The 70,571-nt window shown below is 38.1% G+C and overlaps 1 protein-coding gene and 1 pseudogene across 1 annotated transcript; both read right to left on the minus strand.

The window, feature by feature from the left end:
- Positions 1–3,621: 3,621 nt before the first annotated feature.
- MTPAP (mitochondrial poly(A) polymerase) lies at positions 3,622–51,728 on the minus strand. The gene is made up of 9 exons (XM_004455817.4): positions 51,521–51,728; positions 38,520–38,692; positions 37,749–37,982; positions 36,417–36,641; positions 20,421–20,632; positions 18,427–18,653; positions 9,300–9,392; positions 9,146–9,219; positions 3,622–6,031 (listed from the first exon to the last, which is right to left on the minus strand). The coding sequence occupies exons 1-9, from the start codon at positions 51,675–51,677 to the stop codon at positions 5,669–5,671; spliced, it is 1,758 nt and encodes a 585-aa protein (XP_004455874.2). The 5' UTR covers positions 51,678–51,728; the 3' UTR covers positions 3,622–5,668.
- Positions 51,729–59,460: 7,732 nt separating this feature from the next.
- LOC101425482 (SERPINE1 mRNA-binding protein 1-like) lies at positions 59,461–60,372 on the minus strand (annotated as a pseudogene).
- Between the last annotated feature and the right edge of the window lie 10,199 nt (positions 60,373–70,571).

Here is a 70,571-nt window from a genome sequence, read left to right on the forward strand (position 1 = left end):
ATTTACAGTGTCTGGTATAGAGCAAGCCTTGGGTAAATGTTTAATGGAGGAATGACTCTCCATTACACCAGTTATTTTGGGATTGTCATTATTAGAGAACTTTGAAAGCTTCAAGAAGCCAGTGGAGTTTATAAACAGAATTAATGTCTTTAGGAACATGCTGTACTATTAACAGAAAAATGCTATACTATTTATCAATCATAATTCTTTAATCAGTATTTTCTATATATATCTACAACCAAATGTTTACTAATATTTAGAATGACCTCAAATCTCTGTAAAATTCCAAGATATTTTAAACCACGAGCAAACAAAAAGATATAGTTTAAAGTTGATATACCAGAAAGCATACTTGACTGAATCCCAGTCCTTTGAAAATGGATGGTTTACAATGGAGACAGAAGAGAGAAAAAAACCAAGCTAGAAAACTGGATAATAGATGATTACATCAAGTTAGGAAAGAGGTTATAAGGATCTGAAACTAAGCTAATGACAACAGAAATAGAAAAAAATTAATGAAAAGAAAAAAAAAAACAACTAAAATAATCCAAGTTTAAGCTATGTGGCAGAGAATAACCACACTAACAACAGAAACAGGCAAACTATGGAGTTTTCAAAAGGAAGAAAGAAAACAATCAATTTAACACAGGTTGAACTGAAGGTAAAGAGTGGAAATTAAAACACAAAGTCCTGTGCACAAAGAAGACGAGTCCTGAGTCCTAGCAGGTGAGACTGAGATAATGATTTGGCAGTCATCTGCCCAGAGATAACAACAAGACCCCAGAAATCAATGTTACCTGAAAAATGTGTTTATTTGAACCTGTCTTACTTCTTAACAAGCAGATAACTGAAGTGTTACTCTTCCCCGTTATTCTAAGTATAGTTTCTCCTTTAAAAACAAAAACAGATTAAATATAAAAATATGCAAAAGGTGGCATCATTTTCTTTTCTAAAAAAATCAAATAACTATTTAAAGCTGAAGAACACTACTTAATATTAATATCTGAACTTTATAACCAGTAATCAAGTTAGGAAATCCCAAAGACATTTAATGCAGGTTCAGTTAGAGAATCCAGAGAAAGCAAGTTAACATACATAGATCATGAACAAAGAGCCCGTCTATATCACCAAGCCTAACTGCTAAGGAAGGAAAGCAATAAGGAGGAGCTTGTGCTAGTTTTATATTGATATGCACATTTAGAGAGTAACAATACACATTTTAGATGGAGTCACGAAAAATAAATCTGGCTTTGAGTTTCAAATCACCTTGCAAGACGTTCGGCCAGCTTCATAATCCACCTTTTGCTTCACCATCAATTTTTAAGACAATGTAGAATTAGATTGAACAAGTTAAAATGCTATTTCACTCTACTTACCAAGCCCATGTGCAAATATAATTAGGAAAAGGTTAATCTGTATTAGTCAGCCAAAGGGGTGCTGATGCAAAGTATCAGTAACTTTATAATAGGAAAAGCTTCATTCTACCTAACAACTTAAGCTTGTTAAAATATTTGAGTGACACAGAATATAATGTACTTAATTTATAATTTTTCATTAATTCGCTCCATTTGAGAGTATCCATAATAGTACGGTTTTTAAAGCAGTTTTACTGAGATATATTCACATACCATACAACCTATCCAAAGTATAGTCAATTGCTTTCAGTATAGTCGCAATGCTGTGCATTCATTATCACAAAGAATTTTATAACAATTTCATTACTCCAAAAAGAAAAACTCCACCCTTTAACATTCACCTCTCAATCCCTCTACCCTTCTGTAGCATGTTTTCAATGTGCCAGATTTTAAAATAAACCCAGACAAAAAATAATCTACAATATTTTTCATTTAGATTTGGCCAAATTAGGTATTTTACTAGACTATATATTCATCATAGTGTTAATAATATTTACAACTTTATGCTATTATCTTTCCAATACTGTCTTTAAAATGTCTCCGCGCTAAATTCTAAAAGCTCAGACGTTTGCTGCGAAAACAATGCTTACATGTATCCATATGAGAGTAGACAGAAAAAGTGAATACCTTAAATCTAGCTTTGACTCCATTGAATATTTAACTGTGGGTGAAAAATTGCATGTGTGCGTGCACACATATATAACATAAACATGAGGAATCACATTTAAAATATGAAGCATATTTCCTACTAGTTTGATGGGATTTTATATATCCTGTATCATAGATATTACAGATTAAAGATTCCATCCAAATAGACATTTTCTGGGAGTTGCTCCATGGGAATTCCAGAGGAAAGTTGTAATGTTTATATTCTTTGGAATCTGTTATCTTCAAGTAATTGAACTCAGCATGGAAACCAAAATAAGCTTTTCAAGCATTTAAAATTATTTCCAACATCATCTCAAAGCAAAAAGTGATTTTTAGTCATGTTTTAATCCTTTCCAAGTATATACTGTAAAAAAAAGTCCTCATTAATAAAATCTCACATAAAATAATATACAAGTCATGACCTGATATTTCCTGTTCATAGCTTTAAATTACCTAAACTTTCCTTCCTTATTAAATGTTAAGAAGGAAGACTCTTCTGAGGTATGTAAGAATCAGCTTCCAGACCTTTGTGGAAATTTTACAGTGGGAACCTATGGTAGTGAAACATGCTTAAAAAGCAGAGATCTAAATTAATGTGGTATTACCAGTTTAATCCTCTAAAAACATGGCTTTAACTTTGATGGTTTCCTTGCACAAAATCCTTCAATGGTTTATCACTGAAAATATATTCAGCTTCCTTGGTTTCTCATAGCCAGGTCTTCACAATCTTGCTCTAACTTGACTCTTTCTCACCAGTCTGGACTTCCAATGTCCAAACATGATTGCCTCTTTCCTGACTCCTATGAAAGCTGTTCCCTTTTCCCTTCAAGACACACCGTACCCTATTTAACGAAGCCTTTTCTGATCATTCCAACCAGAAATGGTTTCTTCCTTATATAGTATTTTGCATGTCCCACTCCTACACTGTTTTTACTGAAGGGACTGAACCCAGATGTGATGACAGCTACTCACCAATTTGATGCCAAACTGTGGAAAGCAGACATTTTTATTTGGACAAGCTAGGGCTTCTTGGATGGTCCTTCTGCTGTCTCTGCTGCAGATGTTCACTGTGTTTGCTTAAATGATAGATGTAAATGTAGCTCTGCTCTACTCTGGCACCATCAGGCCATAAGGAGTTGAATAGGAGTGGACTCCTAAGGCCAAGGAATTTCTAGGCCAAAAGTCTTTGAACAATGTAATTCTGTCTCACCTGACTTTAGCTCTAGAACAAAAGGAATGAAAGCAAGAAGTAAATGAGAACAGGAAGAAAGTCCCACTTCAAGTGTCCTAATTTTCTCTTCTCCTTTCTGATCATTGAAGGTTTGTGAAGAAGAGCAAACATTCTTTTCCTGGAACGTCTCTGGCCAAAGCTATCACTTCCTAAAGATAGGTAATAATACCAGGAATTGTACTAGCGGGCTATAAAACTTGGAATGATAGACACCTGAAATCAGTCTGACACAGGTATTTTCATATCAAAATTACTTTCACAAACTGAATAAAAATCAGTGTAGGTGAAAGCAATAGAATGAAAGTCCAATAATATCTGGAAAAGGGAAACACCAAAAAAATTTTTTTTATTGTTGCAATTTACCAAGAAATGACAATAACAAATAATTGCTGATAACTCCTATAATGTAATAAAATTTGCATGTAAGAAATTTGGGAGTTGATACACCGAACTTAAGAAAAAACATTACATTCACAGTCTATAGTCATCTAACTAGAACTTAAACTGCACATTAAAAAATAAGATCATTGTATGTTAAAATTCATGACGATTAAATCTCCACATTCTGAAAAGTAAGACCTACAAAGTCAAAGTTGTCCTACAAATTACAAGAAAAGAAAATGCTAACACATACACAACTTTATGTGCTGAAATGACCCATTTGGACTTAACACCATGTAATAAAGAAAAATGTCCAAATATCTGTCAACAGGAAAAAAAAGAACATTTCATTTAGCAAACATTCAATAGTTATGCTTTTTAAAACCCCATTTTAATCCTTAATACAGATAGCTAGACCCACAGAATAACCTAATTAAATTTTAAAAATACAAATGGCTTTGAATTTAAGACACTGCCTGTATAAAAGAACATGGATATCTGTTTATTGTTTTCAGATGTGAAATCAACTATTGCAGTTAAGTGGCACAAAACTGACTTTGTTCCATACTAGTTTTATTAGTGAATCTCTCAAAATACCCCAAACAGAGAGCCCATTTTAGTTTCTGACCTAAAATTTGGATGGGAGACTTAAAACCAGTACAAATTCTAAATCTGAATTTTGAGTAGAACAATAATCACAGAAAACACTGGAAAGCCATAATTATAGAGATGTGTCATTATATGTACATTCTGATTTGCTAAGCTGCTCAAAGCAGATACCATAAAATGAGTTGGCTATTCTCAACGGGAACTTATTAGCTTTCAAGCTTACAGTTCTGAGACCCTAAAAATGTCCAAATCAAGGCATCATCAAGACTATACCTTCTTCCTGAAGACCAGCTGCCAGCTATCCTGGGCTCCGAGGATTAAGAGGCACTCTGAAAGAGGTGGGTCACATCTTAAGATCCTACTCATCAAAAGATCCAATTTACAATGGGTTGACACCCATGGGAATAGATTAAGTACATACTTTTCTGGGGTACATACAGCTTCAAACCATTACAAGATGCCAGGTGCTTTCCTGCCTGCACCACGCACAGTCTGCACCAGTGTGGGGAAGAAGGCACTGTTATCATCCCTACTCTACAAACGAAACCAATGGGGCCCAAGACAACTAACTTGCTAGAGTCCATTGGGCTCAAGTCTGTGTTTCCAAACACCATGCTATATTGCTTTCTTAAACACAGAGTTGTCCCACAGGGAATGTTCTGGAAATTATTTCAATACTTAACTCTTTTCTCTGAGGAGAAGGGAATTTCAATTGAAAAGTCAAGGGAATATAAGGAATATTACATTTTAGTAGAAATGGTGCTTTACTTTTAAAAACAAAGTAGCTAGAAAATATTTGAAAATATAAGGTATCAATATTTTTGTCCATTAGGCTTAGAATATCTAGAATGCAGTAACCAAAGTGCCCACATTCAAACCCTTTAAAAATATAAACATCTATGGAAACTAGTACCAATATGTTCTAATGTGTAAGTAACAGTAACTCGCTTGAAGAATAAGCACAAGATTACATATGAAAGAGTACTGCAAAATTTTGAGGTTTTATTATATATCCATTGTTCACATATGTACAAAACGAGAAGTCTTTTTAATGTGGAAATCAACAAAAATAGTTAGGATCTAAAATGGACTCTTACCACTCACTTTGAATAGTTTATTTAATTAAATTACAGTCCCATCCCATTTCACCCCTTTCTTGCTGAAGTTTTAATTAAGCACCTGACTTGGGCATCTGATTGATTGCTGACTTGGAAAGGAAAGCGACTCTGAACTTCAAACCAATGAAGTAGGCCAATGTGCAGATCCTGAAACGTGACATTAGATGAAAGTTTTGGATCTGTGAAAAGTGTCACACCAGTTCTTGCAGGTCGTCTGAAGACCCCTTTAAATGATAAAACCCATCCTTCAAGCAAAAGAGCAGCCATTAGGCCTTAGTACTAATTTTTTTCCCCTCATTGGGGTCTGTGGAATTTTCTGTATTGTTAGTTCTCACGGCTTCCAACAAGTTTTTAATTCTCTCACTTACAAGTCTTTTCCTTTTCTTCTGGGCAAGAGCCTTAGTCTTTGCTATAGGTGGTAGGAGAAGGGCGGCCAGGCCCCAGGGCTGATTACTTGATGGTGAAGGACGATCTTTGCCTTCCTGTTGCAAAATCCAAGCACTTTCTCTGGTCAGTTCAACAAATTTTTGCAGCTGGCTTTGATTTACATTTTTGCTGATGTTGAGAGAAGTTTCAAAAGGATTCTGAATGTGTAGAGGAGAAGATTCGGGTTTGTTTTGTTCCCTTCCCTACAGATTATTACAAAGAAGAATAAATATATAAACAGATGAACAGCTTAAATGTAAGAACAGTTTGGTTAATTTAACAAAAGACCAAAATCATGTAAAATGCCAGCATTAACTTTACATGGTAAACAATTTCTTTCCTAAGGGCACTGGGCATGTATGCATGCATACACGTGTGTGTACACTTACAAGTGATTTTTCCTTACACTGTAGTTTTTATGTGTATTCTCTGAAGAAAAATAAATTAGGCTTATGAACTATGGATGATGATATCACCACTCAGAGGAAAAGTGTCTGGACTAAGTCTACCAATAGAAGTATTTTAAAATACCATAACACTTTTTATTTAATGGGACAGTGCTGGAGAGGAACAAAAATGTAAACAAAGAATGGCAAAAAATAAGATGAAGATACATTTATTTTTTATATTTGTTAAAAACATATCTATTACCTAAAAGTCACTGGGACTAGAAGCACACAAAATTAGAATACTTAAACTAAATATAGAGAATAATGTCTCCCAAGTATGAAATGAGAAAGAGAAGACACAAAAGCTTATTCATTAAACATTTTTTAAAAATAAAAATTTTCTACTACATTCCTAAATATTCAACAATAAGGCTTGGCCAACTAAATCAATACCCTCATAGATGGTGATGAAAGCACAACATTGTGATTGTACTAAAAGACATTGATTATATACTTTGGCTAGATCATATGGTATTTGCATATATTTCAATGAAACTATTGAATAAAAAAATAATTGGGCAAGAAGAGTCAGAAGTAGGAGCTATGTACAGCAGGGGAAACACAGGGAGATTGAGAGGTGAATTTTCTTGTTTACTTTTTTGTCTTTTATTTTTATTGAAATAATGAAAATGCTGTAATAATTATTGAAGTGATGAATGAACAACTATGTGATTATACCAAATACCCACAGATTGTACATTATGGATGAACTGTATGCTTTATTAATATGTACCAATAAAATTGATTTTTTAAAAATCCTCATATAAATAAAAAAAACTGAAGCTATACATCATATTGTGGTGGCTTAGAGTTTTATACCTCAGAAAAACATGTTCTTAATCATAATCCACTCCTGTGGGTGTGAACCTGTTGTAAATAGGACCTTTGATGAGCTTACTTAGTTAAGGTGTGGCTCAAATGAATGGGGATGGGTATTAATCCTGTTAGTGGAGGAAGAGGAGGAGAGAGAAGCCATGGGAAGAGCAAGAAACCAGAAGTCATCAGAAACCAGAGGAGAAAGAGAGCACCGCCATGGGATGTGCATGGCCAAGGGGCAGAAAAGTTAAAGACCAAGATCACCAACAGCCAACCCCAGAATGCCAGTCTTTGAGGCGAAATCCTCATCTTGCTGTCACCTCCATTTTGGACTTCACCTAGCCTCAAAACTGAGCCAGTAAATTCCCATTGTTTAAGTCAACCCACTGGGTGGTATTTGTTATAGCAGCTGGGAAAACAAAAACATTATGAACAGCAGTCATCCATCAGCTTGCATAATCCTTTCCTCTTTCAAATGATATTACAAATATTACTTAAATATTATAAATCCATGGTCAAGATTCTCCAGTGTAAGCAGCACCTGCATATTCTCTAATTTCTCTCCTGGTACCACCAATCTGTCCTCTCTGACCCTAGGGGTAAAAGCACAAAAAAGATAAAGGATTGTGTATGTCTGATGACCATTTCTTCTAGACTGTATTCCAGAGACTTCTGTGTCCCTCCTCTCATTTTTTTTCTTTTCTTTTTTTTTTAAACTAAGTATCCATAAGCTGAATGAGGATTAGAGAAGAATGAACACAGTGAACAGGACAAGAAAATATCTAAGGATACATTTTATGAAGCCAATCTGGTGAGCTTTGTAACCATGCGTGGCAATTTGATATTATTTATGAACTCAAAAAGAAATATAAACTATACATGGAAACTAGTCTGTTCCTCTGGGTGTGATACCCTTTGATTGTATTAGACTCAGCTAAAATGACTGATTATTATGTTGAGGGCTTTGATTCAACCATGTCACTAGGGCATGCAGGGTTAAGTTGCCGCCCCCTTAGTGGGCTATATAAATGGACAGTAAAGAACATGGAAGCAGATAAGAAAAGAGACAGCTCCACAGACATGAAGAGGTCCCGGGAAGAGAAATGAGCCATTCGCCTGAGAGTTTACAGCTGACCTTGTGAAAGAACAGAGCAGCTGAGTCTGGAAAGAAACAAGTCCTGGGAAGACAGACAAGCCATAAGCCAGCCTGTAGCTAAAATCAGAAGATGCTGGACCCACGGAGCCTTAAAAGGGAAGAAGGTTGAACCCTCACAGACGTCACCCACCATCTGGCTTAAACATGTGGCAACAGACTCTGGGTGAGGAAGTACCTCTTAGGGTATCTTGAGTTGGACTCTTTAGGTCCTTCTAACTGTATTCTTTCACCCCAAATAAACACCCTTTATAAAAGCCAACAGACATCTGGTATCTCACTTCAGCACCCCTTTGGCTGACTAATAAACTGTATCACCGAATGCTACACAAAAGAGACCCAAAGTGCCACCACAGTGTCCCCAACTCATGCAAAATGGCCTATGGTTCTGATTATTCATTTTTAGAAAAAATTTTTATCATCCCAGCTACTCAGATGAACCAAAATCACAAATTCACTCCCTTGAAATAAAGCTATTCCTAATGGCGCCTCATGAGGGAATCGTTAAACTCTATCTTTGAAACCCTGAATCCAATTTCTTATATCGGAACACAATTCCAGTTTAAGAACAACTGAATACAAAACGTTTTCCAGAAAACTTTGGAGAAATAGTTCACATTCACAATAACACATGGTGTTAGCAACAAGGGAAAACCTAAGTACCATAGCAGAGCAAAAAGGGCAAGTGACCTAACGTTGGAAGACCTGGCTGTTGTATCCAAGTAATTAGAGGACTGATCTTAGCATAGTCAGACAGGTCTGATAGTTATCATTTTCCTTACTAGTATCCACTACTGTAGCATTTAAATGAAGTAATATTTGTGTTTGGAAAATTAAACTGTCAGTACAATAGAAAATGAGGTACCTAATAACCAAATATTAAAAAGGGAATTGTTTACCTGTCGAATATTTATGGAATTTTTCTCATAGGCAAAATTTCCAAAATACTCAAAAAATTCCTTCAGTAGTAATTCTGCAAGAAAACAAAACAAGGAAAATAAGAGGAAATTCTATTTCAATCCAAAAAAGGGAAAAGAAAAAGAAAACACTTACCTAGTGTTTCTGTGTTTCCCGAAGGTTTAATTCTATTCAAGTCACTAATAAATGTACAGTTGTGGCCTTCAATTATACATTTATCTTCTGTATCTTAAACACATAAATAAAAAATATTTCACATTATATTTTAAAGAAATTTCCTCCTTCAGAAAAGGAAATCTATGACTTAAATCAAAGTTTTAGATTAACGGGTTCTATTATTTGTCAGTGTTCTATATATTTTCAGTTAAGAGGAGTTAAAAATCTTATATACAAAGACCTGAGGCTAGTTACAATATAGTGAAATCCATATTACATTTACTTTAGCAGATCAGGATCACTGTCTTATCAACAACCCAATGATTCCTCATACATCTTTAATCAGTTTCCTAATTATAAATGAAAAAGAAGGCAGATCCCATCTTTCACCACCTTGAATCAATCATATTTTAGATCTCCATTTCCACTCTTACCATTTCTTTATGCATTTATTCAACCATTCACCCACAACGCAAACTGAATGCCCTAAGAGTTTTTTTTAAAACTTCAGGTAACTTCTAAAATGCAGTATTCTACACTCCAGAATGACTGGAATTCAGGACAATGAATTTAACAGCACACTGGATGCAGGAACTCACCTTTTCTAAGAGTATATTTTTAGAAGCAATCATTTTCCTAATTATTGATGACTATATATAGTCACCTTGACATTCCTCACCCATTCTAATCTACCCACCATTTAATATGTAGGCAAACTCCCACACCTATTTCAAAAATCGACTCGACAGCCACTTCCTACCTGAAAACATTTATTTTTTTTTATTTTTTCTTTTCCCTTTCCCCCATCCCAGTTGTCTGTTCTCTATTTATTCGCTGTGTGTTCTTCTGTGCCTGCTTGTATTCTTGTCAGTGGCACTGGGAATCTGTGTCTCTTTTCATCACGTCATCTTGCAGCGTCAGCTCTCCGTGTGTGCGGCGCCACTCCTGGGCGGGCTGCACTTTTTTCGCGCGGGGCAGCTCTCCTTACGGGGCACACTCCTTGCGCATGAGGTTCCCCTACACAGGGGACACCCACCCCTATGTGGCACAGCACTCCTTGCGCGCATCAGCACTGCGCGTGGGCCAGCTCCACACAAGTCAGGAGGCCCTGGGTTTGAACGATGGACCTCCCATGTGGTAGGGGGACGCTCTATCAGTTGAGCCAAATCCTCTTCCCCTGAAAACATTTCATAACTCCAAGCTGTGCTCCTGTCTTTAGCTCCCTCCTCTACCACTCACTCCATGTATTCTGATTATACACATGCTGTCCACTCCCTGTCCCAGTCTGGTACTCCAAGGCCCACTGTCCTAACATTACTGCTAGCTCATAACAATAGTTCACAGCAGTTCACAGTAAAAAATCTAAATGACTGATGGTATTTGATTTTGAATGCCTCTATCAGAGAGAAATTTTTAAAGCAAGGTTCCCTCAAACTTTTTTGTTGTTCTTGTTATTTTTCATTAAGACCTGAGTTATCGACATAAATCTTTCAAAAATTATTCTAGATTCTAACATGTTAATTTTAATAGCCAATTTTATATATGCTCTACTATACAACGTATAGTATACTGAAGGACTTATATACAGTTAGACTTAATCCTACTGCTATGGGAACTGGGCATGTGTTTTACTATTTTAATGATTAACAGTTTATATTTTTTTGTGGCATAGTGCCAGTCACACATACAGATGCCCTCTTAGTTATGTCTTTTATATCTAGAACTGTACAATGGTATAAAACTGGGACTATCTCTATAAGTGTTGCTTTTTTTAACTTGAAGAAGAATAATTATCCCCTAATTTAAGATGGGGCCAACTTTGTTTTTTCAAAAACCCCTAAGGCGTTCAAAGAGCTCGGTTGTCAAGTCTTTCACCTCCTTTTTGCTCTTTCATTTTTCTACTATAACTACCCCAGACAACATTTACACAGTCCAGCACAACAGCCACGAGCCACATGTAGCTATATGAAAATTACAGTTACATATTTACTGAATTTGGTTTCCTTTACGAAGCTTCAGATCTGTGTGAATTGGTACAGCAATTACTACTTTTCTGCATAATACACATGACAAATAACATTCATTGAACAACTTATTCACAGAAATGCAAACAGCAAGCAAGCACCTTACCACCTTTATTAACTCATAATAGAAACTTAATGACAATTTCAGATTGTGTCACCACGCAGACAGATAAACTCTGTTGCACTTTTTAGGGAACTAATGTGCTTCAAATATTCATAATTTGTCACAGAGATCACTACTGGCAACAGCTAGTATTGACGGACCACTGGGGGCTGCAGTAGAGATAATATACGCTGTCTAATTAATTAGGCTAATCTTTCTGGTCAAAACACCAGAAATCAACACTGTGCCAGCCAGGGTGTAATTTTAATAAGTACCATAAAGTCAATAGGGACATGAATAATGAGCATAACAGCATGAGCTGAGTTCATAAGAAAATAATTTTTTTTCTTTTTAAAAAATCCTTTACGTATCCTAATTTTATAAGAGTTTACTGGAATTAAACTGGGTCAGCTGAAAAGTATATAATAAGTATATACAGCTTCTATTATCACAACCAACAGATCCAAACTTCCTAACATGCCATGAGTTAGTAGTATTTAAATGAGAGAAGCCAGTAAGTAGTTTTGCCCTACTAATTCCTACAGGCTAATTAACTATTTAATATTGTGGGGTCAGATAAGGCTATGATGTTTAGGCAAATTGCATTTCTGCTTCCTTCGAATCCACCCAGCTTTGAGTGATTTCTGAAAATGAAAACCTTCAACAACTTCCTCTCAAGTACTAGGATATAATCATGAGAAGAGTCTACATGACTTCAACAGGGTTATACCAAGTGCTTCAAAGTGGCTTTTTTACCTTATAGCTCACCCAACTCCAGAGTGTTAACTCATACTTAGATACTATTCTTCAACACATGTACATCTGCAATACACTTTACTGATCAGTTACACTAACAGACAAGTAGTAGACCTACTACTACTACTACTACTACCTCCCACCACCATCAATAGGTTATAATAACACTTGTCTCTTTGAAAGGGGAGGCAGCCTGTATCCTAGTTGGAAGAATATGCTCCAGGGTAAAGATGGTGAATGAACACAAGCATCTACTTTCACTCCCTCCTAAAACACCACTGAAATGACAGCAAAATGACAAAACCTCAACACAGGGAGGACAGAAGAGACTGGAGCTACTTCTTTTTTCCTTAAGTTAAACAGATGGATGAGTGCAATGATTTAGGAGACCTGAAAACAGTGAACCCCAAGCCAGTAAAATAATAAGATCAATTCTTTTTAAAAAGCCAAGAAAAAAGCAGAGAGCCACTGAAGAACTCCCAAAGGCTCAGGACTGGAAGCACCAGTTATGACTGGAAGCTCGAGGGTTAAAGATACACTTAGGCTTGCTCCCCAGATCTCTTCTTCCCTGACAGGAAACACAAGGTTTATTCTTTGGAGAGGGTTGTAAAATAAAGGCCCTCTAGACTGGGAGATATAATATACAGCTGAGCCTGGAATGCTTGGACCACTTACTTTAAGTGAACAAAGGCATAGTTGAACGCCAATAGGCAGGCCTTTTCCTCCAGAAAAAGAGAATGAATGAGTCTTTTTAGGGAACCTGCATAGCCAAGAGGAATGGCCTAGAGATAGTGAAACCTACATTCCTCGAAAAAACAGCCCGGGCTAAATTATCCCACAATGAAGTTTAGTCAACAAGTCCCTCTCAAGGGCTGGAAGATGAAACTGAGACTATCTCCCCCAAAGAGGAACAAAATAGATAAGAAAATTGGATGACCAGTACAATGGTTCTGATATGTGCATAGCAGCAGCTCAGAGATTCAAATTAGCTTTTTAATTTCTAACTCAAACATGAACAGAAAATCAGAGATTATCAGACATCTGGTAATGTCTGATATATATAAAATGAAAAAACTAGAAGAAACAGAGCCCAGGCAAAGAAAACTTAAAAAAAATCCTTAAGAGATACAGGTAAGAGGACACAGCAGTCACAACATAATGGCAGAACACAAAAAAAAAGGAATATTTCAATAACAAAAAGAGCTTCCAGCAATTAAAAAACATGAAATGAGAAGTACAAAGGTTGGAAGATAAAACTGAGAAAATCCCCCCAAAAGATCAACAGGATAGATAAGAAAATTAGATGACCAATCCAAGGGTTCCATTCCAATATCTGAATTACAGCAGTTCTTGTATTAGGAAAGAAAACAAGGTAGTACATTAAAAATTTAAGGATAATTTCTTGTATCTGAAGGATACAAGTTTCCAGATAAACAGCAAAATGGATTAGGAAAACAAAGCACATCTTTATGGAATTTCAGAACACTTACAAAGGCTTCCATTCCAGAAGAAAATCGTTTCCAACCTAGAAGTATATGTCCTACCAAATTATTAAAAGTTTTAAAGAGACATTTTAAGACACACAAGTCTCAAAACTTTACCTTCTACTTCATTTTTCTTTTTTTTTTGGGCAAAAAGCTCTTGGAGGACATGTTCCACAAAAATGAGGGTACAAACCAAGAAAAAGGAAAACATATGATACAGGACATCCAACACAGGTCTAACTTGGAGGACCTTCAAAAATAATACCAAAATGACAATGAAAGTAGAGCCCAGGATGACAATTGTGCTACAGAGGGCAACCGGTCTAGATTAGAACACACTACAAGTCTCCAAGGATAGTGACGTTAAGGAGAACAGGTTGAACTGCTGGGAGTTGTTACTCAGTCTGGATGGTGGTTCCATGTGTGTGTTCAGTTTGTGATGCAAAAGAAAAATAAAATAAAAAAAAAAAAAATGAATATCACTTCTATGTGTATTACATTTCTGTTAAAAAAGAAATAGAAAGAAAAGCTCTGGAAAGTACATGGCTTTAAATCCTAGCTCTAGGCTCTTCTAATTATGTGGACTTGTAAAATGTAAACAACCTCTGAAAGACTCAGTTTCTTCACCTATAAAATGAAAACAGTAATACTACTATCTCTTAAGGTTTGCTGGGAGGACTGAATGAGATGATGCATATAAATTTCTTAGCCAAGTGATTGGTACAGAGTTAGCACTTAATAAACTGCTCCTGTAGTTCTTATTATTAACTCTTCACCTTCCTGATGTCACAGACTTCCACGAAAGAAGTCTAAGCCAATTTAGCGGGAAATATCAAGGGGGTCACACAGAGCTACAGATCAAAGGGAAGAAAGTAATAGCTCTCTTCTATGCTGAGGTCTTCGCATTTGTGTGTCAAAATGAAAGATGCAGCTTAAAGAATTCCATTTAATTAACCCTGAGTCCTGAGATGGTTTTGGTATTTCCCAGTTTAAAACTGTTTTTATTATTAGCCACATACTGTTTAATGTCAGTATTGGAGCAACGGGTAAAATCAGGAAATAAAAAAAGAGATTTTGAAAAACATGGATATGAGTAGGAAAAAATTACCTTGGTAAATTTTCCTTAAAATGATCTTCACCACATCCTTAATATACCTTCATCTAATTAAAATCTGTTTACAGCAAATTCAGGATATATCTGGAACTTCAAAGACCAAAGATAGGGGAGCAGGTATAGCTCAGTAGTTTAAGCACCTGCTTCCCATGTGCAAGGTCCCAGATTCAACCTCTGGTACCTCCTAAAAAATTTTTTCAAAAAAGATAAAAAAGTAGCACTAATTATATCAAATTTTGTTTTGCATTTATTGGCAATTCACACCTACAATGTGCTATGTGCTTGCAAAAACTAGCCTAACAAATGCTGCTATTATATTTGAAAACAGAAAATTTTAAAACAATCAAGGTAGGATTTTGAAGTGGAAAATTTTAAATTCTAAAACTAATTTTCCTGTTCTGATGCTAAAAGATGTGACTCAATTTAAATTTATTTTTAAAAGGTTGTGGGACAAAAACTAAAGATATTTTTAACTTCTCCACAAACCATATTATTTTTCTTGACTAGTGAAAATTAAAAAATAGGTACTCTACCATCTGTGGGATTATGACTGAATACCTCTAAGTCAGAATCCCGCCCTGGCAGAACGATATAGCAGCGCCACAGTGCCTCGGTTGGCCTCGGATGGCAGGTGCCCGGCCATCTCCATCGGTGGGCCTGTCGTGCGCACGCGCGTGCAACGCATTCCCGCCCCCCGTCGGTCGGGGTCTGGTGCGGAGTGCCCCTCCTCCCGGGAAACGGGGAGCGGCCGGAAATGGGGCCACCCCCTCGCCTGTCACGCACCGCATGTTCGTGGGGAACCTGGTGCTAAACCACTGCAGACGACCTGCTTCTGGGTCAGGGTTTCGTAGGTGGCAGAGCGGCTCCCTCGCTGCGATCTACTGAAAGTCAGCCCTCGACACAAAGGTTTGGGGAAAAAAAAAAAAAGATACTAGGAAGTAACTGAAGGATTTGAAGTGAGATGATGTAACCATCAAATACGAATTTTTGAAAATCACTCTGTTAAAGTGGATGGATGGATGGGAAGCAAACTGGGGGTAAGGAGAAAACAGTATAAACTTTCCCAGGCAGGACCTGGTAAGGCCTGACTCTGGCAGGGGTGGGCAGTACTTGTGAGATGGGAAGATGTCCAGAGTAGACTCCCCCTAACATACACTTGCCTCAGTTCTTCCTCCATTGAACAACTTTTCCTCTTTCTCAGCTTCTAAACTCTAACAGTTCCATGATGATTTCCCCACAAAGGTTCCCATGTTAGCAGTCTAAGTATCAGTGCACACAGCATAAGCTGTGTAGGAAGTGCTATTAACAGGCTGCTTATTGGTCAGGAACTACCCATATTTTCTCTTTATAGTATATCTTATCTCTCTACTATATCTTGAGGTACCTGAAATCATCAACCGTATCCCACTCAACATAACACCTAATGCATAGTCAATAAGCAAAAAATAAAATAAAATTACTGAATGAATCACACTAAGGGATGAAATGAGCACAGGCATGGATGCTGCCTTTTAAGTCAACCTGAAAAGTGAAATTTATATAACTAACCCATCCTTGAAAACTTCCTACTCTTACATTTCAGCTTTTTTCTTAAGGTCGATGTTAAGCTGTACCAACACTTACAGTGATGAGTTTCACAAATCTCTAAAACTCACTGCTAGCAAGTAATGCTTTAGTCTAAACTGAGTTTTTAAAGTACTAACTTCAACTAGAATTAGAAGATGTGTATATATACCAATTTAGTTCAATTCATATAAAGAAAATCTGTTATCATATAAATGTATGCTTTGGGGAGGGAGAACAAGGAAAAGGAGTTAAACGTTACGGTATCTACAAATAATCTAACAAATGAGACAATGTGCATAAATAAAGGTAGTACCATCTGAAATCAACTGCCATATTTCTTTAACTATTGTGGGACAAAGAAAGCATCTTGGAAGATTACAGGGAAAAAAAAGATTACAATAGAATCTCATTTTACACATCCAATATGTTCCAAGACCCTTCACATAAGTTGAAAATTGTGAATAGCGAAACGTATCATTTATTTTTTGTTTTGTTTTTTTAAAGATTTTTTTTTAACTCCCCTTCCACCCCCCCAAGGTGTCTGCTTCCTGTGTCCATTCGCTGTGTGTTCTTCTGTGACCACTTCTATCCTTATCAGCGGCACTGGGAATCTGTGTTTTCTTTTTGTTGTGTCATCTTGTTGTGTCAGCTCTCCATGTCTGCAGTGCTGTTCTTGGGCAGGCTGCACTTTCTTTCGCGCTGGGCGGCTCTCCTTACAGGGCGCACTCCTTGCACGTGGGACTCCCCTACACGGGGGACACCCCTGCATGGCATGGCACTCCTTGCACAGATCAGCACTGTGCATGGGCCAGCTCCACACGGGTCAAGGAAGCCTGGGGTTTGAACTGCAGACCTCCCATGTGGTAGGCAGATGCCCTATCCATTAGGCCAATTTCGCTTCCCGAAACCCATCATTTAATAAGTATTTCTTACATGAACATACCATATTTTTATAAATAAGGCAAATAAACACTCTAGTAACAATAAGTATACTAAATTAATCATAGAATTAATTTTTAGAAATTTTAATTCTATCTTGTTCTCCCTGCCTTCATTTTTTTTGAGTGCCAATCATATAAACCTGAATTTGTATGTGTAGAATTTGCATTAAATTAATTCCCACTATACTTCTAATTTGCATAATAAGGGAAGACACAGAATAGAGTATTAAGAGTACCGGCTGATATACTCAGAATAGAGTATTGGCTGTAATGTAGGAACACAGGAAGAGGAAGAGTGGAAGAGGCTGGACAATTGGATTGTGGCTAGATCAATGAAGCCCTTCAGCACCAAGCTAAGTAAAGCATTTGAGCTTTGCTCTATTGGGAATAAACACCCTTTAAAGATCATTCTAAATGGAGACGATTCAGAGCTACACTTTAAAGGAATTATCTGGAAGCAATATATAGAATGGGTAGATAAGAGTATACATACACTTTGAGCGTACCCCTTAATTATCTTCCTTTTGTAATTCAAAACTATAATATTTTAGTGTCTTCTCCAGCAGTCAACCAAAATTTCAATTTGTCTATAATCTAAATTAAATAGCATGCTAATTTAAAAATATTTCACCTAAGATTGCTTTTTCTAAGTAAAAAGAACAAATTTAGGATCTTTAAAACATCCTCAAACAGTTTTCAGCATCTCTAATATAATTTTAGAGATAGGTTCAGATTTAGAAAGTCATCTCTGAAACTGACCAACTAAAAGCTGTATCTGGGAAATTATTTTTCAAGGTCATTCAAGATTTGGTTACCTATGCAAGAGGTTCCAACAGTTTCATGATTGTTGTGAACAACCCTGCCAACTGACACGAGTAAGACCAAATTCTCAAACATTCTAAAGGTCCCGGTTTCACAAGTCATCTGCCCTCATGACTTCTGGTGGGCATTAGGGAAAAAAAAAAAAACCCCACACACAAATTTTAGATTCATAGGGCTATAAATACGGAGACAAAGTATACAACTAATAAACACATATGGCTTTGAAAACACATGGTAATTATATTCATTCAAAACATCAGAATTAGAAAATAGAAAAAAGATTGCTCTAGCCTTACCTGCTAAGGATTTTAGGTGATTAAGAGTGGGAAGAATTGGGGGTGATCTTCTCTGGAGAAAAAAGATGACCATCATGGTAAGGGAGAAATTTGTGATCCAAGTACCAGGAATACTACTCGTTAAGGAGTGTGCTCGAGCCCAGCATCGAATACCGAACACCAAGGCTCTTACTCGGGAGTCCAGGGTGCCATATATATAAAGGAGTTCAGAACTTTTCAAGGCAATCCTTTCAAAATAAAAAAAGAAGAAATAATTTTCAACCCCCCAAATTATGATCCAAGGGTAGAATAAAGCATTAACACAAAATGCCATGATCGATAATCAAAAGCATGTTTTTGCAATATAAAAATTTAACGTGAATGGCAAAACACCAAATCTATTCATTACCACTAAAACATTCTTTTAAATGTCAATAACTACAATATAATTCTAAACCCTAGAATTTTTAAGTCCAAGTTCCTGAACAAGATCTAAATAATAAGTAAACACTCCAATGAAGTCCTCTTTTATAATTATCAATAAAGATATAAAGGTAAATGTTTACCCCTCAGTCTTACACCTTTGCTATTTTCAGACAAATTAGCCTGAAAACAAAGGAAAACATTCTCTTCATTTTATTAAGAAAGACTGTCATAAAATTCCTGTAGTTCATAAAACAACCAAAATTACCTAAGCTTAATATTTAGAGTACTCAAAACCCATGAAGATAAAGTGTCTATTAAGAAATAAAACTTCAGAACCTATTTTCAGTGTGTCTTAATGTTACAATGCAAATTCAAAAAGTTATTCATTAGAAATATTTTAAAAACAAGTTCCAACTGATCAAAACATGCCTTGTAATTTCACAAAGAACAGACAGAGGGCACACAATCCTTTAAAAGAAGAAATTTCAAACATCAGGGCATTTACTTCCTGGCTTTAAAGAGAACAGGAGAAATGTTAAGTGAGAAATTCCATAACTATTTTAGATATGTAAATAAAGCTAAATTAAAATGAAAAATAAATGTCATATGTGCAAGAGATCTGATATTTTAAAAAGCATTATTACAAGGGTATTTAAAGCCTGAAAAAAAGTATGTTGGAAGTTTTTTAAAAGAAAGAAAATAATACTATTACAAAGATAAATCTCATTTTCTCCGATTTTACATAGTATAAACAAAATGTAGTAATGACAGAAAGGGTGGAATATATTTTTATATTAAAATTTGGTAAAAATCATGACTTTATGAGTTCCTAAAGAGAAATTCATAAGTACTTAAAGTTTGGCTTGTTATGAACACATGTGTAAGACAAAACCCCTAGATTGGCCTTTCTTAATCTACTTTTAGTTATTATTTATCTTATAGATAATATAGTAAATAGTAAAATCAAATACATGCAAAGAGAACAGTAAAGAGGTAAATACCTCAATTCAGAAGTTTTCCCTATGGAGAACCAAGGAAAAGTGATTCAGAAGGGGAAAGGATTTGTCATTCCTACTTATTTTTTTTAAGCAAACAGGTTGTTGCTAGGACAATAAAATTAAAATATGCTAAATAAAGACTATCCAGTCTTAAGCTGTTTAGACTACTTTTGACTAAGTAAAAAAGACACCCTTTATTTGGAACACAAAATTGACTGGACTTGGAGGCAATTCAGAAGTCAAATTCAGGTTGCTGATTTATTTTCTGTATATTCTTAGATACCATAAACAGGTATTTCCATTCTCTAAGTTATATTAGTAAGAACAATGAAATACATTTTTTTTCAGAATATGTGAGTTATTAGCTATGTTAACATTTTAACTCAATATCCTAACACTTTGTGTCATAGCAAAAAATCCAAAGATATAAGAATATAAGAGAAAGTATTTTCTATTTTTCAATCCAAGTGTTCAAATTTTTAAAACAATCAAGTCTGAAAGAGTCCAAAAATACTGCTTCTGCATGAGGAAAAAACCCTTTGCTAATATCTTATAATATTCACATTTAAGACAATAAACTTGAGAGCATACCTATTGTTAGTAGTTAAATCACACTGAAGCCCAGCAGCCTGGTGAGAGAACCTCACCAATGGGCATCGAGCATTTAAGATCTTCTGCAAGCCCACACAACCGGGGCCAAAGTGGTCGAGGCACTCTCCAATCACAGACAGGATCTTCTGAGTTGCAATTCTTTCGGAAGGAACATTTTTCACTTGAAATTCTGTCAGAAAATTTCCTGAGGTCTGAATAACAAAAATATTTGTAAAGGGGAGCTTTTTATAAAAAGGAATGTCTTAACTTTTTCTATAAAGATACTCTAAACAATTTCTAGGTGATAAAAAGGGCACAAAATAAAAACTCTTTATGCAAACAAAGTAGGCTTAACAGGTCTTCAGCTATACCTTTTGTTTCTCCAGAGTTTAAAGAACTAACTTGAAGAAAGTCATTGCATTTTTATAATTTATTTACTGTAGTATATTATATATCATAAAATACAGTATTTCGGACTTACTCTATATTCAGTGAGCATACATACATTTGCCCTTTCCTAATTAGTCATTTAATCTTAATATAGGGGAGCAGATATAGCTCAAATGGTTGAGTGCCTGCTTCCCATGTACAAGGTCCTGGGTTCAATCCCTGGAAACTTTTTTTTAAAAAATTAATGTAATAAGCTATAAATCCACATTAGTTAAAAAACAGGGTATCACAGGCACAAGAACTGCTTTAGCAGGTCAAAAGAAAACAGTATAAATATTCCTATATATAGGACTGGACTAGTTGATAAAATGAACTCAGAAAATTACTGAGCAAATATTTCTATTCAATGTGTTAAGTGTCCATTTAAAGCAAAATAAAATAAAATACCTCGATCCTTAGTTTAGCCCTAAAATTAAAGTTAATTCAATATGGATCAAAGACTTTAAAAAGTTTTATCAGAAAAGGACTAGAAAACACTGGATGAATGTTTTTATCATCTTAGAGTAATAAAGGATTCTCTGAGCATAATACAAAATTCCAGAAGACAGAAAATAATACGACTGCATAAAAATTAAAACCATACTGGGAAGCAGATGTGGCTCCAGTGATAAGGCCTCTGTCTACCACATGAGAGAACCCAGGTTTGATCTCTGGGGCCTCCTGGTGAAAAAGAATGAGAGAAAGCATGCCTGCACAGCGAGCCAAGTGCCCACATGGTGAGCTGAGTGCCTACATGAGTGCCCACGTGGTGCGCCAGTGCCGTGTGGTGAGCCAAGTGCCCACGCAAGGGCCCACACAAGTGCCCGCATGGTAAGCCAAGTGCCTGCGCGGTGAGCAGAGTACCCATGTTGAGTGCAGAGAGCCAGTGCCCACTCAAGTGAGTCACGCAGCAAGATGATGACACAACAAAAAAGAGACCAAGGGGAGAGTCAAGGTGAAGCACAGGAGAGACCAGGAACTGAGGTGACGCAATTGACAGGGAACGTCTCTCCACATCAGAAGCCCCCAGGATTGAATCCTGGTGAATCCTAGAGGAGAAAGACCAGAAGAAAAGACAAAAAGAAAAAGAGATACAGAAGATCACTCAGCAATGGACACAGACAGCAAAAACAGCAGGGCAAGGAAGAGGGAGGGGGAAAATAAAAAAAATTAAAACCATCTTAAGGCAAAATCTATACTCACAAAGAGACAAAACAAGACAATAATCCATATATATATGTCACACAAATGGCTAATTTCCCTAATGTGCAAGCGTTCTTACAAATGAATAGAGTAAGAAAATTTGCCCAATTTCTTAAATGGGCAAAAGAGCGTTGGATAAAAAATTTACAGAAAAAATAAAAATGGTTAAGAAACATAATAAAAGATGCTAATGATTTTTAGAAACTAAAGAAGTAAAAATTAAAGAAACAAAGACATTTTTCATTTATCAGACTGGCAAAAACCAGAAGACTGACAGCAGCATTGGTGGCTGTAGGAAAATGTACTATACTCTTGGTGGCAGTATAAACTGGCACTGTACATACTGTTTGGATACTATGTTGTATTTATTGAAACTTTGGATGTGTAGCTATTAAAACTCCAGGAAATGATTTCAAAGAAACTCTTGCATCCATGAGTCTATCCATAAAGCCATTTACTCACTTCAAGCATTGGTCATAAGGCAGACACCTTTCGGGAGATCTCCTTAAGCTCCTGAAAGGCTCCTCCTGAAAGGCTCGTTCCTACTGAAAGGATTAAGCCCCCAAGAGTCATGTTTCTACATGGAAACACCCTCTCCCCCTTATTCCCAGCACAGATCAGGCTAAGCACCTCAAGAACATATTACATATTTATCATAAGATCTCTCCTGGAAATTGGAACTGAGATTGAGAGACAACCAGTTAGTCTCTGCTTGTGGCTGGAATTATATACTCTGAAGCTTTGGAGAAGACATATTCTAGCCATAAGGATGAAAATGGACTGAAAATCAATGGGAGTGGAGGGGAGTGAGGAGGAGAGAATGAGATAATTGAAGCAGTTTGTGGAAAGATAACAGAAAGGACACTTCCTGGATTTCTGATATTGTTCAGGTCCTAGTTCTAGTTCTTTCCTAAGAGCCATTATGAAGTCTGTGATGGTTCTCATACTTTTTTTGCTTAAAGTAGTGTGGGTTGGTTTCTGTTATGCTGTATAAAGGTATATTAAGTAAGACAGTTGGCAACAAAGCAAACAAAGACACCACCCTGTCTAACAAAATAGGGGAAATATTCTGTAGCCATTGGAAAAGATGCAGTAGAGGGTGAACCGCAAAGACACTATTAACAGGGGAAAAAAGTCACATTATAATCTGTATAGAGTAAGGATCCTATTTTCCTTTTAAAGAAAAAAAAAAACCCACAAAGAAACATTTATATAAGCAAAGGGAAAAACCCAGAATAAAATACATTAAACTATTCACAGTTGGTATTTTGGGAGGAGGTGGACCATTAGAGATATTTATATTATACATTTTGTACCTATTTTGTACCTTTTAATAATCAGAAAACAGAATAGACAAATACAACCTGTATATAAATACAAACAATCCCACCCCACACATGAACATGTTATTTTCTCTATTGATTTCTATAATCTAGATAGATTCTATTTACTAGGGTACTTTTACATTAAAGGTAGTAAAACATGGATTCCCTTTTAAGAACATTAACATTTCAGAAGTCTGGCTAGTTCCTTTGTGAGAACACATTTTTTGTAACTTTCCTGTTTCTTTAGACCATTTTATTTTAAAATATAAACACCTAAAATTTATATGGGAAAGAGGAACCCAAGTAAGAGAACATGACAAAGAAAAAGCAAAGAAAGAGAAACATCCTCTGTGAAGATTAAGCAGGACCTGAAGAAAGATTTTGGATCAAATAATTTCAGGATGGCAAAAGGAAGTTAATTTAGAATTCTCTCAGACCAGATGGTGGAGAAGTAATGTCAGACTCAAGTTCAGAAGCCAATGAAGGGTTAGAAGCATCAAAGAAAGGAGATAATGTATTTTATTATTATTATTTAAATACTACAAATGAGGGAAGAATAAAATCATTTGGCTAACAGAAGTGAAATGACACCAGAAAAACAAAGATTTGAGCAATGGAATTCGAGCCAAGAAATTGGAGACATGTGAACTTTGAGCAGGACAGTAACCATCACTGAAGCTGTTCACCAAATTGTCCCCATCTGCCTTCCTGAGTTTGGGTAAGAAAGCACTTTCCCCATCCCTCTGAAGTTAAGCACAGTCATGTGACAAGCTCTGGCTAATGAAATGTGAGAGAAGTTTAAAGAGCCAGCACTCACTTTCCCAGCGCCCTTCCCACTCAGTGACAGTGGAAGCACATGCAGAGATGAAAGCTTTGCCAGCCTGGGTGCTTGCAAGACAACAACATCTAGAGTGCACCTGTCAGCCTAGTTTGGACATTTAGACTTAGTGAGAGGAAATAATTCATGTGTTAAGCCACTGAAATTTGGAGACTGTTTCTTACCAAACAAAAACTTGGCCTAACCTGACCTATACAAGAAGAAAGAGATCAAGAACCGCATTGGGTACTTAGTTCTCTGCACAGAACTAAAATGTTGCAATTTTGGAAGATCCAGGTGATGAAACACACATCTTTCATAACCAAAGGTAAGATACTGAGAAATTACTCTCCTTTATAAGTAAAAACTAAAAATACCTTTCAGAGACAGCTATATCATTAAACATTTCTTATTATTTGCTATTTCTATACCACTACCTAGTTTTGAAAATAGTATTGCATATTCTTCCTAACAAGACCTTGTTCCTAAGGTCTTGTTAGGAAGAATATGCAATTAGGAAGAATATGCAATACTATTGCATATCATGCCAGAATCTAATTAGGAAAAACTAGAATTTAAGCACATTGTCCACAGCAATAATTTTTTAATAAACTATTTTTTAATAGTTTCAAACTTACAGGACAGTCACAAAATACAAAACCCACACACAGAACTAAACTATTTCCTGCCCAGATACCCAAATCCACCAACTTTTAACATTTTGCCACATTTGCCACATGCTACCCATCCACTTATCTAGCTACCCACTTCTCTCCATCTACTTTCCAAACATGTGAGTGTAGTTTGTATATATCACAATCTCTGAACACACAATATTTCCCTTTTCCTAAGAACAAGGATATTCACTTAATGTAGCCATATTAAATACAGCTATCAAGTTCAGGAAATTTAACAATGATATAAAGCTTACAGTCTATATACTATTTTTTAAATACACGCAAATAATGTCCTTCAGGGCATTTTCTCCTTTTTAAGATATAGTCCAGGATCATACATTGGATTTAGTTGTGTCTCTTCAGTCTCACTCTCATTTTCAATTGTGGAAACATATTTACAACATGAACTTTCCCATCTCAAACACTCCCAAGCATACAATTCAGGGGGATTAATGACATTCACAATGTTGTGCTACCCTCACAACCACCTATTACCAGAACTTTCCCACCACCCCCAACATAAAACCTGCGCCCATTATGCATTAACTTCCATTTTCCCCCCACCTTCATAACCTGTAGACACTCTGTCTCTATGAATTTGCATATTCTATTTTATGTAAGTGGAATAATAGAATATTTGTCCCTGTGTGACTTATTCACTCAGCATGATAACTTCAAGGTTCAATCAGAACTTTATTCCTTTTTATGGCTGAATAACATTCTACACACACATACACACATTTTGTTTATCCACTCATCGGGTTTTTTAATGGGCATTTTTGGGTATACACCTAGAAGTGGGACTGCCAGGCCACATGGTAATTCTGTTAACCTTTTTGAGGAACCACCATGTTTTCCACAATGACTGCACTATTTTACATTCTCACCAACAATGTACTAAGACTTCTATTTCTCTGCAACCTTGCCAGCACTTATTTTCCAATTTTTTAATAATAGCCATGCTAGTGGGTATGATGTGGTATGATATTGTGGTTTTCATTTGCATTTCCCTAATGCAAAATGATGCTGAGCATCTTTTCACATACTTATTGGCTATCTGTATATCTTCTCTGGAGAAATGTCTATACAAATCCTATTTCTAAATTGGTTTGTCTTTTTTTGTTGAGATTTAGGAATTCTCCACATATTGGCGATATTAAAACTTTATCAGAAATATGGTTTCCAAATATTTTCTTCCATTCTGAAGGTTATCTTTTCACTTTCTTGGTAATATCCTTTCACATACAAAAGTTTTTAAGTTGGGGAGTGAATGTGGCTCAAGCGGTTGAGTGCTTGCCTCCCACACGAGGGGTCCTGGGTTCACTTTCCAGTGCCTCCTGAAAAAAACAAACAAAACAATGGAAAAAAAACAATTCAGGGAAGCTGAGGTGGCTCAGTGGTTGAGCACAGCTTCCCACATATGAGGTCCAGGTTCAATCCCCAGACCTCAAAAAAAAGTTTTTAATTTTGATGAACTCTCACTTATCTGTTTTTTTTCCTTTTGTTGCTTGTTCTTTTGATGTTAAGTCTAAAACTCCACTGCCTAATACAAGGTCCTGGACATGTACCTCTATGTTTTCTTTTAGGAATTTTATGGTTTTATTTTTTATATTTAGGTCTTGAATCCATTGTGAGTTAATTTTTGTATATGGAGTGAAGTAGAGGTCCACCTTCATTCTTTTGCACGTGGAGATTCAGTTTTTCCAGCACCATTTAATGTTCTTTCCCCACTGAATAAACTTGGCACCCTTGTCAAAAATCATTTGGCCGCAGATGTGAGGGTTTATTTCTGAATTCTCAACTCTATTCCATTTATCTATATATCTGCCCTTGTGCCAATACCATTCTGGTTTGATTACTATAGCTTCATAACAAGTTTTGATACTGGTAAGTGTGAGTCCCCCAACTTTGTCCTTTTTCAAGATATATTTGGCTACTAGAAGGTCCCATGCCCTTCCATATGAATTTACTGATCAGCTTTTCCATTTCTTCAAAGAAGGCTGCTGGAATTTTGATTGGGATAGTATTAACTAAGTAAATTACTTCGGGTAATATTGATATCTTAACAATAAATACTCTTCCACTCCAAGAGGATGGAATATCTTTCATTTCAGTCTTTAATTTCTTTCAGTAATTTGTAGTTTTCTGCATATAACTACTTCACATCTTTGGTCAAATTTATTATTACTTAATTTCTTTTAGGTGCTATTGTAAGTGTATTTGTGTGTGTTTAACTTGTACCCTACCACTTTGCTGAATTCATTTAGTACCTCTAGTAGTATTTTTGTAGATTCTTTGGAATTTTCTCTATATAATATCATGTCATCTATGAATAGGCATAGTTTTGCCTCTTCCTTTCAAATATGGAACTTTATTTCTTTTTCTTCGCTAACTGCTCTGGGCAGTACTTCCAGCACAAAGCTGAACAGCAGTGGTGATAGCAGGTGTCCTCCTGTCTTGTTCCTGATCTTAGAGGGAATGCTTTCAATCTTTCACTAATGTATATGTTAGCTGTGGGTTTTTCATATAGGGCCTTTATTATGTTGAGGAAGTTCCCTTCTATTCCTAGTTTTCTGAGTGATTTCATCAAGAAAGGCCACTGGATTTTCTCCAATGCTTTTTTTGGTCAAATGAGATTTTTACCCCCTTTCATACTATTAATATGGTTTATTACATTGAGTTTTATGCTCGAATTACTCTTGAATTCCTGGAGAAACCCCAAAAGATATATAATCCACTTAATGTGCAGCTGAATTCAATTTGCTAGGATTTTGGGAAGATTTTTACACCTGTATTCATACGGGATAGTGGCCAACAATATTCTTTTCTTGTGATATTTCACCTGGCTTTGGTATTAGGGTGATACTGGTCTCATAGAATGAACTGGGAAGTGTTCCTTCTTCAGTTTTTTTGGAAGAGTCTGATAAGGAATGGTATTAATTCTTTTAAGGTTTGGTAAAACTGATAGTGAAACAATTTAGTCCTGGGCTTTTCTTTGTTAGAAGGTTTTTGATGACAAATCCAGTCTCTTTACTTATTATTGATCTGTTGAGAGCTTCTATGTTTTTCTTGAATTAGCTTAGGTAATTTACATGTTTCTAGAAATATGTATTTCATCTAGGTTGTCTAATTTGTTGGTGTATGATTATGTATAAGATCCTCTTATAATCCTTTCTATTTCTGTAAGGTCAGTAGTAATGTCCTCCCCCTTTCATCTGATTTTTGTTATTTGCATCATTTTTCTTGTCATTCTAGCTAAAGTTCTGTCAATTTTACTAATCTTTTCAAAGAATCAATTTCACAGCAATAATTTAGAACACAAATAATAGCATTTGGAATTTAGTCACCAATTTTTACTTCATTATCTAAGCCCTCTAAGACAAATAATATTATTTAGAAAAAGGAAAACTAAAAGAAAAACCAAAGTCAAGCATAGTTTTAGCTTAGAATTTTGTGGTAAAATGATCTTCATGATGTCAGAGGATACATTTCACATGAGCATTTTTCACATATTTAAAACATTTATGAAAGCTTACGTTTACTATTTAGTCAGTAAATAGCTTTCACTTATTCATTAGCAAAGAATCTGTTTAGAGACTATGGCACTTAAGACATTATGCTAATGCTATTAAGACAGATAAACACACATTCTTCTTGACTGCTGTCAACTCTAGCTGACTTTAAAACAAGTGTACAAAGGATTATAAAACAAGGTAGGATGCAAAGCAAGTACTAAAGGGATAAGAGGAAGAAGAGTTCATGATTGTTCAAAGTGATCAAAGGAGAAGGCCTTATCAATTTAAGAGTTGTGGTAGATTGAGTTTTGTACTCCTTGAAAACACGTTTTGATCTTAATCCATTCCTATGGTCATGAAGCCATTGTAAATAGAAAGATGTTACTTTTTAGTTAAGTTGTGGCCAACTAAGTAAAACTGGGTCTTAATTCTATTACTGAAGCTCTTATGGAGAAAGCCACAATAGATAAAGTCACATGGAAAACAAAAAAACTAGAGTCAGTAGAACCCAGAAGAGAAAGAAGACATGACCATGTGCACTGCCATGTGACAAAAAGCCAAGGACCAAGGATTACCAGTAGCCAGTCCCAGAACGTCACAATCTTCAGGGACAAAGCACTGCCTTTCTGTTACCTTAGTTTTGGAATGCTAGCCTTAAAAACTGCAAGCGTAAGGGAGGTGAGGTGGTACAAGAGAACGATCACCTCTCTCCCACTCCAGAAGGTCCCAGGATCGGTTCCTGGAGCGGCCTAATGAGAATTTAGCAGACACAGAAGAACACACAGCAAATGGACACAGAAAACAAGAGAGAGAGGGGGGAGAAATAAGTATTTTTAAAAAACTGCAAGCCTGGGAATGGATGTGTTTCAAGCAGTTGAGCACCTACTTCCCACACGGGAGGGCCCAGATTCCTGGTGCCTCCTTAAAAAAAAAAAACAAGCCAAGCAAACAAACAAACAAAAAAACAGGGGCGCTAATGTGGCTCAAGTGGTTGAGCACTGGCTTCCCACATATGATGTTCTGGATTCATTCCCCAGCCCCCAGTTCTTCAAACAAATAAACAAACAAAAAAAACCCAAGAGCCAAAAATTCCCATTGTTTAAACAGAACCATTATATGGTATTTGTTTTAGCAGCCAGGAAATTAAAACAGTAGCGCTTTACTTTTTCACTGTATTTTGTTTCTGGTATCAAAATTACTAATAATTTTTAAAAGCAAATAATCCAAAATATACATTTATAACAATACTTTCATTAGTTAAACTTACAATTTTTCAAAATAGTTAATAAGACCAAAGCACTCTTTTAAGACATCTTTTTCTAAATGCCTCTATATTCCAGAAATCTACCCCAGAATTTTCTAAAAAATTCACAATGCCTCTCTCTGCTTCCAAGAAAAAGGTTTCCTACCTTGCATAACAATAAAATATAAATAATAAAATAACATTACTGATGATGCTGAACATTTCAACACTCATTATGTGCCAAGCAGTGTCCTAAGTATGTCACATGTATCAGTTCAATTAATCCTTTCAAGCACCCTATGCAACAGGTGCTATGTCATTATTCTATTTTACAGACTGGAAAATTGAGGCACAGAGGAAATAAATAACTTACCCAGGATCACAGAGAATTACCACTCTGCAGTTTGTTTCCAGAGACCTCAGGCTTTTCTATTCTTTTTTTAATACTTCCTTTATTTTGCAAGTATGGTTTATAGTTTTGGCAAAAATACATATACACACATACCAAGAACAGAATATCAAAAATATTATCATAATACCTGGCTGCCTTTTTGTTTTTTTTCCACTTTATTTTTTAAACGATACTTTGATTACATAAATGTTAGAGTGAACATATAGGGATTCCCATATGCCCCACTCCCCACACCTCCCACATTTTCCCACAATAGCAACATCTTTCATGAGTGTGGTACATTCACTGCAATTGATAAACACATTTTGGAGCATTGCCACCAAGCGTGGATTATAGTTTACATTTTAGTTTACTCTCTCATTCAACTCTGTAGGTTATGGCCAGATATATAACAGCCTGTATCTGTCGTAATGTCATTCAGGATGATTCCCAAGTCCCAAAAATGTCCTCCTATTACATCTGTTTTTCCCTTTCCCTAACCCCAGAACATCCATGGGTCACTGCCTCCACAACAATGGTATTTCTTACATTGCTAGAACCACAATAAGTCTATCGTAGAATTCTAATATGTTTATTTTGGTCCATAATTTATTTCCCAATCCTGAGGACTCTAGGATGGTGATGCCCATTCCACCATTAATTGAGGGAGACTCCAGGCTTTTAACCATTACAACACACTGCCACACTTCTTGATTATTTGGTTAAGTCTTTTATTAAAATTAACCTAATATAATTTAACTGTCCCTGCTTGCAAGTTAATATGATATCAAGTACATATTGGTCTTAATAATTAAGACTGATCCGTTTAATTTTTATGTTTCCTATTTCCTAGCTAGTTCCAATTCAAGAAGTATATATTGAGCAAAATAAATGTGCAAGGTAGAATGCCTAGTACTGTGGGAGCAGAAAGTGAACAGATGTGGCTCCTATCCTGCCCACACTTCCGATATAGTAGGAGATATACAGAATGACCACTGAATAAGCACCACATAGAAAGAATTTGGCAACAGACAGAAATGACCAGCAAGATACTAGAAGAAAGGAGTGGCTGGCTGACTGGGATGGAGATCAAGACTCAAGGACAGCTTCAAGGAGGTAAAATCTGGAGTAGGCTTTGAAAGCTGCATAGGAAGGACAGTTGGGGAATAAACGGAAAGCACATTCTTGACTGAAGGGAAAGAAAAACTCCTGGCTCATCATGAACATTCTGAAAGTACTATGTAATGGTGGAAATGGTAATTAAATGGATGTGGCCGGAAAAGTAGATGCATGAAGATATATAATAAGAAATGATGACTAAACTTAAGGAAGAGACAGGCCATTTCAATACTAAGCTAAGAAGAAGAACCATTAAAGGTTGGTGAGAATATCCAATCTGTATTTTAAGAAGATAACTCTTGCAGAGATTGAAGGTTGGAGTATAAAGACATGACACAAGGAATAATAAGTGGAAAGCAGGATGTTCTCACAACAATCTAAGTGAGAGTCCATAAAGGGTTATATGATTATAGCTTTGAGGATGCAAAGAAAGAGGTGGCTACAAAAGACAACCTAAAAGCAGAATTACAAGATGGCAAATATCAGAAAGGATAAAATGCCACTAATCAACAAGTAAAACATAATAACATTTGCAAGGGGATGAAAATAAATTTTGCTTTCCAAGTGTCAGGCTTGAAGTGTCAACTGGAAATGCATAAAAAAAGATAGCCATAAAAAAACAAGTTTTAGTACAATGTTATGCCACTTCGTTTGAATAAATATTTCAAAAGAAAAATAAGTAAATAAAACATATTTTATAAGAACACAAAATACAGTTGTTAAATTAAAGCATCTCTAATACTGTTTGGGAGGAAGGCACATGGCTAACTTTAGTTAGACATGCATATTAAAAAGAATACAGATGACAACCAGGAAGATGGCAGCAGAGTAAGGCACTCCTAGAGTCAGCTCATGCTAGAGGGCAGTAAATAATCACCCAGAGCTATTTAAAGCACCTGTTTGGGGGTTCCAGGAGACCAGAAGACCATCCTGCAACACCCTTGAAAGAAAGGGAGGAGGAGAATGACCATCTGCAGAGAAGGTTCGTGTAACACTCCAAGTCCAAAGGTTGGTGCCCATACTCCACTGGTGGCACAAGCCACCTCAGGAGCTATTCTGGGGTGGAAATGGAAGCTCCACTTCCCAAAAACCGAAGGAATAGACAGTTGGGAACCAACTTCAACTACTGGTTAGTAAATATGGCAGGCTAAAGTATAACCCTAAGAACAGCTGAAGTTTGAACCTGTCCAAGTCGGAAAAAGGCCCATAGCCATCATTTTGACTCTGCCCCCAGAATGAGGGGAAGTCAGGCTGACTAAAAATCACAGTGATGGGAGGGACTGGCTTCTTTCACCCAGATCAGCCTGCAGCCCCACCTCTGGCAGGGAGGAAGCAGGAAGGCCCTGCACCAGCCTCTCCTGGTAACTGCAGGTATATTTGACTAAACAGAAATCTATCAGGGCAACCGCACTCATTTCGGACCCGCATGGCATAGACTGTTGCCCACACCTGCAGCTCCATCCGCCCAAGGAAAGGGAGAAAGGAGCCTGAAGCTTCCTCAGTGTCTTTGGACAACTGCAATCTAGGCCTGCATGACTTGGATTATTACACACTGATATAGCTCTGTCCCTACCCCTGGCAAAGGAGAAAGTTGGGAGAAGCTTCATTGGTCCCTGGGGCAAGGAGGGCAGCTTGAGCCTCCACAGCTTACAGCACCAACTACAACCTTGGCTCCTACCACACAACCATCAAGGGAGAAAGGGCAAGAAAGCCCGAAACTGAAGAGAGAAACTGCACCCAGAATAAATACATCTTTTAAGCCAGATGCCAAGACACCAACAAAAAATTACAATCCACACCAAGAAACAGGAAGACACGGCCATTAAAGGAACAAGATAAGCCTCCAGATGACAAAAAGAAATTCTGACAACTAATTATACATGTTCAAACAAATCTCCTTAATAAATTCAGTGAGATGGCTAAAGAGGTTAAGGATATTGAAAAGACACTGGATAAGCACAATGAAGAATTTGAAAGCATATAAAGAAAAAACAGCAGATCTATGAAAGGTGCAATAAATTAAATTAAAAACACACTGGAATCATATAATAGCAGATTTGAGGAGGCAGAAGAAAGGATTGGTGAGTTTGAAGACACAGCCTCTGAAAGTGAACATACAAAAGAACAGATGAAGAAAGCAAAAAATTGAACAAAGTCTCAGGGAACTAAACGACAGCAAGAGATGTACAAACATATGTGTCATGGGTGTCCCAGAAGAAGAGAAGAGAAAAGGGGCAGAAGGAATATTTGAAGAAATAATGGTAGAAAAGTTCCCAACCCTATTGAAGGACATGGATATCCATGTCCAAAAATCATAACATACTCCCATCCAAATAAAATTCAAATACACCAACTCTGAGACACATATTAATCAGAATGTCAAATGCCAAAGACAAAGAGAGAATTCTGAGAGCAATAACAGAAAAGCAGTGCATAATATATAAGGGATACCCAGTAAGAGTAAGTGCCGATTTCTCACCAGAAAGCATGGAGGCAAGAAGAGAGTGGTATGATATATTTAAGATACTACAAGAGTAAAACTTCCAGCCAAGAATCTTATATCTGGCAAGATTGTCTTTCAAAAATGAGGGCGTGTTTTGAATATTCAAAGATAAACATAAACAGAGAGTTTGTAACCAAGAGACTGGCTTTGTAGGAAATACTAAAGATAAGTCTGAAAAGAAAGGAGAGGAAAGAGGGGCTTCAAAGAGAGTTTAGAAAAGAAGATTATATCAGTAAAAGTATGACAGATAAAACCCAAATGTTTAGGAATAAACTTAACCAATGATATAAAGCACTTGTACACAGAAAACTACAATTCATTGTTAAAAGAAATAAAAAAAGACCTAAATAATTGTTAAGAACATTCCATACTCTTGGATTGGAAGACTAAATATCATTAAGATGCCAGTTCTTCTCAAATTCATATACAGATTCAATGCAATCCCGATAAAAATTCCACCGGCATTTTTAAAATAAATGGAAAACATAATTATCAAATTTATTTGAAAGGATGTTTCTGAATAGCCAGAAATATCTCTAAAAGGAAAAATGAGGTTGGAAGAGTCTCACTTCTGGACTTTAAATCATATTACCTAGCTACATGGTAAAAACAGCATGGTACTAGCATAAAAACGGACACGTAGACCAATGGAATCAAACTGGTGTTTCAGAAACAGACCCTCACATCTATGGTCAAATGATTTTTGACAAGCCTGTCAAACCCATCCAGCTTGGGCAGAACAGTCCATTCAAACATGGTACTGAGAGAACTGGATATCCACAGCGAAAAAAGGAAAGAAAACCCCTATCTCCCATCTTATACAAAAATTAACTCAAATGGATCAAAAACCTAAATATAAAAACTAGAACTGCAAAGCTTCTAGAAGAAAACATAGGAAAATATCTTCAAGATCTGGTGGCATCTGGTGGATTCTTAAAGGAGAGACGAGAAGGACTGAGATGGACTACTGATGTTTAATGTATGTAGACATTTCAATTAACTTTATGTCAAACTGTGGAAACGTATAGAGTTGATGGTAACATACTATAATAACAACTGGTTTAGAAATGGGATTGTGGCTGAAAAGGGTAGTCTAGGGATGTAAATGCCAATTGAAAAAAAGCTAGAGAATAATCTAGGGACTGAATAACACTGTAAGTCTACAGGTGGATGAGAACTATGGTTGATGGTACAGATGCAAGACTGTCCTTTGTGAGCTAAAGCAGAAGTACATTACCACTGCAGGGTGGTAGGAATGTGGAAAAGCATAGGAAAAATAGAACTGGAGTGTCCTACGGACTGTGATTAACAGTAATAATGTAATATCCATACATCTATGCCGAAGATGTACTGTGCTGATAATAGGAGTATGAAAAAAGTGTGCTAAATGTACACTACGGGACCTGGTAATAATCTGGTATTATCTCATAATCTGTAACAAATGTTCTACCACGCTGTGGTGTGTTGATAGAGGGGTGTTGTATGGGAATTCTGCACATGCGGATAAGTTTACAACTTCTGTCATAAAAATATATTTAAAAAATAATAATAGGGTGGGTCGAGGGGAAAACACACCAAATGTAAGTAAGGTAAGGACTACAGTTAATAGTAAGATTTTGACAATAATCTTTCATAATTTATAATAAATATCTCAAACAAAGCAAGGTGCTGGTGTGAGTTGATATGGGACCCCTGTATGATGTCATGCATGTTTGCTTTCTAGGTTCACAACTTTTACTGTATACTTATTGTTTATATATGTTCATGTAAAAATGATATAATAATAATAGGGTGGATTGGGGGAAAAATAAACCAAATGGAAGATAATTTCAATAGCACTAATATTCTCAGGATGCTCTTTAATCATTAGTTAAAAATGTTTCACAACAATGCAAGGTATTAGTGGTAGGATGAGGTATGAGAGCCCTGTATGATATTATGTGTTTGCTTTGTGAGTTAACAACTCTTACTGTACACTTATTATTTGTGAGTGATATACTTCAATAAATTTTTTAAAAATAGAAAAAAAATTTCATACCACTCTTATAAAAAAAAGAATATAGACATAATAAATATAATTTCCAAACTGCAAAAGGAAAAATAGGAGAAGGGAAGAAATAAAGAAAGGATTAATCCAATAGAAGAGTAGGAAGGGAATGAAAGCAAAGAAAAAGCACAGAAAATAGGGAAGAAAGATGAAGTGGTAGAAATGAATCCCAAAATTATCAGTAATTATAAATAAACCTGTGGACCTCAAAGACTCATAAAATGGATTAAAAGCATAAAATTCTGCAATCTGCTACTTATAAGAAATACACCCAAAACAACACATATTTAAGACTGAAAACAAAAAAATGGAAGAGGATATATGAGGTGAATGACAAGTAGCCATCTTAACAAGGGAAAAAATACAGAATTTAAGGCAAAAAATATATAGAGATTAAAAGGAACATAGGTTAATGATAATACAACAAACCAATAAAATATAAGCAAACTTGGCCTAACTGAAAAGCTTCTGAAGTCTTGGAAAGAATACCCATTTTTATTTTTTATATATATATATAAATATGCAATTCAAAAAAAAGTGATCACATATTAGACCAATACAAAGAAAGACTTTATAATTCCAAAGAATCAATATCAAATAGACCACATTCTTTCATCGCAATATTCTCTAAATTTATCAAGTTATAATTTTAGTAAGTTCAAAGATTTCCCTTCTCAATAATTTCTTAACTTCAAATGATTATAGCATTCTAAAGAGATATAATTACCTTCTGAGCATGGAGTTTTTCAATTTCATCTAGATCCAAAAACATGTCCAAATCACATCCTAGTTTCCCAAAACTGTTCACTGAGGAGCCAAAGGGTCTGACTGTACAGTGGGGGAAATATGCAGCCGCTATGTCTTCAATAAGGGAACAGGTAAGATAGCGGAGCTTTGTGTTCTCCTCTGTTATCTGGAATTCTTTCAAGAGATTGTGCAGCTGATCATCTATCTAGCTGACCAAAACAAAACCCAAAAAATATGGAAAATGTATGAATAATATAAAATAACTGTTATTTTACTTCTAGAGATTTGATGGCTTTGGAGACTTACCTTGAAAATGTGCTATTTTTTTTTCTTCAGTCTTAAAAGTAGATTTTTAAAAATACGTTTTATAAAGCACTGAGGAATGACACTAGCAAAATAAAAGTTGGTCAGAATTAAAACTACTGCGATCCTTAAGTAGTGAGTATCAAGTGTTGTTTAAGGACAAATAAAATTATGAAGAGGTCCAGAAGAAGAGGGCAAAACAACTACAAAACCAGATGTTATAAAATAAATAAAGAAGAAAAAACAAATCTCTGTTAAAGGCAAGGCATACTAGAAATAAGCAAAATTCCAAATAACAAAGGCCGAAGATCTCTCAGTTCCTTGGATAACAATCCCGTATATTCTTTAGAAGATTTGTATTAAGATCTCATTTTGAAGTTGTGCACTAGAGATGAGTATTTAAAGAAAAAATAATAGCCTCAAATGCCCTTATTTGGAAACAACATTAAAATACCTGGACTAAGCATTGAACTCGAGAAAAATAAAAGTATGGAAAATGTATATCATTAGAAGCAGAAATTTTAAAAATAAGAAAAATCAAACAAAAAAATAGCATTTGGATAAATAAAACTATGAGCTGATTCTTTGAAAGGAATAAACTAGCTAAAACTTTGATAAGTCTCAGCAAGAAAAACCAAGACAAATACAAACAATATTTGGACATAGAAGGTACAACTAGAAATAGGCATTTTAAGATTTATAGAAAAAGATCATGCACAATTTTATGTCAATATTGAAAATACAAAACCTGAAGAGTTCAAAGACCAAAAACTTCAGAAGGGTAGGGTTACCTCTGAGGAGTACAAATGCAGTGACTGAGGGAGGATTAATTTCACTTTTTTGCCTAAGATATTCTTTTTGGTTGACGGTTTTATCTTAAGAACTTTTATAATGCATATAATACATAAAACAATGTCTCATCTACATGTATATGTATGCACTGAGTGTATGTAAATGAATGTATGTACTTATATTGTTAAAGGCTAGGGAAATACAGCTATAAACTCACACTGTCTGCATAATGAAGTAATTCAAAAAGCTTCTTGCTGGAAGGAGGTGATTGATTACTACACTGTATAGATGATGGTTCAGAAGTCTGGTTTAATGGATTTTTCAACTTTAAATTGAAGAAACGTGATCTGAATGGAATCGCAGCTTCTGTGCTCAGGCTTGGAGTACGAGTTGCATTCTGCAGTGAAGTTACACTTTCCTTTTGGCAAAATTCTACGACAGCATGTAGACCCTATACCAAAAGCATAAGGAAAACAGAACACATTTCACAATGACATACTTAAAACAGCATTTTCATTCATATTTCAGAAAAAATATAATTCTAAAAAATATATTTTTTCATTCACTAATGATATACATCTAATACATAAATTGATTTTAATTATAAGCAGCCTAAGAAAGGAACGCTCCAATAGGTAGGAGTCAAGAGGAGCCAAAAAAGCACTAAAATAAGTTAAAATAAAGGGCAAAACAAAGATCCCATCCTACAGGACTTGTCCCTAAAACAAAGGGACTACCTATAAGTACTCAAATAATGGAATCATTCAGCTATAAATTACTTGTAATTGTATAACACTGCTGTAAGGATGTCTATCCTGTCAAAAAAAAATTCATTAAAGAAAGTTGAGGAAAGATGTGGGGTATCAAAAGACAATCTAACTTTACCATATTGCAAAGAGAAAAGAGGACAGCAACAATAAATAACTAATGGGCACATTTGTTCTTCAAAAGCACATATGTTAATTTTGACTGTTCTTCAAATACTTACAAAGCTTTCATAGAAGAAATGATTATTAATTGGTCCATGCTGGGATAAATACTTGAGAAACTTTTTTTCATTGACTTTATTTGGGCACTGTATTAAAACAGTCCTCTGTGCCTGTTCTCGTCTTTCTTTCTGCACTTCAGAGAATCTCTTTAGGGATGTCTTGTCTTCAGAGCCTATGGATGAGAGGCAAAAAAAAAACAAACATTTCCATCAAACACACAAAATTTAAAGCATATTTTATTAAGCCATATAAAATTTTTTAAATTGATTAAAACCAACTTCATCCTGATTGTATCTTCTTTCTACTCTTCCGTTGTAAGAGTTAAGTTATAGTACTTTCAATTTTCATTTTAACATTCTCCTGCAACTGTCACTAGAATTGTCCACCTACTCTGTTTTGATTTATTATACTGAGTAGTACTAAAAATGAAGAGTTCCACACAATTTTAAAAGCAAAATCAGAAAAGTAAAATCATTCAACACTTCCACAAACACACACAACTTGTGCAAACTGCAATATTCCAAAGCTTAAAGAAGTTATTGCTAGCCTAAGTATAATTAGATAACAAGTTTGGAAGATTAATATATTGGAATAAGTTATTAGAGAAGTTTTACTTTATCAAGTGTATTGATATAGCTCAAACAATTTCCATGTACCAACCAGTATGTGCTCTGTACTACAGGGAAATCAAAGAATTTAAAACTTAGTTGCTGCCATGCATGATAGTTTTACTAAGGGAATAGAAGGAATTTTTTTTTTCATTGAAAAACCACTCCAAGGGTCAGAGGTTTCACAACCACAGGGAATTATGAGAAGAGCTATGGTACTCAAGAACTAAACATTAATAATCTACTAGCCACAAAGGAAAGATCAGCAAGTGATGTTAAGTATAAGGGGGGGGAAATTATTCAATTTGTAAGAGCATAATTAAAGCAAACAATGTTTGCAATTCATTTTTCCCAAGATACTTAACTTACAGTTAGGTGGCTTAAACTATTCCGTGCATCTTTTAAAAGTCTTAGAACAGGGGGAAGCGGAGTTGGCCCAGTGGTCAGGGCATCCGTCTACCACATGGGAGGTCTGCGGTTCAAACCCCGGGCCTCCTTGACCCGTGTGCAGCTGGCCCATGTGCAGTGCTGATGCATCCAAGGAGTGCCGTGCCACGAAGGGGTGTCCCCGCATAGGGGAGGCCCACGTGCAAGGAGTGCGCCCCGTAAGGAGAGCCGCTCAGCGCGAAAGAAAGTGCAGCCTGCCCAGGAATGGTGCAGCACACGCAGAGAGCTGACCCAGCAAGATGACGCAACAAAGAGACACAGATTCCTATGCCGCTGACAACAACAGAAGTGGACAAAGAAGACAACGCAGCAAACAGACAACCGGGGGGGGGGGGGGGAGGGAAAGAAATAAATATATTTTTTTAAAAGTCTAGAATGGGAAATCCTTCGAAATTATAAACCACCAAGTCTGAAATCAATAACCTCATTTTCTTTCTGTAGGTTACAAAACCAACAGATCAAGGAAATACTGCAAACATATTATATCTTGATTTCGGCAAACTCCAACACATTCTCCAAGAGACAGAAATGCCGGCTACTGACAGCAGGAGTTGGCTGAACACTGAACTCAGCTCATTCATGGTATGCCAGAAAACACTTTGGTTCTGACCTTCCAAACATTTTAACAACTGATCAAGCACACACTGAGCATCTTTTTTATGCTGGTTGTACTAGATGCTGAAAATACACAACTCTTAGATGTCTTAAAATATAGAATATGCCCTCACCTCCATCCCTGATGCCAATTCTTTTAACTTCACCCTCCTACTGTAGGTCGGTTTCACTGCAAGAGCCTCCTGAACAGGTCGCATTCACAAAAGTCTTGTCCTTCTCAAAGAGGTCTTCCAAAAAAAAGTTTTATTCTTTGACTTCCCTGTTTAAAACTCCTCAAGAGCCTCCCAGATACCGCCAAGATCAGGTCTAGGACTTCTGGAAAGATGGGGGATTAGAGTCAGGGAGATCAAGTCTCTCCTGGAAAAAACAGCTAGAGAAAAGGCAGAGACTTATTTGGAGGGCTGCTCTGAGGCTCACGACACCAGGGGAAGGAGAGACACCACCCAGAAGAGAGAGTGGTAAAGGAAAAGAGTCTCAGCTAGCTGGAAAAATCCTGCAAGTAAAGCTGCAGCAGCAACAGCAGAAGCCCATCTCCCCACTCCTGGAGCAAACAGCAATCTACAGACTGCAGCCACTGTGGACTGCAGTGGCTATGGACTGAAGGGGTAGCAGGGGTTTTCTTCCCCAAGAAGGGAGGAAGGGAGGGACACAGCCTACAGCAAATCCATATTTTGGTCAGTGAACTTGGTCTGCTGCATTTGAGGGGTCACATATTTTCAGGCCAGGTGGGGATAGGCACTGTTCACACTGAGAGCAGGCAGGAAGCTAAAGATAATTTGCCTTTTCAAACACCCTCCCTACTGCCCTGGGCTGGATGCTGAGGAGGCAGATGGAGGGAGGGTGCAGCCAGTCAAGGGAGAATAGCTTCTGAGAAAGTCTGTTTATGAGGCCTGGCCAGTCCTGAGGACACTGCTTCTGCACCACCCACCTCAGAGTTACACTGAATGCATTCCCCCCTTAGCACCTGGGGTCTGAGCTGAGAACTATGCCAAAGAGTGCCATCTGCTGGCCAGGAGAGAAAAGTGCGTGAAAAAGGACAAATAATAATGAATAAAATAGTAATAAATGAAAAAGGCAATCAGATGCCTTTACTGCCCCCTTCTCCAAGGCTCTTAGAAACTGACCTGCACCTCATGACTGGGTCCTTACCCTTGGTTGGAGCAGTTAAACAGAGGCAATCAAAAGTATCTAAAACAAGGTGAATGAAGAGTCAAAGAACAGGGGTAGCACACAGCTACTTAAGAGTAAATCCATAGGTAAGAGAAAGAAAGGGAACATCAGAGTAAACTCAGCATCAGAATCAGATGCCTAGACATCAGCAAAGATTTAGAAGCCATAAGAAGAAAAAGAAATATATGACTTAGGCAAAGGAACAAATCAAAGCTCCAGACGACAAACAGGACTTGAAATAACTAATCACTGAGGTAGACGCAAATCTCCTAATTCAAATCATGGAGTTGAAAGACAACATGGTTGAAGAAATAAAAGACATTAAGATACTGGGTGAACACAAAGAAAAGTCTGAAATCATGAATAGAAAAATAACAGAGCTTATGAGAATGAAAAACACAATAAGTGAGATTAAAAATACAACAGAGGTACACAACAGCAGATGTGAAATCAGGGAAGAAAGAATTAGCAACATAGAGGAAAGAAGTACTGAAATTGAAAAGAGAGGAGAGAAAAGAATGGAAAAAATTGGGCAGGGGCTCACAGAGTTGAATGATAGCACAAAGTGCACCAACATACATGTTATGGGAGTTCCAGGAGGAAAACGGGGCAGAAAGAGGATCTGAGGAAATAATGGCCAAAAATTTCCCAATTTTTATGAAAGACATGAATATATGTGTCCAGGAAGCACAGCATACTCCAATTAGAATAAATACAAATAGACCTACCCTAAGATATGTATTATTTAGAATGCCAAATGCCTAAGGTAAAGAGAAAATTTTGAAAGCAGCAAGGGAAAAGTGAAACATTACATACATTGGATGTCTACGAGGACTTACTGCAGATTTCTCTTCAGACACCAGGGAGGCAAGAAGGCAGTGGTATAATTAAGGCACTGAAGGAGAAAAACTATCAGCCTAAATTCTTTATCTTTAAAATGTCCTTCAAATATGATGGTAAGTTTAAAATAGTCAAAAACAGAAACTAAGAGAGTTCATATAAGAATACGGCTCTGCAAGCAACTAAAGGGAGTTCTGCAGCCAGAAAAGAAGAGAGAGAAAAGCTTGAAGGAGGGTGTAGAAGTGAAGACTGCCTGAAAGGGTAGCCAGAAAGGTAAAAAGATGGAAAAAAATTAAGATATGACATATGAATGCCAAAGGATAAAATGGTTGAAGTAAGTAATGCCTTTAAAGTAATAACACTGAATGTTAATAGATTAAATTCTCCAATCAAAAGACATAACCTGACAGGATTGGTAAGAAAATATGAGACATCCATATGCTATTGGCAGTACTCTCACCTTAGATCTAAGGATGCAAACAGACTGAAAGTGAAAGGTTGGAAAAAGATATTTCAGATAAAGAGTAACCAAAAGCGAGCAGGGATAGCTATACTGGTGTCAGACAAAACAGACTGAAAAAGCAAAAAAGTGATAAGAGGTGCAGAGGGCCATTATATATTAATGAAAGGGACCATCTACCCGAACCAAAGTGCCCCAAAATACATGAGGCAAACTGGCAAAACTGGAAGGAGAAACAGATGTTCCTACAATAATAGTTGGAGACATCAATACATCACTCACATCAATAGAGAGAGCAAATAGACGATCAACAAAGAAACAGAGAATTGGGACAATATGATAAAAGAACTGGACCTGACAGACATACACAGAATAATGCAACTGAAATCAGCAGGCTATATTCTCAAGTGCTCAAGAATCTTTTTCCAGAAGAGACCATATGTTGGGCCACAACATTGCTCTCAATAAATTTAAGAAGACCAAAATTACGCAAAACAGTTTCTCTGATCAAAATTAATGAAGCTGGAATTCAGTAATAGGCAGGAAAGGGGGAAATCTGCAAATGTATGGAAGCTAAACAATATACTCCTAAACAAACAGAGGGTCAGAGAAGAAATTGCAAGAGAAATTAGCATATAGCTCAAGATGAAAAAGCTGGTTCTTTTAGAAAATCAATAAAACTGACAAACCAAGACTAACAAAGAAAAAAAGAAGATGCAAATAAAATCAGGAATGAAAGATGGTGTACATTACAATTACGTCACAGAAATAAAAAGGATCCTAAAATGGTATTATGACAAACTGTATGCCAACAAATTAGATAACCTAGATGAAATGATCATCCCAGAAATGTACAAACCTACACTGACTCTACACAAGAAATATAGGAACTCAACAAACCAATTACAAGCAAAGAGACTGAATCAGTCACCAAAAATCTTCCAACAAAGAAAAGCCCAGGACCAGATGGATTCACAGGTGAATTCTACCAAATATTTTGAGAAGAATTAATGCCAATCCTGTTTAAACTCTTCCAAAAAATTAAAGAGGAGAGAAAATTAACCAACACATTTTATGAAGCCAAATCACCCTAATACCAAAGCCAGATAAAGATACAAGAAAATTACAGACCAATCTCTCTAATGAACATAGATGTAAAAATTCTCATCAAAATATGTGCAAATCAAATCCAAAGCCCTATTAAGAGTTATACACCAGAATCAAGTAGTTTTATTCCTGGTATGCAAGGGTGGTTCAACATAAGAAAATCAATTAACACAATCCACACACCACATTAACAAACTGAAGGGAAAAAAGCACATAATCATCTCAATTGATGCAGAAAAGGCATCAACAAAAACCAGCATCCTTTTTCTGATAAAAACACTTCAAAAAAATAGGTATAGAAGTTCCTCAACATAATAAAGGGCATATATGAAAATACACAGCCAACATTATACTGAATGGGGAGAGGCTGAAAGCATTCCATCTAAGATCAGGAAGAAGACAAGGACACCCGCTGTTACCATTACTCAACACTGTGCTAGATGTTCTAGTCAGAGCAATTTGTTACAAAAAAGAAACAAAAGGTATGCAAATTGGGAACGAGGAAGTAAAACCCTACTATTCACAGATGACAGGATCCTACATTTAGAAAATCCTGAAATATCTACAAAATACCTATTAGAATGAGTTCAGCAAAGTAGCAGGATACAAGATCAACATGCAAAAATCAGTAGTATTCCTATACACTAGTAATGACCAGGCTGAGGAGGAAATCAAGAAAAACATCCCACTTACTGTAACAAAAAGATCCAAATATCTAGGAATTAATTTAATTAGCAATGTAAATAATCTGTAGTCAGAAAACTACAAAACACTGTTAAAAGAAATAAAAGTTCTAAACAAATGGAAGGACATTCCGTGTTCATGGACTGAAGACTAAACATCATAAAGATGTCAATTCTACCCAAAATGAATTATAAATTCAATGGAATACTAATCAAAATTCCAATAGCCTACTTTACAGAAATAGAAAAGTCAATTGCCAAATTTATTCAGAAGACAAAGAGGTCCCAAATAGCCAAAAACATCCTAAAAAAGAGCAAAGTTGGAGCACCCACACTTCCTTTGATGTATATTATAAAGCTACTGCTGTCAAAAGAGCATGATATTAGCATACATATAAACACACTGATCAATGAACTTGAACTGAGAGTTCAGATAGACCTTCACCTCTGTGGTCAACTGATTTTTTTTTAAGGAGGTACCAGTGATTGAACCCAGGACCGCATACATGGGAAGCAAGCATTCAGCCACTGAGCTACATCCACTTCCTAATGAGAACTAGTTTTTTTTTTTGTTTTTTTTTTTGTTTTGGGAGGTTGAACCCAGGACCTTGTACGTGGGAAGCAGGTGTGCAACCACTTGAGCCACATAAGCTCCCCTCAACTTATTTTTTTTAATATTTATTTTTATTTATTTCCCCCTGTTGTCTGCTCTGTATCCATTCACTGTGTGTTCTTCTTTGTCTGCTTGTATTTTCATTAAGCAGCTCCGGGAACCAATCATGGGACCTTCCAGAGTGGGAGAGAGGCGATTACTCTCTTGCACCACCTCAGCTCCCCTGTTCTGCTACATCTTCTAATTTTCTTTCCTCTGTCTTTTGTTGCATCATCTTGCTGCCCCAGCGCTCAGTGTCAGTGGCACTCCTGCGCAGGGCGGCTTTCCCACGCAAGGCAGCATTCCCTCGCTGGGTGGCTCTCCTATGTAAGGCCACGGTCCCACGTGGGCCAGCTCGCCACATGGGCCAGCTTGCCCTCACCAGGAGGCCCTGGGCATCGAACCCTGGACCTCCTATATGGCAGACAGAAGCCCAATTGGTTGAGCCACATCTGTTTCCCTCAACTGCTTTTTGATAAGCCTACCAAGTCCACTTTTCTGGGATAGAACAGTCTCTTCAACAAATGGTGCTGGGAGAACTGGATAGCTATAACCAAAGGAATGAAAAAGGAACCCTATCTCACCCACTCAAGGAAAACAGATGTGGCTCAGGTGACTGAACTCCCCACCTACCACACAAGAGGTCCAGGTTCGGATCCCGGTACCTCCTGGTGAGTATGAGCAAGATGATGGTGCAGCAAGCTAATGCAGTAAGATGACGTAGTGAGATTATGCAACCAAGGGACTCAGCAAGGAAACATAGATGCAACAAAGTGGGGAGCAGAGGTGGCTCAGGAGATTAGGCACCTCCTGCCCACATGGGAAGTCCCGGTTTGGTTCCCAGTGCCTCTTAAGAAGACCAGCATACAACAAATAGACACAGCAAATGCAAATAGCAAGGGGGTGGGGAGAAATAAATAACATAAATCTTAAAAAAAAAAAAAAAAAAAAAGAATCAACTCAAAATGGATTAAAGACTTAAACAAAAACTTAATTTGGCACAATTACCTGACCAAGTTGACACATTTAGCCTAACCATCACAGATCTGAATAGACATTTTTCTAAAGAAGAAATACAAATGGTGAAAATACATATGAAAAAATGTTCAATATCACTGTCTATTAGGGAAATGCAAATCAAAGCTACAATGAAATATTTTATACCTACTAGAATGACCACTATTAAAACAGAAAACTAAAAGTGTTGAAGGGAATACAGAAATAGGAATACTTATTCACTGTTGGTGGGGATGTAGAATAGTACAGCCACTTTATTTTTTTAAAGATTTATTTTATTTCTCTCCCCTTCCCGCCCCCCCCCCACCCCGGTTGTCTGTTCTCTGTGTCTATTTGCTGCGTCTTCTTTGTCTGCTTCTGTTGTTGTCAGAGGCACAGGAATCTGTGTTTCTTTTTGCTGTATCATCTTGTTGTGTCAGCTCTCCATGTGGGCAGCGCCATTCTTGGGCAGGCTGCACTTTCTTTCGCAAGAACAGCCACTTTAGAAGTTTGTCTGGCGGTTCTAAGCAAGTTAGATATAGATCTACCATATGACCCAGCAATACCACTACTAAGTATATACCCAGAAGAACTGAGAGCAGTGACATGAACAGACCACACCAATTTAGTCCATAACATGCTTTTTTAAAAAAAAGGAATAATTTGTTATAAATGTTTCATAACAATGCAAGGTATTGGGGATGGGGTGAGGTATGGGAGCCCTGTATGATGTTACGCATTTGTTTTTGTGAGTTCACAACTTTTTTTTTTTAAACCCCCCCCCCCCCCCCCCCCCGTTGTCTGTTCTCTGTGTCTATTTGCTGCGTCTTGTTTCTTTGTCGGCTTCTGTTGTTGTCAGGGGCAAGGGAAGTGTGGGCGGCGCCATTCCTGGGCAGGCTGCACTTTCTTTCGCGCTGGGCGGCTCTCCTTACGGGCACACTCCTTGCGCGTGGGGCTCTCCTACGCGGGGGACACTTCTGTGTGGCAGGGCACTCCTTGCACGCATCAGCACTGCGCATGGGCCAGCTCCACACCGGTCAAGGAGGCCCGGGGTTTGAACCTTGGACCTCCCATGTGGTAGACAGACGCCCTAACCACTGGGCCAAGTCCGTTTCCCCACAACTTTTACTATACATGTATTTTTCATGTATGTTCATGCATGAATGATATATGTCAATAAATTTTAAAGCAAAAAATGTAATATATTGAGAACATCTTTCCATGTGACTCTATATATAATTATCTCATTTCTTTTAACAATTGTACAAGTATTCTTGTACATACATTTACCATAGTCATTTAGCTAATCCCTACGTTTAGGTCAGGGGTTCTTAACCTTTTTTGTTCCATGTATCCCTTTGCCAGACAGGTAAAAACCACGGATACCTTCTTAGAATGTGGCGGCAGATAGCTTTATGACACTCAATATCAGCATGCATTTTTTTATTTTTTATTTTTCAGCATGCATTTAAATTAAATTTTAGGATTATTCAAAATTACGTTTTACACCTTTACCATAATTTCAAAACCTGATAACCTAATACGATTCAATATCTGTTCAAATGGTCATTTTCAATAAACATTTAGAAATTTGAGTTTTCCCTCAGTGTCATAAAACCATCTCTGCCATCCTTACCAACCTTTTTGCAGGCAGTTATCCACTATACTCAGAACATGCCACACCAAAATAAAAATCATATTAAGTCCACACAATACTGTGTGTTATTTAATAAATATATCACACCCACACCAATAAGTCCCCACAAAAATAATGTTTTCTTGAATTTTCAATTTAAGCTCATGGACCCCTGGTTAAGAACCTCTGATTTAGGTGATATATTGTTTTTTACCATTATAAACAATATTGCTATGTCATCTGTATATGGTATCTTTGCATATTCATGCAAACATATCCCTGATTTGGACTGCTGGGGAAGAGCAGAGATGGAGTTCGAGACGGAGATAGAAAAGTTTGACAAAAGATGGAGCAAAACATGCTTGAGAAGATGGCAGAGGAAGGATCCAAAGCACTGACAGCTCAGAAGGCCTTGAAAAGCAGTCTGTAAGAATGATGTAGACATGACAAAGTTGTGAAGGAGGGACAAAAAGTTAATGTAAGTATATTGCCTCACAAAAGGCTTATCAAATCTATAAATGATACAAAGTTGAAAGGAAGTACTAGTAAGTGCTAATATCTAATGACAGATATTAGCAAATCTGCAATGGTCTTGACAAAATAATATGGTAGGCATAAACTAACACAAAAAAATAAGACTAAATACTTTTCTGCATTTAGAGAGAGAGAAAAAAAAAGACACAAACCTGGCAGCAATTCATATGAAAAGGCCTACGAGTTGGATTTGATGAAGTTCAAAATGGGTCAAAGGAATATCTTAATATCTGGGGTAAGAGTAGGGAAAGGATACAAATATATTTTTTCAGGGTTCATTAAAATAAACATTTTTAAAAATCCAAATTCCAGGAGTAACAGTACTTCTTTACTATTTACCATCCAGATCACATATGGAGTGTCCACATTCTGGACACAGTGGGTAATGAAGGATATTAATGAACCAGAGAGAATCTGAAGAGGCAGCGTTGAAGTGGCTGGAAACTATGAAACGTTAATTACTACAGATAAAGCCAACATTTACAGTCTGGAAAACTAAGGAGAACGTGAGCAAATATAACCTGTGCAGCAATTGACAGTTTTCCAAGCATCTTTTGAGATAGGCCAGGTGTCATCACTATTTTACAGAAGAGAAAATTGTACAAGGTCAAACACCTAATAAGCTAGGAAGGGGCAGCGGACTTGGCCCAGTAGTTAGGACGTCCGTCTACCACATGGGAGGTCCGAGGTTCAAACCCCAGGCCTCCTTGACCGGTGTGCAGCTGGCCCATGCGCAGTGCTGATGCGCACAAGGAGTGCCGTGCCACGCAGGGGTGTCCCCCGCGTAGGGGAGCCCCACACCAAGGAGTGCACCCCCGTAAGGAAAGCCGCCCAGAGCAAAAGAAAGTGCAGCCTGCCCAGGAATGGTGCAGCACACGCGGAGAGCTGACACAACAAGATGACGCAACAAAAAGAAACACAGATTCCTGTGCCGCTGACAACAACAGAAGCGGACAAAGACAACGACGCAAATAGACACAGACAACAGACAACTGGGGTGGGGGGGAGGAAGGGGAGAGAAATAAATACATAAATAAACCTTTAAAATAAAAATAAAAAAGCTAGGAAGCCTTCTGCAGCCTGGCATCTACCCACCCCCCTTGTTCTTTTAACAATACATCCCTATTTGTAGAATATCATTCATCACACTTACCCAACCCCGATTAGTCAGTCAGAATTATCAGATTATTTTGAGTTGATGTCCAAAGGGTCCAAAGTGTGAATGTATGATCAATTAAAAGCTCTTCCCTAGAATTTTCTTCTTCCCTTTGGAGAATGCTGCAAGTATGTACACAGAGAGCTGCTGGTGGCCATGCCCACCACCACCCTCCCCACTCCTCACGTGCAGGAAACTGAGATAACGTAGTCACCAAACAACAACTAAGAACAGGAACAATTCTTCACATCTCTCAGCTGACCCTAAAGCAGCCCTATTTTGTCTTTCTAGAGTTTGGTCTCTTACATTCTCCATTTTCACTTAAGCTAATGTGAGTTCTGTTTCTGTCACTTGCATCCAAAAGAGTCCTAAGCAGTGCACTACTTGCTCTTATTCTGAAATCAGGGCTCTTTCTACTACAGCAGGCTAAAGCATTCTCACATGAAGGCTGTGGCAACATGAAAACGGGAATAAGGAGATTTTAGCTCATTATAAACATTTCCCAACCATGAGCACCTCACCACAAATGGAACACATTGAGCTATTTCATTATTCCAATATGAGATAGTGTGTTCCTTCTTACTAGAAAATGTTACTGGGAATGTTTTGGCAATGAGTAAAAAGGTTGAAAAGAATACTTCTCAAATTCCTTCTAATTATAAAATTAAAGGCTTCTAAATACTCAGGTATACTAAAGTATAATTAGCCTCTTCTTCCCATTCTGAAAATGGAAAATAAAAGCAAATGAGGATTTTGTTACTGACCCACAATGGGCCCTAATGATACTACCCTAATGATAAAAAATGAAACATTTCCTCAGGAAGGAGAGGGGGAACCTGTAGTAAGTGACAAGAATATTGCGCTGGAATCAGAAGACCTGGGTTTTATTCTTATTTTGTCACTGAATAAGATGGGTAAACTTGAAGTAGCCTGTTTCCTCATCTATGAAAAGGAGTAATTTTCCAAAACTACTACATGGGATTGTTATATGTCCCAAAGAGCACAGGAAAACATTCTCAAGTTTAAACCACTACACAAATATTAGATTATAATAGCTTCTTTGGAAGAATCGTTACCCAAATTTTAAGGGTTAATTTAGAGTATTTAACAGAAGCAGCTGCTATTCAATACAATGCAACCGATATCAAGTAAATGTCATATGAAGTACCATCTCACTCTTTCTCAATATAAGCCTTTTATATGGTCTGATGAAGAGAAACCCTACCATTTCTTTTGGAGGGAAATATTTTACTTGTTTAGATCTCTTTAGAACTGTTCCCCAGAAATAAAATCATATCTTAAACCTACTTCAGAGAAATGGCAGAAGTCAACACATTTTACTTGGTAGCTTGACTCCAGGTCCACATTACTATCTGAGCCTTGTAACCCCGAGCAAATAAGTTAGTTGAACCTCTTTCTACACCTGTAAAGTTGAAACAATGATACATTTCTTGCAAGAGTGTTGTAAGAATCGTAAATAACCACGTAGCTCTTAGATCACAGAGGCGTTAAATAAACGTAGAGTAAGGTTTATTTATTTCCTCCCAATATTATGGGAAGTATATAAATTCAGAGGGGCGGCGAGACAACATCCTGTTCCGGTAGATGCACACGTTATCAAGTTGATTTTTGCTCAAAATAGCCAAACAATAAGGTAAAGGCAGTAAGTTGCACAGGGAGGCAGGAACCCTGATAATCCATCACGTTTCACTATGCTCGGCCTTCAGCAACATCTTTTACCAAAACGAGGTACACCTGTGAACAATAAACTTCCTGATATAAGGGGATACGATTTCGCCGGATTGTAAAATGTTAGCAAATTGCATTTCACGTAAATTTAAAGAATTTCATTACCGTGGCGGAGAAGAGGCCGCAATGAAAAAGCGATACAAACCCCACTTACACCACCAGCACTGGCAGAGGTCTTAGGGCCCCCTAATGAGACTAGAGGCGACCGGAACCCAGTCTCGTCCCCTTGCCAATGGTCCATGGCTGTTTCACAGGCCGCGTGCTCGCGGGCTCTCCCAGTCTTGTCCCCTTTCCTTTGCCGGCTGCGGCTCGGAGCTACCGGCAAGCCAAGAACAAGGTGCCATTACCTGTCTCCACGCTCCCTGGAGGCTGTTTTTCTTGCTCGAAGTCTGCGGCCACAGCTCCAGGATAACTGAGAAGGCTGTGCATAGGACGTTGGACCCGACCTCTAGCCTGAGAACCTAAGGGCAAACAGGCCAGGAGCCCCACGCCGCGAGCCGCCATTGTGACACCAGCGGGAGCGTACAGACGACAGTTCACCCGGCTCCACGCATGCGCTCTGAGACGAGGAGGATGGCGAGCCTAGAGGGTCAAATTCTTCTCCAAGGAAGACCTGGGCGCGAAACTAGAATGAAAATGCCTGTGTTTTCCAACAAGCTTTCCCCCCATTCTCCCGCAGTTGCCTGTGTGAAGACTCCAAAGGAATGAGTATCACACCTCACGTAAAATGGGTGAGATGATAGCCACAGAACTAGGTCATTAAGAAGGAGCTGTGAAGTGTGAGTCCAAGTCTAGATCTTACCTTGAAAACAAAAGATAACATGGCCTGAATTTAAGTTCGTACACGGCGCATTCAATTCTCACAGTACTATTTACCGGTGAGGTAAGTAGTCGAATTCCTATATTACAAAGTTTAACTTACATATGAGGCTCAGAAGTTAAGTGACTCATCTCAAGTCTGACTACCAATGCATTTGTTTTGTTCTCCATAAAAGACACTACAGGATCTTTTTAAAATTCTAAAATGCATTGAATACAATGTACTTAAAATTATTCCAAAAAAAAGGTAACTAGATAACTTCAGAGTGTTTGCCGTATCATTTACAATAATGAGTGATTGGGAGAGGCATTTGTCCAGTGACTTCTGAGATAACTTAGAGTACAATGAATGACATAACATTTATTTGTACCGGTTATTGTTTTAAGTGATTTGCACATATTAACTCTTTTAATCCTCACTACAATTTTGCGAGGTAGGAACTATTACTATCCCCATTTTACTTGTGGGTAAACTGAGGCATAGAGAGGTTAAGTAACTTTCCTAAAGTTACACAGCCAGTAAGGGCCTAGATGAGAGTTGCATCTAGGTTTTTACCTTTATTGCATATTTCTTCTTGTATAAACTTATTTCCATCTATTCTTTACCTTTATTATATATTTCTTCTTGTATAAACTTAATTCCACCTATTCTTTACCTTCTACACTAATGTGTTGGGTGTTTTTTTCTAGTTTCTGGCTTAAAATACCATCTATATATTGACCACTCCCAAATCTATATCTCCAGCTCAAACTTCTATCTGAAATCCAGACATACCAAATGTGTACTTAACGTCTCCATTCACCTAAAACTTCATGCATCTAAAACAGAACACCTGAAATATGTCCTTCCAGTAGACTTCCCCATTCTTCATCAAATAACTCCTTCCCAGCAGCTCAAACTTTCCCTTCTTACACTCTAAATCCAATTCATCAGCAAATCCATGGCTTTATTTTCAATTTTTATTCAGAAGTGGACCACTTCCTGCCACAATCTTGTCTTCCACTGGTACAAGCCATCATGGTCTTCCTCACCTATATGTTTTAAGGATTTGTTTTTCAAGATTTATTTCTCTCCCCTTCCCCCTGTTGTCTGCTCTCTGTGTCCATTCAGTGTGTGTTCTTCTGCATCCGCTTGCGTTATCCGGCGGCTCTGGGAAGCTGCATCTCTTTTTTGTTGTGCCATCTTGCTGCATCAGCTGTCCGTGTGTGTGGTGCCACTCCTGGGCAGGCTGTGCTCGTTTCACACGGGGCAGCTCTCCTTGCGTGTGGGGCACCACTACGTGGGGGTGCCCCTGCATGGCACAGCACTCCTTGCATGTGGCAGCACTGCATGTGGGCCAGCTCACCAAATGGGTCAGGAGGCCCTGGGGATCAAACCCTGGACCCTCCATATGGTAGATGGATGCTCTATCAGTTGAGCCACATCCACTTCCCAATGTTTTAAGGATTTAAAAAACTATCTTTATTGAGATATAATTCCCATACCACACAATTAACCCATCTAAATTTAGAATTCAGTGTCTTTTGTACATTCATAGGACTGTGCAACCATCACCATAATATAATTTTAGAACATATGCATCCCTCAAAAAAAAAAGACCTGTACTCTTTAGTAGTCACTCCTCATTCCCTCCTAATTGTCCCTGCAACCAACCTCGCCTCCCCCAAGCCCAGCCCTAGACAACCACTAATATACTTTGTCTCCATAGATTCACCTATTGTGGACATTACATATAAATGGAGTCATACAATATGTGGTCTTCTATGTCTGGCTTCTTTCATTTAGCATAATATTTGCAAAGTTTGTCTATGTTGTAACACGTGTAGATTTCATTCCATCGTATTGCCTTTGTATGGCTATATCACATTTATTCGTGTGTTATTTGACAGGCATTTTTGTTGCTTCCACTTTTTGGCTGTTGTGACTAAATCTGCTGATTTGTGTACAAGTTTTTGTGTGAGCGTATGTTTTCATTTCTCTTGGGTTTATACCTAGATATGGAATTGATGGGCCTTATAGGTAACTCTATGTCTAACATTTTGAAGAACTACCAGATTATTTTTCAAAGTGGCTACAATATTTTATATCCTACCAGCAATGTCTGAGTGTTACAACTTCTCCACATCCTTTTCAACACTTGTTACTGTCCAAGTTTTTTATTATAGCCATCCTAGTGGATGGTAAGTGGTTTCACATTGTGGTTTTAATTTACGTTTACCTGATGACAAAAGAAGTTAAGCATCTATTCTGTGCTTATTGAATATTTGTATATCTTCTGTGGAGAAATGTCTTTTCTGATCTTTTACCCATTATTTAGTTGGGTTATTTGATTTTTCTTATTGTGTTGTAAGCATTCTTTATATGTGATGTGTGCTCTTTATGGCAGATACACAATTTGCAAATATTTTTCCCATTTGTTGCATTGCCTTTCACTTTCTTGATGGTATTATCTGCAGCTCAAAGGTTTTTAATGCAATATAGCCCGATTTATCTATTTTTCCTTTGTTATTTATACTTTTGATGTCATATCAAAAAAACTATTATCTAACCCTTAGTCACAGAGATTTACTCATAGATTTTCTTTTAGGAGTTTTATAGTTTTACCTCTTAAATTTAAGTCTGTAGTTAATTTTTGTGTATGATGTGAGGTAGGGTTCAATTTCATTGCTTTCCATGTTGATATCTACTTGTTCCAGTGCCATTTGTTTGAAAAGACTATTCTTTTCCCATAGATCGGTCTTGGCATCCTCATCAGAAATCAAGTGAAATCAAGGATTTATCTCTTGATTCTCTATTCTAAACCTTTAATTTATATCCTTGTGTCATTACCACACTGTCTTCATTGCTATAGCATTGTAGTAAGTTTTGAAATCAGGAACCTGTCAATTTGTTCTTTTTGGAGATAGTTTTGGCTATTCTGAGTACAATGAATTTTCATATGAATTTTAGTGTCATCTTGTCAATTTCTGTAAAAAAAAAAGCTGGGATTTTGATACAGATTGCACTGAATCTGTAGACCAATTTGGGGAGTATTGTCATCTCAACAATATTAAGTACTCTGATACATGAACATGGGATGCCTTTGCATTTATTTAGGTCTTCTTTAATTTTCCTTCACAGTGTTTTTCAGTTTTAGTGAAGAAGTCTTACACTTCTTTTGCTAAGTTTATTCCTCAGTATTTTATTCTTTTTTTTTAATTTATTTATTTATCCCTCCCCCCCCCCCCCCGCCCCTTCCCTGTTGTTTTTGCACTTGCTGTCTGCTCTCTGTGTCCATTTGCTGTGTGTTCTTCTGTGTCTGCTTGTCTTCTCTTTAGAGGGCACCAGGATCTGATCCTGGGACCTTCCGAAGTAGGGGAGAGGCACTCAGTCTCTTGCACCACCTCAGCTCTCCTAGTATTTTATTCTTTGTGATGCAATTTAAGTAGAAATGTTTTCTTGATTTCATTTTCAGATTGTTCATTGTCAGATTGTTCATTGTCAGTGCATAGAAATACAATTGACATTTTTGCATATTGATCTTGTACCCTGCAACTTCGCTGAGCTTATTAGTTTTAGTAGTTTTGTAGTGATTCCTTAGGATTTTCTATATATAATAGGAATATTTCACTTTTTCCTTTCCAATATTAATATCTTTCATTTCTTTTTCCTGCCTAATCGCCCTGGCTAGATTCTCCAGTACAATGTTGAATAGAAGTGGTGAGGGCGGATATCCTTTGTCTCATTTCTAATCTTATGGGGGAAACATTCAGACTTTTACCATTAAGTGTGTTAGTTGTAGGTTTTTCATGGATTCCATTATCAATTAAAAGTACCCTTCTCTTCCTAGTTCCTTGAGGGTTTGTATCATGAAAGTATGCTGAATTTTGTCAAATGATTTTTCTGCATCTATTGAGGTGATCATATGTTTTTGTCCTTTAATCTTTTAATATGGTTCTTTATACTAATTGATTTAAACATGCTCAACCACCTTGAGTTCCTAGGATAAATCCCACTTGGTGATGGTATAAAATCCTTTTTACATGTTGCTGAATTCAGTCACTGTGGCAGTTTGATATTATTTATGAATTCCAAAAGTAGATATTGGATTATGTTTGTAAACTGGTCAGTTCTTCTCTCTTCTCGGCATATTAGATTGTATTAGATTGAGAGGTTTCACTTTTACTTGATTACATTAAGATTAGGACCTTGATTTGGCCATGCCAGTAAGACATTGAGTCCTCACCCCCTTTGTGGGCAGACAGTCACACAGAAGTAAATGCACGGAGAAGGAGAACACAGAGAGAGACAGCTCACTAGACAGGATCCTGCAGCCCTGGGAAGAGAGATGAGCCTGATAACTCATCTCAGCCAACAGCTGAGATCAGAAGAAGCTGGGACCACAGAGCATTAAAAGGGAAGAAGAAAGACTAAACTCTGGCAGATGTCGCCCACCATCTTGCATCAACACGTCGCAACAGACTCTGGGTGAGAAAGTACCTCTTATGGTACCTTGAGTTGGACTTTCTAGGGCCTGGTAACTATAAGCTTCTACCCCAAATAAATACCCTTTATAAAAGCCAACAGAGTTCTGGTGCTTTATATCAGCACCCCTTTGGTTGACTAATACAGTTGCCTATATTTTTGCTCTAACCTCTTAACTTCTTTCTCCCTACAAGCTATTCTTAGCACAATGACTAGAGTGTTGGGATCAAAAAACTGTTCAAAACTCTCCAGAAGTTTCTTTCCCACTCTGAAATCTTACAAGACCTGATATGATCGGGCCTTCCACTGCCTCTCTCAACACATTTCCTGTTACACTCTGCCTCACCTATTCTGCTACTTCCACACTAATCTCTTGGATAGTCCTCATACACCCACACAAATTCCCACTGCAGGACACTAGCCCTTCCTGTTACTCTCTACCTGGACCACTTTTTTTTTTTTAAATGGCTTATTTTCCCACTGTCTTCAGGTCTCTGCTCAAAAGGTGCCTTATTATGGAAGCATTTTCTGATCACCTTATAAGAGAGTAATCCATCCCCTCCTCCCAAACATGGCATGGTATTCCATTTTCCCCTAGCCTGCCCTTTCTCCATAGCACCTTCCACATCGCACACTCTACCTGTATTTACATATTTATTTTGCTTATTGTCTGTCTTCCCTTAACTAGAATATAATCTCAAACAGATTCATTTATTTATTGAATGAACAAATATTTGAGCTATCACTATGGGCACTATTCTAGATGCTGGGGAAACAACAATTAAAAAGAAAACCCTACTGTTATGGACCTTATTTGCTACTGGGGAGAGATGTTCAATAAATAAATACAAGTAAAATATATATTATGTCAGAAGTGGTGAGTGCTATGAAGAAAGATGAGGCAAGAAATGTGGAATCACTCATGTTCTTGAAAAGGGCAGTTTTAATGGAGTGATTAATGTGAATGGGTTCAAGAGCAAATGGGAAGACAGAAATTAAAAAGAGAGAGTTAGGAATATTATTTTGAAGACTTTTTACTATAAAGTTAAGTAAAGAGATAGAGCAGAAGCTGGAGGAACACATACTATTGGAGAGAGAAGAGAAATTTGCTTAGCTATGTCCATGAGATCTCGAGAGAGGATAGAGTCAGGTTCCCAAATGGAGGGGGTGGTCATAGGAGTGTGGATTACATGGAGAGAGAGTGGGTAAGTGGTATATTTGTTGAATGAATGAATTAGAATAAATCATAATAGCAAAGTACTCACCCTGGGAAATTCTGCCTGGTGGGCTGGCGTCGTGAGGTTCTCTTGGACCTACTTCAAGAGCGAAGGCCATCTTTGTATGGCATATAGTAAGCTTTATTGTGGTTTAAAAATTAAAGTTTGTGGGAAGCAGATTTGACACACTGGATAGGGCATCCGCCTACCATATGGGAGGTCCAAGGTTCAATCCCAGGGCCTCCTGACTCGTGTGATGAGCTGGCCCACCATGCACAGTGCTGATGCACGCAGTGAGTGCCATGCCACACAGGGGTATCCCCGCGTAGGGGAGCCCCATGCACAAGGAGAGCTGCCCAGCGCAAAAAAAAAGAGTAGCCTGCCCAGTAATGGCAATGTACACATGGAGAGCTGATGCAGCAAAATGATGCGACAAAAAGAGAGACAGATTCCAGGTGCTGCTGACAAGAATACAAGTGGATACAGAAGAACACACTGCAAATGGTCAGAGAGAGCAGACAACTAGGGGGGAGGGGGAGTGGGAGGGCTGGGAGAAAAATAGAGTAAAAAAAAAATTAAAAAAAAAATACAAGTTCCAAGGGACAGAATCAAGGGAGAACATTAAAAAAAAAATTTAAGTTTGTGTCCAAGTGCTCACTTATGATTTCCAGAAGATGACTGAAACGGTTACTTTACTCGGAAGCATTTTTAATGTGATGCAAGAGCAAGTCAACTCAAATTTGTATAAATTTAAAATGCAAACCCTTGCCCTTTGTCCAACATTTCCACTTCTAGGAATTTGATACAGATGAGAGCTTTGATTTATGAGGTGAAAGCTTACCTGCCCTGTACTTATATTAATTAATATTATAAATATTATTTTGGCAGCCGACTTGGCCCAGTGGTTAGGGTGTCCGTCTACCACATGGGAGGTCCGCAGTTCAAACCCCAGGCCTCCTTGACCCGTGTGGAGCTGGCCCATGTGCAGTGCTGATGCGCACAAGGAGTGCCATGCCATGCAGGGGTGTCCCCCGCGTAGGGGAGCCCCACGCGCAAGGAGTGCACCCCGTAAGGAGAGCCGCCCAGCATGAAAGAAAATGAAGCCTGCCCAGGAATGGTGCCACACACACTGAGAACTGACACAACAAGATGACACATTAAAAAGAAACAGATTCCCATGCCACTGACAACAGCAAAAGCGGACAAAGAAGACGCAGCAAATAGACACAGAGAACAGACAACCGGGGTCGGGGGTGGGGGGAAGGGGAGAGAAATAAATAAATAAATCTTTAAAAAAATAAAAATAAAAATAAATATTATTTTGACATCAGACCATAATTATCAATCAGATACACTGTATGACACTAACCTAAGCCAACACACTCATCTTCCTCTGGAAAAAGTTTTTGAAATAAAGTTCCAGAGTGGTAGGCCACTGTTCATCTATGCATTGGAATTGTCTGGAAGGATTATCTCCAGCTGTCAATATTGCTTGCCTCTGATGTGGGACATAGGGACTGAGGTGCATAGAAATAATGGATTTATTACTTTATGTCCTTGTTCACTTTTAAAAAACCAAACAAGCAGATTCCTTTTATCACTAAAAAAGGGGGAAATCGTAGGTAGATTGGAAAGCCAGTAGAAAAATAATTAGTAAATTATTGAATTGTGTTTATATTTCATGGGCCACTGAAAATACTCATTGAAAATTAAGCTAGTCCAGATAAAATATGAGCATGTGTGATTTAAGGCTCCAGGGACCATCCTTTCAGGGGGTCCCCAAGTATTTTTCTTTTTAATTTTGTAGTTGCTTGGGATCCTTAAGCATGCAAAGCCTCAGAGAGGAGGGTCCACAAAGGAACCAGGGTTGTCTTATGGCATCCAGTTAAGCCAGAGCTGGGAATGCTTCTGGTCATCTACATCAGGAGCAGAAGCACTTGACTTGTCTGTCCTGATGCCACGATTAGGACGTCCACCACGCCGATGCCCACCACGTCCTCCCTTGCCCCCACGTCCTGGGCAGCCAAGGTCTCCAAAATTGATCTCCAGCTGAGACGTTATATCATTTGATGGCTTCTGGAAAAGATGGTCCATCACTGAATCTTCAGCATGAGCCTCTTCACTCTTTGACTTACGAAGAACAATTTCCTTTTCCACTCTGCCCATCAGCACCTTCATTTGGTTTTCGGATATTAAATTCTACTTTTGCTCGGTCCTTATTTTGAATAGCCTTCCACTCATCCAAAGTCATTTGTTTTGGACCTTCTTTCTTTACCTCTTCAGTTTCATTCTCCTTATTTTCAGTGTCTGCAACTGGATGTTCTTCACCTTCAGGTGTTTCCTCACTCACATTTGTTTGATCCAAGTCAGTTAATTCATCTCTGACAGTTCCCCAGTTGTGAGATCCACTGCCTCCACTTTTGTCCTCATGCTTCAGGCCAGATCTGTCACTTCCACTATGCCTATCAAATTCACATTTGCCACGAGAATCAAATCCATTTCCTCGGCCCATTCCACGTCCACAGCCTCCTTTTCCAAGACTACCAAAGTCCCGGACAGGCTGGTCAATAATCGGCCAATCAACTGAAAATTCTCCACCTTCACCCTTTTCTTCAAGTGGCTTTTCAAGTCATCGTTCACAAGGTGGTCGCCTTTCTGGTTGCCCATGTATTATTAATAGCATCCACTCTCACTCTCACACGTGTTCCAATATGGGTAATGAATGGTATGGTCACCTGACTAAAGACCTTTCAGAGCCCAGTTCACTGGTCAAGTTAAGAAGGACTTTCCTGTTCAAAACTCAAAACACCAGCTAAGAGCAACTCAGCAAGCAGAGGAGGTAGAGTCAGTATTACTACCGCAGGAAAACAACATGTAGTCTGGGCCTTATGAAAGTCTGGGCTATCATCATCTTACACTTTCCATGAAATATTGTCCTTTATCCTTAAAATCATGGAAATTTTGCCTTCCTCACAAGATTTAAATGTTCCTTGTTCCAGAAAAAATACTTTTACTCACTAAACAGCTAAATTTGCTTTACTTTCCCTCTCAAATTCTCTCCAGGTAAAACTGACAACCCATATCTTAGTTTGCCACAGCTGCTATGACAAACACCACGCAATGGGCTGGCTTAAACAAAAGGAATTTACTGGCTCATGGTTTGGAAGGCTAGAAACCTAAAATTAAAGTGTCAGCAAGACCATGCTTTTTCCCCCGAAGTCCTCCATTTTTTGGCGCAGCTCATTACAATCCTTCCTCGGCCTGCACCTCTGCCTCCATTGCCTGCCCCCCTTTCTCTCTCCTGTCTGCCTTTCCAGCTTCTGCTGAATTCCAACTTCTGTGGCTTTCTTCGACTGTGTCCAAATTTCTTCTGCTTGTAAAGGACTCCAGTAATAGATTAAGGTCCAACCTGTTTTACTTAGGCCATACCTTAACTAAAAGTAACATTTTCAAAAGGTCCTGTTTACAATAGGTTCACCCACAGAAATGTCCTTTGAGGGGGTACATAATTCACTCTACCAAGGCCATGATTCTCATCCCCTCCTCCTCTCCTTGAATCTGAGGCACACAGCTCCTAAGGCTCCTTTATCAATTATCTGAGAATTTGGTAAAAAGTCAAACTGAAAGTTTCTCTTGCCATCCAGTTCAGTTGTGTCATCTAATGAGGAGAGTGTTCTGAGTGTCAACTGTCGTGAATGAATGAGACAGGTGACTTTTCAGAGCCTTTCATTTCACACCAGCCAAGAAAACTCATAAACCCCTTTCACTTGCATAACCTAATAAAAGTAGAAAGATTAACTTACACATCAGGTAAACAGAAATATATATCAATTTATTTATATAATATATACTGAGCAATTAATCCATTGCTCAAGTCCAAGAAGCAAATTTCATAGCGCTCTTCCCCAGTGCTCAGCCTACTACACTGTACAAAATGGGCAGTCCCTAAATAGAAACTAAAGATCAGGCAAAAGCATCAAGGGATAGCGTCAGGAGCACTGGCCTGCGCACCAGGAGATCTGGATTCCAGTCCTGATGCTGCACCAGTAACTTACTCTGTGTTATTAGGAAAGAAATTCAACACCTTACTTTTCTCTTTATAGTATGCTAAAACTGCAGGAAAAGATGCCAGAAACCTCCCTTTAGTCAGATCACAAAGACTTAGAATTCAATAAACATGTATTCAGTTAATAGTATATGCAGGAGCTATCAGGTTAGGGAAGCTTCATGTAAAAAGTAAATAATGTTTCTACCCTCAAGGAGTTCCTATGCTCCAGGAGAGAACAGAGGGTTCAGTAAGTAATTTCAGTCTAGTGATAAATGCTAAAAGGACAGGAAGGATAAAGCAGATGATTATCAAGAAGGTGTGATGGGGTGGAAGTGAGAAGACGGACATGAGAATGAGTGAGTAAATCATAACTGTAGGTAAATACATGTATACACAAACACACACACAAATACACACTAAGATTTTGAGCAATTTGATATTAAAGTTCCCTGTCTCTCCAGAAAAAAGGACATAGCAGATTTACAGTACACTGAATTCATAGGCGAAAATTAAAAATACTTGGGCTGGCATATGGCATAGATTCCTAAGCTTGAAGACAACACTGTCTTACCTGCTGTGTTTCATTTCTACTGGGGCTGACAGTCATTTTCTTTTATTTGCTTTTATTATAATTTTACATATTTTAAAAACTCAAAGGCGGCGGACTTGGCCCTGTGCTTAGGGTGTCCGTCTACCACATGGGAGGTCCACGGTTCAAACCCTGGGCCTCCTTGACCCGTGTGGAGCTGGCCCATGCGCAGTGCTGATGCACGCAAGGAGTGCCGTGCCACACAGGGGTGTCATCGCGTAGGGAGCCCCACGTGCAAGGAGTGCGTCCCATAAGGAGAGCCACCCAGCGCAAAAGAAAGTGCAGCCTGCCCAGGAATGGTGCCGCACACACGGAGAACTGACACAACAAGATGACGCAACAAAAAGAAACAGATTCCTGTGCCGCTGACAACAACAGAAGCGGACAAAGAAGATGCAATCAATAGACACAGAAACAGACAACCAAGGTGGGGGAGAAGGGAAGAGAAATAAATTAATAAATAAATCTTTAAAAAAAAAACAAAGATTTTATTAATATTATGCCAATTAGGAATTAAGATAAATTGAACAGAGATTGAAGTTTACTTTTCTATAAATTCTGTATGAGTTTCTTTGAACTCTGAAGAACAACCTTTAAAAAGTCCCTCCATTTCACAATACTTAGCAAAATAACAAATGCATGTAGTCTTTGACTCAGCAATTTCAATTCTAGGAATTTATCCTTTAGATAAACTTGCTAGATCTTGCAGAAGACTTATTCTATTAATAGCAAGAGATAAACAACCTAAATGAACATGGAGGCTTGTTATTTACTGACCTATAATTATTTTCAAGATACACTGTTAAAATTGTTAGGTAAAACAAAGAAGGGATAGGATACTGTGTACAACAAAAATATACACATACTTGTGTATATACATGCTACTTCTGGAAAGACAAACAAAAAACCGGTAACCTTGGTTGACTTTGAAGATGGAACTGGGTGGCTGGAAGACCGGTGTGGGAAAGGAATAATTTACTCTATAACTTTTGTCCTTTTGTATTTCTAAACAAGCCCCTGTATGTTATTTTGAATTTTATTTTAAAGATGTAAAATGCATCTTAATTTAAAATGTCTAAAGTCTTTGGATATACAGTTTGCTACACAGGAGATGGACTGAGTACCTATTGATTAGGGGAGACAGTGAAGCAGGAAGACTTAGTTTTCATTGCCAACCTTTTTGTATCTCTTAAATTTTGTGACATGTATAGATAGGGAGAAAACCTAAGTACCTTTAAAGACTTTAGAACATCTGTAAAATTTTGTTAACCAAGTTATTATATAAATTCTTAAAAATGACCAAAATGCATTTTAAAATTATATAAAGCTTTCTAATTATATAATTCAAACATCTTATAATTCAGACTGACCATTCCCAAAATTCACCTATATTTTTAGGTTTTTAATGGTTTTTCTACCAATAGTAATTCCTTAGCTGTTGTCACTTGCAGCACTATGGTTCTCAATATTCATATACTTAAGATAAAAGCTTTATGTTGAAATATTTTCTTTTACTTCATGGCTAGATTATAGAAACAATGGAATTGTTTAAGATCTACATATTGTTCTCTGAAATAAAACTTGTGAAATGCCTATGTTCCTCGCCTGGTGAGCCAGCTATTTAATGTACACCATTGTGCTCATTTTGTAGTTGCTTCTGGTTGCTTTTCTAAAGTCTGGGTCTCTAGCTTCCCCAGCAGTTCAAGCCAGGTGCCCTTTGAGGATTTACCTCTTGGGTTTCTGCAGGCCAATCCCAACCATTCACTAAAATCCAGTCTTAGCATTTGCTGGGATGACAAAGAAAGTTGGCAAAGTGATTTCTCACGGTGGTATCATGCAGGGAGAGAAACTGTTCCTGCACTGTTTCTGTGAAAATGAGAATTATCTGTTCCACCCGCCTGAGCTCTAAAGAAGAGCTCCTTTAACATTTAAAGCAACCGCGCAGGCCTTTAACTGCAGACCAGCTGGACCCATTACCTCTTTCCTAAGGCCTGTCTCTCTCTGACTGTTCAAGAAGCCAGGCAGGGGCTTCTGCCATCCGAAAGGACAGGAGGAGGAACTGATGAATCTGATCATTCCTGACAACACAGACACACCTATTTTCTGCTGCTGCTGCTGTTTCTCTTATGGCCACACAGTGTCACTGTTGCAAACTGATGGTTTGCCACTTAGGCACACTGTCCAAAGCTAGCAGGAAGCCACGCAGTGCCGCTGGTGTCCCCGCATCCTGTAGAAATAGATTACATTTCTTCTTGCATTGTGTCTAATTGCATCACCTTATCTAAACCTCACAATATGCCTGTGAAGATTATTATCCCTGTCTTATAGATGCAAAAAACTGAAACGAAGAAACGGTCAGCAAAATGACCAAAGCCACAGGGTAATGGTGAGTCTAACCAGGTTTGAGTGCCCTTCTGTTCACTATGATTGCTTGCCCATCTCTTAAAAAATGTTCATACTTCTGACCTACCCATTCCACTTCTAGAAATCTGTCATAATTAGGGATACACACAAAGGTTTACAAACAAGAATATTTCATGCAGTGTAGAATAGCAGGGGAATTGGAAGTACTCTAAAGACCCAACAAGAGACTAGAGAAATAATTGATAATCTATTAAAATTAGAATACAAAGAGACCTGCTATTAAGTGATTAATATTAGCCAATCCCTGTTCAAAGTATTTTATGTTGTTTAACTCAGGTAACGCCCACAAAACCAATGACCGTATTTCTTCTCGTCTAAGACATCATCATTCTAAGACCCTCCATTACTTCATGCACCTAAAAAGAATGTTGCCAGTTAACCTAGGACATATGCTTCTTCATTACCCATGGTGAGGGGCATGCCAATTTCAGAGATTTAAAATGTGAAAAAAGAAGTTCATCTTAGAATTGATAAAATAAGCTATTACTATCCCTTTCTATAGGTGAGGAAATTGAGACACAGAGAGGTGGAGTAACTTGTTCCAGGTCAAAAAGGCTATGGAAGGGGGTCACCTGTCTCATTCCTTAGGACGGCTGACACTCAGGACTCTCCTTATTAGATAACACAACTGAACTGGAGTAATTAGGGTGGCTGACAGTCCATTTGACCAGGACTACGGGGTTCCCTGAGTTGTGAGACTGTCAGTTCTCGGACCGAGGCGGCTGTTCACCCTAACTAGTGTCCTGTTGAAGAGGCACTCACAGCCATGAAAATCTCTTACAAATCATCGCAGGACGGGAAATGCTCATGATGAACCGGTGAAATGTTGGATGGAAATACTCGTTTCAATATTTATAGAAAATGCTGTTTTATTTATATGTGTCTGTGTGTATATATACATAAATAGAGAGAGAGAGAAGGAAATGTAATTTATTAACAGTGTTTAAAAGAAACAAACACTACAAAAGACCCTTAAAGGAAGAATAACCCAGGCACCTCAGAGCACGTAGTGGACTTTTGGACAGGCCTCGGATAAGGGGAAGCATTTCTATTAGGACCAAAAGGACCTTTTTTATTGAGTGAATAATACAGAGTCCTGAGCTAAAAGGGGGTCTTCGCTGAAGCATTTTGTATCTCCTTACCTGACCCTTGAGGTGCTCATGTAAACAAGTAGGTAGTGTTGACAATTGTTTTCTCTTAGCCTTGTAATTCTTTTCTAAATAATTGCTGCTCTTTTGAGGCCATGAAGAATCACTCAGACTTAGAGTGCCTATAAGCAAGTGTTTTAACATGTGAACATCAGCTTTCCGCATAGGGCGCCAACGTTCTTGAAGTTTAGCTTTGGTTATTCCACACTAAGTTTTCTTTCTCTTTTTGGGAGACTAGGCTTTCTCACCTTAGCCCAGGTCCTCAAGCCCTGCTTCAGAAGCTTTTGTTTTTGGCAAGCTTACTGAAACACAGGTGCCTGGGCTGCAACCCGAATTTACCTAGAGGAGCTAGGGTGGGTTTTTTGTTTGTTTGTTTTTGCTTGATTTTTACAAATGCGTATGTATGCGAAAGCCTGAGAAGCGCTGGCTGCCCAGGCCACCTCCATGTGCATGCGTGATCTCCTGGGATGCGACGTGCACTTTTCTGAAGGGGCCGTTTTATTGCATGAACCACCTCTGATCCTGTCGTTGCTTTTCTCCACGGAGAATGAGAGAATCCTTTTTTGCTGTTTGTTTACATGTTAACTTTTTACTTGAATTTCACAGTTTTGTCCATTCACTATGTTTTCTGCATTGCGATCCCGTGTTTAATACTGAGTTCTATAAACTTAGACCCCAACGAGTATGTGAACTAGATGCCTAGTCACCACTAGAGAATTAGGCATGTATATTCTTGTCATATTTAATACTAAGTCAACACTTCTTGTTTTGAAAAAGAAGAGAGAGGAAGGAAAGGTGGGAGGGAGGGAGCTGGACATCAAAGATCCTTTTAGGAGGCAAATGGGAAGAGAGGCTGCTTGATGTTTCTTTCTTCCCTGGCTATTTGTCCCCTTCCTCCTCTCAGAGCCATCCCTAACTTGGCTCTTCCCTCTGTCCCTTGTGAAAAGCTGCTGCTGCTGCTCAGGCTGCAGTGAGGCTGTCCTCTTGTGGGCAGAAAGGCCTGCCACGGGACTGCAAGGCAGAGACCACCAGCCTCCAGCTGGAAGGGAACTGGCATCCAGGAAGAAGTCTGGCCCCCGCTTATCAGATGGGATCACATGTTTTCTGGGTAAAATGACTTCCCCTCAGAGAAAAAGGGAAGCCTGCCCCTGGAGCCTCAGTGCCAAAGGCTCTAAGGCATCACACATTAGGCTTGTTCTAAACCATCAGCCTCCACGCAGGTGCCTGAGCCTTTAAACTGACCTTTATGAGAGACAGTTAAGATCTCTTTGAATCCTCTGCTAACAATGTCAAACATTCCACGGACTCTTTGTTGGGTATTTCCTTATCAGTTTCAGATATTTTCCAAGAACCCACTGGGAGAGTTGCAGTGGGATAATCCAGTCCACATGGTAAATATGAAACCACTCCCACGTAGCTTGTGATGCAATAAATAAAGTGAAATAAAAGGCACCAAAGAAAACCGGAAGGTTCCATATCTTAAAAAGAAAAACCACAGTGCTATACCCTCAACCTGTTAAACTGGTTACACTGTTTCTCTACGCACTCACTGGCCAGGGTTTCTGTTACTAATTAGAGGCCTATACAAAAGGAAAGAAAAACCCAACCAACAAGTTTTTTACTGTTTCCCCTGCATTTAAGAGGTTAAAGAATTTCACTCTCTATGTGCCATTTTTTCCCTATAATCTTTCCCCTACTGGTTCCTGCATTTAATCATTGTAATAATACCATCCATACTTACTAAGCATCCAGAGTTCATTGATAGGGAAACTACAGGACATAAGGAATTAAGAAGCTTTTCACATCACTGGCAAGTGAAAGGGGGAAAATTTTGGCTTATGGATGTTGCGTAACACTAAACCCCATGTTCTTTCTTTTATCCTAGATTTCCCTCGGGGAAAAATAGGAATTCTATGTAACTGATTATATTTGATTATGGAGCAGCATTCTTTATATCACTCCCCTCTAAAAGGAACTGCATGCCCCAGTAGAAATAACTGGGATTTGTGAATCAAAATGCTGGCCCCCACCTGGTTCTATCAGGAACTAGCAACATGAGCCCAGTTTCATCATTTAGCAAGTGAAGTTGCTGGATTAAGTCACCTCTAAGATCTTTGCTTACTTTGAGCATCTAGTCATATCAATTAATAATAAAATCACGGTGTGGATTTAAGGATAAGCAGGCCCCATGCCCAAGGACTTGCACTCTCTAGGACCAGGTGCCTATGGTCTACACAACCATCTTTATCTGCAGGCACATTTGCAGGAAGTTCTTTTTTCTTTTTTTAATTATTATTTTTTATTTTTAAAGAAGCTTTAGATTACATAAATGTTACATTAAAAATATAAGGGGTTCCCATACGGCCCACTCCCTCCCCCTCCCACACTTTCCCACATTAACAACATCCTTCATTGGGATGGTACATCTGTTACAGTTGATGAACACACTGAAGCGTTGCCACTAACCAGGGACTACAGTTGACATTATCGTTTGAGTAAGGCCTCTTCACACCCCATTCACTCACTTCCTTCCCCTTCCTCTCTCCACTGCCCTTGTCTCACGTGGTACCCTTGTGACAGGTGTGTGCCCATTTGGTCAGTGTCTCTTCCCCACAAAGCTACTGGTTTGTGAAGGCTGTGGAAGTCTGTCGGCTGCCGTTTCCTCAGCCCCGGAAAAGAGTGGCAGGTACGTAACAGACTCACGCATATCTGTGGCATGCATGAGCGAGCAAACTCTCTAAAATGCTGCCAAGGTTATTCTTTTCTTCTCGCTTGCCAAGTTAATTTTAGAGGCAGTTCCCAAAGAGAAAGGCATCAAAATCTCAATTTCTGTGCATTGGAAAGAAAATCAGAATGATGTCCACAACAATGCTAGCAGGAATCTCTGCTCTGCGTTTGGGGATTGGGGGTGTATTTCACTTTCTTCATGTTTGTCTTCCTTTTACAAAATGTCTTCTCTGGGGAGTTCCCACCTTTATTGAATGGGAGCTAAGAGGACGTAGTTCCTGCTCTAGGAATCTTGGACGTGACCAGTGGAGCTGGGGGAGCTGCCTGGGCTTTCGGGCAGTGGTTGCCTGCAGGCAGGGAGGTGGGCTCTTAGAGAGGCTTCAGCCTGGCTCCAGGCTGAAGCAGGAGGCCTGGCCCCTGGCCTCAGGGACCACCTAGCAGGTGGGCCCCTGGGGGTTGTGTCTCCAGCTCCAACGGTAATCCCTGGAACCTGCTGATCCTTAGAAATACCGATGTCCCGAAAATGTAACTATCAAGTAGCTACATTGTTTTGAAGACCATCAATTTGGTTTAGAATTCTGGCTCTGTACCTTATTTTCTGAACGATCTTGAACAAGTCACTCAGTGGCTCTAAATTTCAGATTCCGGAGCTGATTACAGTCACTTTCAGCGTTATTAGTCATAATGACTACCTAGTAAATGGTAGTATTAGTATGTTTTTTCCCAAAAAACTCAGTATAACATGAACACACATAATAGTAGATTTATATTTTCTTCTTATGTCAGACCTGACAGCTTGTAATATAACAAAAGTAAAGTGAAAACTTGGTGGCTTCTATTTCCCCCTCATATAATAAAGAAATAGAGGCTCTGGGAGTTCAGGTGACTTGCCCAAGGTCATATGGACAGAAGGTGGCAGAGCAGATTTGAATCCAGAAAGTGCTTTTTTCACTTTGCGGTATTTTCCCAGGGACACTCCTCTCCCCTTCTCTAAAATTCAGATTCCAGGCCCTGAGCCTATGCCTGTGGAGAATTTCCCAGTAATTCTTACAAAGTAACCAGGAAACACTGGCCCAAACTGAGCCAATATTTGAAAATTAAGATCATCACTGAATCATTCCTCCCACGGCTCTCCCAGGAGGGCCCTGGTGGACCCCCTCATGCAGCCCCACTCAGGGGACTCATGGCTGGCCCCCCTTTCCTTGGCTCCATTCGAGAAACCATGAGGCTACAAGTTAAGGCCTCGGCTAAGAGAGACGGTGCCGCGGTCACCCTTTTCGGAGATTTTGTTACCCAGTGAAAATAAGAGACATGCAGATATGTTATTGAATATTAGAAAAGAGGAGGGTATGGTACGAAAATAAAACGGATAAACTCAAATGTGTCCAAAGCATCAGAAAAAATATATACCTACGGTGTGCTGATAATGCTTAAAAACCACCGCTGAGCGTCTGCCCTGATTTGCTGCCTCCTGAGGTGTAAACACGCCCACCATGGCCTGGTTCAAGCTTCCAGGGTGAGACCCCCGAAGTGGGACAGAAGCAGCAGAGTGATGCAATTCAGACGCAACCCGCCAATAACCTCCAGGGCCTCGAGAGCACAAAATAACTCCCAAGTGGTGAAGTTTAGCAGGTTAATACATTGCCTTTAGTACAGACTCTATTAACCTGTAGTTTTATGTGATTTGATCTTTAATAACCCTATGTTTGACAACCAGTCCTCACGGATCCTGACAATGTTCGCCCTGGCTCTGGTGAGCAGGCCTAAGGGCCCCAGCTCTGCACTGCCTGCAGGACCCTGGGCAGAGCGCTCTTGTCCCAGCAGAGCGAAACTGGGGGTCTGTGCTGAGCTGGGGGGAGGAGTGGGAAAAGCTCCCCCACCCCAGAATTCTTAGGAACAAGCCTTAAGCCCACAGCACACACCCACCATCACCCCACCCAGCACTTCCCCAGGTGAGCGGG

The sequence above is a fragment of the Dasypus novemcinctus genome, chromosome 5 (assembly GCF_030445035.2).
Source record: "Dasypus novemcinctus isolate mDasNov1 chromosome 5, mDasNov1.1.hap2, whole genome shotgun sequence".
Lineage (NCBI taxonomy): Eukaryota > Metazoa > Chordata > Mammalia > Cingulata > Dasypodidae > Dasypus > Dasypus novemcinctus.

What these genes read in the sequence shown, in the direction of transcription:
- MTPAP (XM_004455817.4), bottom strand. Translation starts at nt 51,677, where the DNA reads ATGGCGGCTCGCGGCGTGGGGCTCCTGGCCTGTTTGCCCTTAGGTTCT. An exon ending in ATTTCTTCTATGAAAGCTTT is followed by an intron (nt 37,983 to 38,519) that starts GTAAGTATTTGA and finishes CTTTTGGTATAG; the next exon opens with GGTCTACATGCTGTCGTAGA. An exon ending in GATTTAACTACTAACAATAG is followed by an intron (nt 18,654 to 20,420) that starts GTATGCTCTCAA and finishes TTATTTTGAAAG; the next exon opens with GATTGCCTTGAAAAGTTCTG.